Source organism: Elgaria multicarinata, chromosome 11, assembly GCF_023053635.1.
Source record: "Elgaria multicarinata webbii isolate HBS135686 ecotype San Diego chromosome 11, rElgMul1.1.pri, whole genome shotgun sequence".
NCBI classification, from domain to species: domain Eukaryota; kingdom Metazoa; phylum Chordata; class Lepidosauria; order Squamata; family Anguidae; genus Elgaria; species Elgaria multicarinata.
The window spans coordinates 17383441-17441118 of NC_086181.1; the positions used below are offsets into that span (position 1 = coordinate 17383441).

Sequence of the window (57678 nt, forward strand, 5' to 3'; positions counted from 1 at the left end):
GCAAAGCGCATCGCACAAGACGTCTTAAACCCTGCTGCCTAACCAAAAGCCTTAACCAGCAGGGTTTAAGGTGTATTCTGAACAGGCCCACTAACTCTCATGGAAATGATAGTTAAGAATAAGTGCTCTAATTGTGGTTTGTGTATATCATAAACTATCATGGTAAATCACTGGCCACCTTCATGCCCTGGTGTCAACAGGGTTAGCACCAACACCTGGCATCCTTGGGCAGCTGCCTTGGGGCCACAGTGCCCTGGGAGTCCCCACTGCTGACACCTGCCCTGGGTCACCAGGTACCTTGTTCTAGTCACCATTTAAATTTTCCCCAAGGCTGCCAATGTAGTGTTACACCAGGGCATTGTGGGAAATGTAAATGGCACCTGGAGCCAGCCACTCGGTGCTGCTTGGAGTGTGGCTGCTGCCCACCACCACTGCTAGGTAAGCCCAGTGGAACCCATCAGTTGAGGAAAGGGTCCATCAGAGGGCGCTTTTCCTAAGGCCCCGTCACACCTGTGTGTCAACACACCTCCTTGCCGCTGGGGAAGAAGTTTGCATTGCGTGAGCCTTCCCCAATCTGGTGTCCTCCAGATGTGTCAGACTACAACTCTCAGCATGATGCACCAGCCAGGTGACATGGTGGAAGTTGTAGTCCAACACATCTGGAGGGCCCCAAATTGGAGAAGGCTATTCCAAGCCAAAATGCCGCTATGGAGGGTTTCATTGCAGTCTTCAAGCTCCATCCGACGAGCGTTTTACTGCACGCTCGTTACTGGGCACTCACGGATTGCTCATATGACGTCGTCTGCCTCTCGCGCATCTTCCGCCCCTTCTGGCCTTTGTTGTGCCGCAACACACAGAAAAAGTCTGGTTGCTACTCTCTCCTACCGGACTGAATGGGCCTAATTACCGTATTTCTTCGATTGTAAGACGCCATCGATTGTAAGACGCACACTAATTTCAGTACCACCAACAGAAAAAAAACCCTAAGACACACCCGTGATTCTAAGACACACCCCATTTTTAGAGATGTTTATATGGGGAAAAAAGTGTGTCTTAGAATCGAAGAAATAGGGTACTTCCTGTTTTCAGGAAGCGCGACAACAGAGAAGGGATGGGAGCCATGCGTTTCATCCTAGATTTGATGGGGCTTTTCTTTGGCCTTGTTTCCTTCCAACGGCTTGCAGACTAAGTCAGAGGACTTCCACACTCTTCCCCCATCCCGCACTATGTGAACTTTGGAGAGGAGATTTCCTTTGAATTGAGGCCCTCCTATGGGCCCCTCTTTTCTGTGTAGAACTGTCAATCGTCTGTCCAACAAGAAGGGTTTGAAGCAGCTGTTAGAACGGTAGGATTTTTTTTTATTAATGGGCGGAAATTGCATTCTGGGCAGTAAAAGCCAGATGCAACAGATGTGGAGAAACGAAGCTTGTATTGCTGGCAGGGGGAGAACAATTGAAAAATGGGCATGGTTGGTTGCTGCTGAAGTTATCTGCTGAGAAAGGGTTTTGTTAACAGACATCTCCCCATAGTAAGTTGTGTAAAACTAAGGCAGGCTCTTACCAAATACAGGATTCAAGATCAGCAAAAATACATTCCCCTTTGTGAACTAGTCTGTGTAGCTAGAAGTGAAATCATTTGCACAGCTTTGCTGGGCTCTACAATCTTTGTCTTAAACCTATTGGATTCCAGGGCATCATTCTTGAATTATCACTTCAGCCAGGCTTGTTTCATTTCCCTCTGTACCTGTGGAGTGGATAAAAAAGAAAGTTCTCTGGTCTGCTGAATTCCTTTTCTCTCCTATTGAATAAGTTAGCTTCCATGACATATAGGACTAGAGAATGGAGTTTCTGTAGCACAGCTCTCAGATTGGCACTTCCATAAAAAGCTTTTATTGTACAATCATTTCGTTCATATAATTTTTTAGTAAGCCCAGATGACAATGTCTTCCACCTGCTGCTTCCATCTTTCCTCTTAGCATAGTCTTCTGATTGTTAGTGTTAAGAAACATCTCTTTGGAAGCACGTAGGACTCATCTACACCAAGCAGGATATTCCACTATGAAAACGGTATGAAAGTGGTATAGAAAAGGCAGGAGCCCCACTACTGCTTTATAGCGGTATTGAAGTGCGCTGAGAACTGTCGGAGCCTATTGACATATACCATATACCGCTTTCATACCATTTTCAAAGTGTTATATCCTGCTTGGTGTAGATGTGTCATGGGCCCCAACAGTTGTCAGTGCACTTCAGTACCACTATAAAGCAAGAGTGTAGATCCTGCAGTGCACTTCAATACCACTATAAAGCAGTAGTGTGGCACCTGCGTTTTATATATCACTTTCATAGTGGAATATCCTGCTTGGTGTAGATGAGCCCATAGTGTCAATATTTCAATATTTATTATTCACTTCCATATTTTATTATTATTGATTGCAGCAAGGTTGGTCTCCGTTTTATCCCTGCAGCAATACTATAAGCCAGGCTGGGCTGAGAGAGAGTTATTAATCCAAAATTCCTCTGAAGCCCTTCTAGCAGAACTCCGAAGAAGGGGCAGGGCTGTGGCTGGGGGCTGATTGGCCGGATGGGGAGGTTTGCGGGCAAGAAGCAGCCTGCAAATCACTGATTTCCCCCCTCCCTGCTCTAGCCTTTCATGTACACTGCCTCTTACTATACCATTTCCTGCTACATCACCATCTTTATTGATCTGGAAGTCCTGAATGTACACACTGCAAAGGTAAATCCATTTTGACACCTGTTTGATTGACGTGATTCCTAGCTATGAAACCCCAGGCTTTTCAGAACAATTCCCAGAGAGTCTTGCAATAGAAATGGTGAAAGTTAAACTAGTTGAAGCAAAAATCAATGAACAACTCTGGTGGTGCCTTAAAGACTTCTCTGTTTATTGTGGCATGAACATTTGCAGGCAAGAAGAGCATTATTCTTCAGACTGAAGTGGGCAGTGAAACTCCTGCCACAACCAATGTGTTTGTTTTTAGTGTGTCACATGATACTTTGTGGTGTGTTGTAGAACAGAGTAACATGGTTGCTTTTCCAGTGTTATTTTGGTCTGCAATCCTATAGTCACTTATCTAGGAGTAAGCCCCATTGAACTTAATGGAGCTTATGTCTAAGCTGGGAACATTGCTAGGCGCTTCAAAGTTTTGGGGGCCAGACCCATAGGAACATAAAATTTAGAATATGTGAATTTATATCTATATATGCACATTTACAAATAATTACTAGGAATTTTTTAATTACACAGAATGCAAAGCCAACCAATTAATTCCTTACCATATCATCTCAAATAAAATAAAATCTTCAATGTATTCTTCAATTAAAGCTTAGTTACTTGTGCCAAGAATTGGGGCTGTGCACCACTTCAGCTACAGATCCGAATTCCAGGGCCGAAGTGGGTTGATTCAGACTGAATCTGTCTGGATCCGGAGTAGGTTACATCCAAGCTGAAATGGCCCAAAGTGGGTCAGACCAACTCCAAAGCACTTCAGATTGCTTCAGCCCGATCCAGACTGCCCCCACTTGCTCCCACCTGGATGCAGCTGCTGAGCCACACAAGCCCTATGCTCTTTACCTGGACCTGTAATGCTGCTCCTTACCTGGACCCACAATTTCCGCAGGATTTCTTTTACAGATATAGATGAATCACCATTTTTGAATCTTGCTTCCTCCTTTGTGATCTTTCAGTTGCCTATTATCAAAAAGGTAGGTGATGACAGTAGAAGCTGCACCTGGCAGAACTTTCCCTTCTGTGCAACTTCTAAAGTCTCTCAGGGGCTGGAAACAGCAACCCTGTGTTGTCAGGATGGCACGATCCCTGCATCAACACACTTTCACACTCCCACCTGGTAAGGGTGCATCTGAGGCTGACTGTCAATGTCAGGATTAACGACACAATAGAACCCATGATAAAATCTTGCAACTGGTCTCATCCTTTCCGCCTTTGGGCCCCAGAGGGATTTAGGAAGTTGGCAATATTTCTCTTAGATCTTGAATATGTCCAGGAGAAAAGGATTAATAGAACGAAGTATAAAGCCCAGTGCGTGCATGCATGTGTATGGAGGGGTGGGGAGAGAGGAGTTTTGATCCCAAGGCCAGGCTGCCTGGATAAGATGAAATGAATATCACAAGCCAGGCCTCAAGGTTCTCTGGGGGCACATCTACATCAAGCAGGATATTGCAGTATGAAAGCAGTATATAAAAGGCAGGAGCCACACTACTGCTTTATAGCCGTATTGAAGTGCACTGACAACTGTTGGGGCCCATTGACACATACCATATACCACTTTCATACCACTATATCCTGCTTGATGTGGCTCCTGCCTTTTATATTCTGCTTTCATAGTAGAATATCCTGCTTGGTGTAGATGAGGCCTGGGAGACCAACAGGATCTAGGAGATTGAGCAAAGATGGGTATAGGCTAATAAAACCCCAAGATTTGGGAATAATGGTTGCCCCCTTGTTTTTCTTCTTCTTAGCAGTTGTTCCTCTTGTGTCCTTGACTGACAGCAACATGCCAGCCAGAAGTTCAACAGGTGCAGCTGTCCAGGCATGGAGGTGGTGATAGGGAAACTCCACCTGTTGAATTTCTGCCATTGTTAAAGGACAGAAAATCTGCAGAGGAGATGAGGGAGAGGAGGCAATGACCCTGTTTGGGAGAAGAGGAGGACAGAAGTGGTTAGATTCATGACAGGGCCAGCTCTAGCTTCAGGGTGGGGGTGGGGGGCGGGCATCAGCAGTGGCTCTTCAAGGTGTAGAGGCCTGGCAGCTGTTCAGGGATATCAGTTATCAACGCCAGCCCTGATTCCTGAGTTCTCAAGACGTAATGGGTTTTCATCTGAGTGTCAAGAATAAACTCACTTGGCAGGGGTGGTCAACTTCAGCTCTCTGGGTGATTTGGCCTGCAATTCCCATGATGCCTTAGTATCAGCTCTGCTGGCTAGGACTGATGGGAATAGCAGGCCAAATTATTTGGAGGGCCCCAAGTTGCCCACTCCTGCCCTTCAGCACTTACTAGCTCACATTCCCTTTGGAGGCAGTACCCTCTGGTGTACACAACAGGAATCACACTATTCCTTGTCACTACACACCCTAATTTCCTCTTTCCAACACTGCCTCATGGACCTAAGGGTGCTTCCAGATGGAGGACTCCTAGCACTAACAGTCAGAAGGCATTGGGCAATAATGTCATCTTCCCCTCTGCCCCCTTTATTGATTTTTCTGTGGTAATGGGGAAAAGACCGAAGAAGCAGTGGGAAAGCACAAGAGGGTTACAAGTAGAAGATGTTGCTTGGACCCCCATACAATCCCATGACTGAGGCAGAGCAATAGCTTGATAAAAGCCTTGCCTGGAAGCACCCTGGATTAAAGAAGGCTCCTGTTCTTGTATAAACTGTGGGGCAGGAAGACAGCTTGGTAGGCTGTCCTGCCTGAACTGAAAGCCTCCCTCTGCTAGACAGCACTCTTGGGGGTGAAAATGCGGCGAATTCCTTGGGTTGTGTTGAAAAATTATGCACACACAGAGCTGGTGTTCCTTTCCACCATGGGCTTTTCCCACTTCAAGGCCAAGGAGTAGGTAAACCCCATTTCTCTCCTCAGCTGGTGTCTCATGTCCTGGGACAGGCTATTCTTAGCTACCTTGAGACGCCGCCTGTTTACACTGGAGATGCAAGCTTGGCCTCAGTTGACAGGGAACCACATGTGATTCCCCAAAACCAAAGTTAGCACAAGGCAAGGGGTCAGGCGTGTGACACCTCTGAACTGCCGCTGCTGCCTACAGTGACTCTGTCCTCATAGGAGGCCTACCCACCTCCAGGCCAACGTTACAATGTAAGGCAGTGATTTTGCACCTTACTAGACTCAGGAGGGCTCATCTTGAACCCCTTTCCCCCCCCCTTTCCTTCTCACACTATAACTTTTTGTTTCTTCCTTCCTCAGGCAATTTCACCAGACACCAGAACATGTGCACAGATACTAACAAGTATCTGTCAGCAAGCAGCCATTTTGGATTACACTGTAGTCCACCTGTGGGGCAGTAGAGAGATATAATAAATGAATAAAATGAATTGACTAGATCAGCAAAGGTTACTGATTCCCTTTAGTTGAACAGTAGCAAGTAAAATTGCAAGATTTATTTATTTAAAAAACACCTTTCTGCCATGGCTGGCCTTACGCTAGTCATTTATTTCTTAGCCTCAGTTTTCCTGCTCTGTAAAATAGGAGTGTTAATTGGTTGCCTTGTTTGTGCAGCTCCACTTTTAGAGTTTTGTGTTACGATCCCTGATGCCAGGCTTGCTCACATGTAAGACTAAACCACCATGGGTTAATTAACTCACAACACATGTCAGCCACCATTATGCAAGCTGCAGCAGATGGCACTGTGGCTTGTCATGTTGTGTAAACCTGAGCATTGTGGGTTATCCAAAGTTTAAACAACCCTTGGATAACCCTTGAACAACCCATGGCTTGCACATTCAAAATGGTGGCCAGCATGGACTGCAATCCACCTTGCCTTAAAAAACCCACAGAGCCAATAGTACTGCTTTTCATGAAACATACCCTGGGCTAACTTGCGTGACATAAATAAGTACAACTTTACATCTGAGTTGTTTCAGATCATAAGCCTCGTGTGGCGCAGAGCGGTAAAGCAGCAGTTTCTGCAGCTGAAACTCTCCCCACGGCCTGAGTTCGATCCCAGCGGAAGCTGGTTTCAGGCAGCCGGCTCGGGTCGACTCAGCCTTCCATCCTCCCGAGGTCAGTAAAATGAGTACCCAGTTAGCTGGGGGAAAGGTAATAACGGCCGGGGAAGGCAACGGCAAACCACCCCGCTATAAGGCCTGCCAAGAAAACATCAGCGAAAGCTGGCGTCCCTCCAAGAGTCAGTAATGACTCAGTGCTTGCACGAGAGGTTCCTTTCCTTCCTCCTGTTTCAGATCAAGGATTTTAACATTGTTTTCAGTATCAGAACTGAATAGTAACCTGATTTACAAAGGTGGGGGAAGCCTTTTGCTGTTGCTATTGTTAAACAATTGTGAGTCAGAACAGGGCCGGTGTCAAGGGTAGTCATAGGCTACCCTGGACTGAGGGTCCATACCCCAGCAGTGGCCCACTGAAAAGAACTCCCTGTAGATGCTCCTCTTCTTCATGATTACAACTAGTTTGCTCACCTGCTTCTCACTCTAGCCCAGACAATGGTGGTGGTGCTCACGGACTCGCTGCCTGTTAAGCAAGCAAGTGGTAGCAATGATGAGAAACAGGACAAGGAACAGTAGCAGTTGATGACAATGGCAGTGAAAAGGTAGATTCACTGATGGAGGGGGCCCACTGAGGGCCCAATAAACCTGGAGCTCACACTGGTCAGAAACCCTGGAAGATCTAAGGCTAATCACCCAGAGATCCACCAGTAGACCCTGATGTACCTTCTGCCTGCCTCAGGTTTGTAGTGTATTGCATTGTTTTCAGTTTTTTTAAAATGCATTTGTTTTATTATTGTTTTAATAAGGTTTTATTTGTGATTGCCGGCATTTTTCTTAGTAGAAAGGCAGGGTACAAATCAAATCAATCAATAAATAGGCAATTGACTTCACTGCTCCCTATCCCTTAATTTGCATCTGGCTCTGATTAGTGGATCTTGGTGATCCAGTAAAAAACAAAGTAGATCTCACAAGCCTGAAGACTTCCCAGCCCTGCCCCAGAATAGGACTTGGTGAGGAGAAGCATTTTTATTTGCTGATGCAGCTAGAAGGGACTTGTGCCTGGTTGAGAAGCTGAAATCCAGTAAGGAAAGCTTTTCCTGTCAAGATGTGGTGAAGGAAAAAACAATTATTGCATTTCATGTATTTGTTGAAAAATCAGGGAAGCGCTTTCAGAGCAGGGAGGGGTTCGTAGCTCTAACACTCCAAAGGCATTGTGTGACTATTCCATCTTTCCCTCCTTAACAGATTATCTGTGGTAAGAAAAAAGATGGAAGAAGCGGTGGGAAAACACAGGAGGATTACAAATGGAAGACAACATCATCCAGGCCACCACCACCCCTGTAAAGTTCCTTGAATGAGGCAGGGCCTGTTCTGAAAGACCCTGCCCCTCTCCGGGGGTGTGTGTGTGTCTTGATGGTTTGGCTTTGTCTCTCATTCCTTCAAAACCCCGCAGCATCACAGCTGTGGGGTGGGAGAGCAAATCCCCAATGCAGGAGGGAGCGTGGGCTTTCTGGGTAGCACTGATGGCCATTCAGCTCATTAAGCCTGCCCAGCCTTCCTACACATCCCCCTACTTACCCCCCACCCCAGCCTCGGTGTGAAACGAGGTCACCAACGACAGACGAGCAAAGAAGGTGGTAACCTCAGAATTAATAAAAATGTTGCAGTAAGCCATAAACCTTTTAAGTGCGTCATTTCGGCGGGGGGGGGGGGGAAGCCCATGGTGGATACATCGTATAAACTACACAGCGCCACTGCGCAGCCACCATGGGGTAAACAGGGCGTATAAACAGCCCCCAGGTTTTAACCCAATTTAATATAAGTAATTTGTTCCCACAAGGGGGCACCCTCACCCCCAGCTACGCCATGCCACACTAGGCCTTAAAAGAAGTGTTCATCTCTTCTAAAGTCTTGCTTGTCTAGCCAATTTTTGTTGTTGCTCGAGCCTTTCTGGAATCCAGGCTATTCTGACAGCCTATATTTAAACGTTGCCATCTCAGCAGGGCAGAGGGGATGACTGGGCCTCCAAGACAGGGAAGCCACAGAACTTATACCCTGAGAAAAGGGAAGGGAGATGCTGGGTGGAGGAGCTGGGGATGGAGGGTGGGTCATTCCAGGTTGCTTCTAAGCTAATCAAATGCCTGCTTACCTCACCCACCCTCTAGGTTTTTGTCGACACGCAATATGAACAGCAACCCCAGTGGGAAATGACCAGGGAATAAACCAAACTCAGTAGCCATCCTCTGTTTCCTTCTCAATAAATAACAAGTCTCTTGTACTTTATTGTAGATTAATCAACGGGATACGAGAGACAGAGATCTTCTCTTTGCAATAGTATACTAGAGGGCAGCTGGGGAGCCCTTATACAAGGTAAGAGAAAGACAGAGTGTTTGCTATGGGGAAAAGCAAAGGCTGTGTCCTGTAAACAATCCATTTTATGCAAGATTGACAGTCCAGAATCCAGCAGTCCAGTGCCACCAGATTCAGCGCTGTCTGGTTGAATTTCGTTAAATGGGTCCGACGTCATGAAATGCCATTGTGTTCCTCCCGCCTTGTGTTCAGTTAGGGATAAGGCCAGAGATATAACCAGTTTCAGGCAAGGAACTTCAGAGAGGGCCTCCCAATATTAAACAAAGGAGATTGTATGGCAACAGAGCAAGTGTCCTCATTCCCTGGATTGGCGGTTTGGCTTTGTTCTGAAAGGCCCTGCGCAAGAGCCCCACTTGCATCTGTCTCTAGGAGGAGTGCTTCCGGTACGACTTTGGTTCCAAAGGAGGAAGCGATGGAGTCACTAGCATGTGAAAAATGCAGTCTGATTCAGCCATCACCTAAGAAAGCAAGTGGTAGCATCTTCAGGGGTGGAAGGTGGGAATGGTAGCCACACTGAGAAATGGCCAGAGTTTGTTTTCAAAACACACTCAGCTCGCAAGCCAACAATATGTTAAAAGTGCTTTATCCCAATATCCTGAGACAACCCGGGGCCTCACCAGGGCAGCTTTGGCTGGCAAAAGTCCTTTGCCCTTCCATATGAACCCCTTTGAAAAGCTGAAGTCAAGCTAACTCCCACTGGACACCGATTGTAGCTTCATTTCCTTGGTGTTTATCTGTGTAAGGGATGACTCCAAGTGAAGGCAGGATGCATTTCTCCATCTGCAGTACGAAGCAGGGAGAACATATGGAGGTGATGATAGACCCCGAAGTGTGGGATGGCATCAGAGGCAAAACAAATTGAGGGGATCCACTTGAAGCCTCCTGTCCTCTGAGGTTCCAAGATGTGGAAGGGCAGATTCCGTGTGCAGAGGAAATTGAAAGGATTCTTGCTAAAAGGAAGGTATATAAGGCCCTGTTTGAAAATATTATTGGATAGTGTGCCACAGAATGAAGCAGTCACACTGTAGCAACAGCTCATTTTTTACTATCATTCACTGGAGTTGCTACTACAAAACAGTGCCAAAGTAATTCTAATTCATCGATAGTCCATGGTGGCAGTTACAGCTGATTTAGCTACTACTTACCTAAGCACAACAGACTGTAGCTCACTTACTCGGAAGCATTCCCACACTATAATCCTATCTACGTTTACTTGAAAGTTAGCCCTACTGGGTTCAGTGGGGTTTATTCCCAGGTAAGTGTACATGACATTGCAGCACCCTTAATGGCATCACTGGGGAGTAAATAGGCTGCAGATGACAAATAGTATACACTTATATCTGTAGCAGCAAGTGGCCCTTGTAACTTATGCTGCTGTTGCTACACAGTCATACACAATTTTTTTTACAATAACTACCAATTATTCGTGGGCTAGTTATTGGCATCATGTTTGTGGTAGAGTTCCTGTGTCTTTACCAGATGCAACTTTCCGCCTTGCTTCATCTCCATGCTGGAAAAGCTTTGCTTGTTGAATGTCTACCTGTCATGCAGCTATTAAAGACACAGAACCTCTACAAGGGAAAATGCTGGCAGCCCTATTTATTATAGGAAGCTCTCATAGGAACATCTACTCACAAAGACGGGCTCAGTTACATACATGTTATATTGAATTTACCACTTACACACCCATCTCCAGTGCAGCTTTCATGTGGGTGTTTGTAAAGCATTTATGGTGTGGCATTTCTAAAATTCGTAATCGTGGTTATTCTGCTTGCTGCTTTTTAGCCTGGTACAAATGGGTGGGAAACTTGTGGCCCTCCAGATGTTTTGGCTTACAACTCCCATCATCCTTTACCATTAGCTACACTGGCTAGGGCTGATGGGAGATGTAGTCCAAAGCATCCGGCTGGCCTAAAGTTGCCCAGCCATTCACCGTTATCAGTGGACCAGCTGGACTTTTTCTCAAAAAAAGCAATCTAAATATTTAGAACAAATTTGAGAATAGATAGGGCAGTGAAACAAATAGTGAGGCAGATCCTCCACTTTGTCACTATGGCAAGGGCAGAGTCTCGCGGCATAAGGAATTTTATTAAAACGCCCTTCTAGCACTGCTGTTTTCAAATGTATAGAGCAAAATTTCTGACCTTGTATGTATGATTTGTTTTGGTATTTTTATTGTGTTTGTTGTATCCATGGATTGGAACAATAAAGCTTTGTTACTACTACATTATCAGTGGAACCAAAGAAGTAGGACAAGGAGGGGCATTGCCACCCCGTGCAGCTTCTTCAAAAACAGGGAAAGCACAGGAAAGGTAATGTTGGGCTCAGAGAGCCCAGCTACACCTGCAGCAGAATCACATTGTACAATTTTTCCTGGACAAGACAGCAGGTGAACGGAAGGATCTTTGAATGCTCCTCCATAGGGGAAAATATCTCCTGCTAGCAAATCAGGTGGAAGGCGATAATTTCTATTTCCATATATGCCAGCTTACTATATACAGGGTTTTTTTAAAATGGGGAAGACATCAGTGTTGTGACTTTCCATCACTTGTAGTCTGAACGGTACACTCCAGGAAAACAGGACTGTCCCACATGATGCTGGTGCTGAATATAAGGATTATGAGTCTGGAGGGTACAGATGACCACCTCACCATCCAAGAGGTTTTACAGCACCTTCCTTGTGGATCCCAGTAGTCTGAATGCACACCTATGTTATAAATGTGTGTGTTTTTCTTCTAAACTATAACTATTTTCTAAACAGTTACTGATGCATCTGCAGCAGCTGAGTAATAATGGCAAAGAAACTGCCAGTTGTAGGAATACCAGCTGCAGTGCAGCCAGTGTGAGTGTGGTTAGCAGCTACAGTGCAACTATGGTGTGCACAAATTACACTGCAATTATTAAAATTACACAGGGAAATTACATGCTACTCAAAATGCGTAAATTACAGCTGGCACACAAGGCTGTGGCTGTAAATAGAGATGGTTGCCACCTATGTTTCGAACAGAGGCTCTGTGCTTTTAAATAATGGTATGATTGAATTTCTGCATATTATGCTGCTACGGAGTTCATTCTGCCATTAAAGGCACAGAGCATTCATCAGACATGAGGTGGCAATCCTACCCAGGACAATTCTTCCTCTCCTGCACTCCCATTGTAATAACTGCATTTATGCATGACACAGAGAAAGCGGATAGGGAGAGGTTCCCTCTTAATCCTAGAATCTGAGGGCCATCCGATGAAAAGTGATTGGCAGGAGATTCAGCGCAGACAAAAGGAAGTATACTTCTTTCCACAGCACATAATTAATTTGCGGCTACAAGTTATGGAGATAAACCACCAGCATTAAAAGGGGATTGGGCTAATTTACAAATAAGCAGAATGTGCAAAATGTGCAGCCCCCCCTCAGCAAAAAATAAGTGGGTGGGGAGGAGGAAAAAATGCTCTAGGAAGGGGATCTATGGACCCCTCATTCCTAGAACTTCTCTGGAGCATGCTAGGAAGCTGTGCTCAGCGGCTCCTGCCTGCTTCCTATAATGCTCTAAGAATGGGGCTTCTTTGGCAGGAACCATAGAGACAATTCCTATATCATTTCCCCCATTTTTCTCTGGTTGGTTTTTTAAATTTATTTATTAAAAATGAAAAAGCTAACAGAATGGGCCTGTTCAGACAACATGCTAAGCCATGTCTAGGCCGCTAACCCTTTTGCAGCAAATGGTTAGTGAGCCTGTTTAAACTGTGGTTATATAGCCACCATGGTTAGGAATGGTTCACACGGCATGCTAAGTCATGGTTCATATGACACCCTACTGTTTAGCTCAAAATGCTTAACCGCGGTGGCTTAGGGTGTCATCTGAAGAGGGTCAATGTGTGATGTCAGGATCTTTCAACAAGAGAATGAATTAGAGGAAGGGAAAGGACTAGGAGCCAGGATTCCTGGATGACTGATGACAGGGGATCTACACTACTGCTTTAAAGTGCTTTATAACAGTTTTGACAACAGTTGGGGCCCAGGACACACTGCATATACAGGTTTCAAAATGTTTTCAAAGTGCTTTAAAGCGCTTTAAAAGCAATAGTGCAGATCCCCCCTGAATGGTTTGAGAACTAAGGTTTCTGGGAAGAGGGTTGGTTTTATCTGACCAAAGCAGGTGCCATGCTTCTGAAACGCTCTTGGGCAGGACTTGGATGTGAGTAAGTGAGTGCATTGTATGTTGTATGTGCGAGTGTGCTTGTATAATGTACAGCCCCCACCTCCCCAGCAGACCCCTGTAGATCCGCTAAGGCTGGGCACCCCTGGCCTAGTCTGTCAATAGCTATTAGGCCATAATCGCTACTTGCAGTGTCAAGGGAGGAAGCATGCCCCTGGGCACCAGCTGCTGTGCGGATGGAAACAGGAGAGGATTTTGTGCCTTCATTTCCCATTGCAGCCTTCCCAGAGGCATGTGCTGGACTAGATGGATCTTTGTCCTGATCCAGCAGGGCTCTTCTTATGTTCATTCTTGCATGGCCCTGACAAACTTCACCTGCTAAAATTCCATCTTCTACACAACTATTAAAGGTGCAGAAGCCCTGCCCTCTTTTGCATCTGGCCACTCTGTGACCTATACACCACAATTACGAGCTACACCTACACTGGGTTACAGGTCACTCTTACACAACCTACACAACATTCTTACACAACCTATACAATTAGTTTGCAGTTCAAATTCCCATTGAAGAATGGGGGGAACACTCCCTCCCCCCAGTAACAGTGTACCTGTGGCTACACTAACTTTTACTTTTAGTATGTACCGTAATCACCACTTTCTCAGGTAATTGTACTGCTCTGTTTCTGTTCAGACATCTGTAGCCTCCTCACTCAAACGTTACTCATACAATAGTTCCCTATTCACTTATACACACCTTGTACTTTGTTGCTGAATTAAGCCCAAGAAGCTATGGATTTTTTCTTCATTTCTATAGCTTTGGGGAGGGGGGGGGTTGTTCCATGTTCCCTATGCAACGGTACTTAGGATTATAGTTGGGAGAAAGTGCTGCTGTTGACTGGATGTAAACTTTCCTCTGGCTCTCGCTCTACCCAGCTCTTAAGACAAATGGAACAGAAGTGTATATATATTAAGACAGATAATGTGGCTGGGAGAGCAGGGATCCAGGAGGTCTTTCTCTTTCCCCATCAATTTATCCCTGGATCGATGGATATTTGTTGAATTAAGACTTTGAAAACTATTTAACTTGCCCCTTCTGCACAAATATCTTGGCTTGATCTGCAGGGATGACTTCAAAAGAGACATCACATTTTAGAACAGAGATTCTACACCACAGGAAGCAGAGGGATGCTTGGATTTGGCTAGCACAAGGCTGAAATGAGCTCAAAGCTACATATTTTGTAGCTGGCTGGGATTGTGTAAATTTGAGAATGGCTGAATTGAAGTGGGAGATGACTTTGTCGCATAGCGATGGGAACTAATTGTATCGGACCAAGAAGATCTGTGTTTGCTCGGTCTGAGTTATACAGAGATTCCATTGGGTTGTGCAAAAACAGATCAAGACATTTTGATGGCATAGGCAGAAAATCAAAATGATATTCTTCCCTTCACCCTCTGCATAGTGGTAAACATATAATAATAATAAACTACGTAAATAATTATCAGCTGCTATCTAATGGTAGGTGGGCATAGCCCTGGGAATGGGACATAAGGTATGGCTGAAGCAGGGCTCTACTGAATTGCCTTCTAGGGGGTGGGGAAAGAAGAATTTAAATGCTCAGCATTTATTGCCTGGGAAGAACTGACATGGTTTTACACTATGTTTCGGAAGAAAAGAAAGTGGTCTGTCAATTTTTTAAAAAAAAATTATGTAAGCACTGCAGCATCGTTTTGGCCTAAGAAATGAGCACATGATTCTTCCAGTGTGAATTCTCTGCAAAATTGACACTAGCTATCCATCTGTAGGACCTAAAGCAAGGGAGTCCTTTATAAGGGGTAGAAGGAGGCTGATCACTCCTTTGCAGCAGCCAGTCTCATCCTGGAGATGTATTTACAGTCGTCGTCCCCCAGCTCGGTATGATGACAGTATTCCCTGTGATACCCCCTGATTCAGAAGCGGCTGGCTGATTACGTTCCCTTATTTATCCCCACTCTTGCTATTTGGGGCCTGGTTGCTCCGGGTATGTTCCATTGCACACTCCAGGAGATGTAACCCAAGATCACATTGCTGTGATTTCATGAAGGCATCTTCATGCCAAGGGCTCTTTGAGTCACAGAAGGGTGGTGGGTGACCAGGCAGAGGGGGGAGTAAAAGGAGCAGAGAGGAGGTACCTTTTCTGAATTGACTGCACCCTAAACCAATCAAGGAAGGAGCAGAACAACAGGGCAAGTGTGTGTTTGTGGAACTGTCTCCTTGCAACTTAGTCCATGTGACTCCTTCCCTACCCCCCTTGCTGAATATGTCTGTGCCAGTGACGACCCACTGTGACTTGCCATATCCCAAATTTAGTGCAGCTGTCTCTCCAGCCCAATCTCCAAAACGGATGGGAAATGTTCTTTCAGAACCTATGATGCTCTCTCGAGTTTTAGGACCAATCAGAGACCAGTCCTTTGGCTAATTGTCTTATTATGTAGAGCCTTCCAGTTAAAGACACTGAGATGCAGGGAAGGTCAGTTCAGGTCAGGGTAGGGTGTGGGGATCAGTTGCTTGGATGGACAGGGTCCTCACACTTCGGTCACGAGACGTTTGTTGGGCACTTCCGAGTTGCCCATGGGCACCATGCCATCTAGCAATTCTGAATTGGGCGTCGTTAGCGCTGAGTCCTCATGGTGTTTCTCCCCATGGTGAGCCTTCTCCCGGATGGCAGCAGGGGCCGGGGATGGCGGTGGGCTGTATGAGCAGGTAGTAATGTGGGTGTATTGGCCTTGATCCTCACACTCTGTCTCGCGGTGGTAGAAGTAGCTGAAGTTGGAGACGATGACGGGCACTGGGAGGGAGATGGTGAGCACCCCAGCAATGGCACACAGGGAACCCACAATTTTGCCACCGACAGTCTCAGGGTACATGTCGCCGTAGCCCACTGTCGTCATGGTGACCACTGCCCACCAGAAGGCTGCAGGGATGCTGGTGAAGTTTGTGTCATCATGGTCGGCTTCAGCAAAGTAGACAGCACTGGAGAAGAGGATGACTCCGATGAAGAGGAAGAAGATGAGCAAGCCAAGTTCCCTCATGCTGGCCTTGAGGGTCTGCCCCAGGATCTGCAGCCCTTTGGAGTGCCTGGAGAGCTTGAAGATTCGGAAGACCCTCACCAGCCGGATGACCCTGAGGATCGCCAACGACATGGCTGGCTGGCCCACACCACGCTGGCGCGCAAACTCAGTGCCGAGGGCCACGAAGTAAGGGATGATGGCCACAAAATCAATCATGTTCATGATGTCTTTGAAGAAAGCTGGCTTACTAGGGCAGGCCATGAACCGCACTAAGAGCTCAAAGGAGAACCAGCAGATGCAAATGGTCTCTACGATGAAGAAGGGGTCTTCTGCATGGGATTTCAACGGTGGCAGGGCGTGCGGCCCGCTGCTATTCAAACGATGGTGGACAAGCTGTGGAAAAGCAAGGAGGGGGAGAAAGAAAAAGAGAGAGATACTAAGGCATGACTCTGTAAATGTGATTCATTAAACTCAGAGGAGTTATATGGTGCAAAATGTTAGAATTGGTTGGGAGAGGCAGCTAATCACACTCTCTTAAGATGCCAGCACACGTGCCCACCTCAGCTATGTTTCTGCCATCCCCTCCATCTTTCCCCAGTGACACCTGCATTACTTCTTCAAACACCGATAAAGGGAACACAGACATCCAGTCCTCCTCTCAGTTCCCAGTAATAAACCTCATCATAGCCACAAATACACTCATTAGTCCACATCCAGCACTCGTCCTGGTTCTGTGTCATGGTCATGGCCTGCATTTAGGCAGAAGAGGCATCTGTCTAGGGCAGAGGTGGGGGGAGGGAGCTTTTTCCTATCAAGGTCCACATTACCTCAGTCGAAATCTGTCAGGATCTGCAGTGGATGGAGCCAAACCCCACAGTGGGTGGCGTTACAGATGTGACTCTTAGCTATCTCCACTAGGCATTTGCATCCAGGCATTCTTCTTCCCCCCAGTTACCCTCCATCAGCTTTGTAGCTGAGAGACAGAGCAAGATGGAGTAAATGAGCTTGGCAACCTGGAGCCGGGGCGGTGAGGAGCTATAGGCTGGGGAGAGTCCAGAGGTTCATATCAAGAGGCCTGGAGGTCCACATTTGGCTCACAGGCTGGAGGTTCCCCTCCCTAGTCCAGGGTACCAAAGGATGATGATGAGCCAGCTATCTCTTCCCCTACAGCAAGGGCAGGGAACCAGTGGCCCTCGAGATGTTGTTGGCCTACAGCTCCATCAGCCCTGACCACTTGTCAAGCTGGTTGGGGTGCTAAGAGTTGGAAAGCCACAGGTTCTCCACCCCTGCCCTACAGGCTGTAGAAGGAAGGCAGATGAGGTGTTAGGAAGGCAGCGGCGGCAGCAAGCAGCATGTGCACAGAACCAGCTTCCAAGTGTTCCTACTTGGGACACCACTGCTGTATTTCAGCCTGCCTAAGTTAGTGCAAGGGCAAAGGGGCTGAAATCACTCCACACCAGTACCAGGGGTGGACTCCTAATGCTTTGGAAACCAACCACTAACTACTGCAGAAATGAAAAGGTAACATGCCAGTGCTGAGTTTTGAGGCTGGCAGCAGCAGAAAATAATAAGCGTGGCCTAAAAAAATAAGAAAAGAAGAGAAAGGAAAAGAAGATGTGGAACTAGGTTCTGATCTAGGGCATAAAAATACCTTTGTTCTATTTGTTTACATCATTGTCCCCTGCCATTTGGATTTCTCCTCTTCCAGAAGATAAATCCCTTCAAACTCTTCCTGATCCGTCACATGAACAGAGCAACCGCTGATGAGCCCACAACTTCTCCCTGTAGTTCCCGTTGTGTACATAACTCAGCGATTGCACAAGTTTCGCAATGTACTTTATGACCCCTGCACATGCTCTTTTCTTGGCTGTTCAGAAATCAGGCAATGTGATGGAAGGGTGATGGTGGCATTCTGGTCTAGCAATGTGTGGGACTCATATTTGGGGAGATCACACCGTGTAGTGCAACCTTTCCCAACCTGAGGGGGATCTACACTACTGCTTTTAAAGCACTTTGAAAACATTTCGAAACCTGTATATGCAGTGTGTCCTGGGCCCCAACAGTTGTCAAAACTGTTATAAAGCGCTTTAAAGCAGTAGTGTAGATCCCCCCACCCTGGTGCCCTCCAGATGTGTTGAACTGCATCTCTCATCATCACTGGTTATTAGCCATGCTAGCTGGGGCCAATCAAAGTTAAAGTCCAATATCATCCAGAAAACCACAGGTTCCCCACCACTGATTTAGTTGAATACAGCCGAACTGACTTTTGGCTTTGAATATTGCACTTTGTTATTTTATGCCGTGAACAGCTTTGTAGCAGAGAAGCAGTAGATAAAAACATAGTAAATAAAATTCAAATGTAGTTTGCTGGCATGAATACACAACCAAACCAGAAAGATGCTATCAAAGATTTTAAATGTTTTATCCCTCTCCCACTGGCGAGCTGCAAAATCATTATAAGCAACTTAGGCACACTGTTTTGTTTCCATGGCTGGCATTTAGCCATCACTGGGTAAATGCCATAACCTAGAAGCCAGAGTTGTTTTTAGTGGAGTCAAACCTTAGATGGACAATGGTGCACATACGCAACTCTACATACATTTGTGATACTCCTTTCAAATAAATCTTTTCAGTTCTTCCAAGGCATTACTTAATACAACTCAAGCATTTTCTGTATCTGATAATAAAGACAAGAGGCATACACACCTAGATGGGTGAGACCTGGAGTGCAGGAAGGTGGGGTGGGATATTTTCTTAGAAGGTGGGTCCTTGATGCCAGTTAGGGCACAGTGAGATCTATTAAGATCTTATGCAGCAGATTTGTTTCAAGTCAGTGGTTAGGAACCAGGCCAGGAGCAGCTGTGGGGTTGGGGGGATACCAGGTTAGCCTAGATATTCCCAGGGGGAATCAAAATCAAAGCAGTTTCTAAAGCCTGGAGAAAAGCCGAATGTCAAGGTCAAATGTCCCTCCCAGCTCTGTCCTCTGGTCAGCTCTAATTTCCTGGCTTGCTAATTTTGACTCCTGTTCTCTATGTAAGCAGGGGTTGTTTGCTTTGCAAGCGAGATGTGTGATGGGTTAGGGGGAATTCTGTCTTCAGACCTGTTCGGACTCAGAATATCTCTTGGGCCCTGTCTACACGCCGTACTGAAGGCGCATGCATGCGCCCCCCAGTACGACCCCAAAACGATGGTGTAGACGGCAGCCCAGAAGAGACGGAGGAGGAGGCGGCTGGGGAACTGGCCGCGTCCTTGCCGCCTCCGCCTCCCCGCCGGCCTCCTGCTGCCGGGGTAAGAGTGACCCGGATCTGAGAGCTCGGATTCCTCCGTCTCTTCTGGGCTGCCGTCTACACCATCGTTTTGGGGTTGTACTGGGGGCGCATGCATGCGCCTTCAGTACGGCGTGTAGACAGGGCCTTGGACTGGATCAGTCTGATGTCTCTGTATAAGGGTTTCGTTTCCACATCCCCAGCTATGGATCTGGATTTGATAATACAAACGGGTTCTTTACATTTGTACTGGAGATCATCTTGACGACTGTTTCCAAAGAAATGCTGCATTTTCTATGCATCCTCTGTTGTTTCCTTGCTATTCCACCTATCTTCCAGGGAACTCAGAACAGAATCCTTTGAGCTGTCAAACAATATTTCATCCAGCTATTGGCAAGCCCAAGATTTGCTTAATTCTAGAGATGGAACTACATCAGTCACCTTCAGACCATTCTACACACTAATACAATCATTCTACATACTAATACAAACTCATTATCTGAGTGTGGATCCTTATGTAGCCAAAATGGCATCATCTGTGCACAAAGGGGAGGCATCAGCAGGCTTATTTATTTAAAAACATTTGTATCCCGCTATCAGTAGGATCTCAGGGTGGTGTACAGATAAAATCATACAATAAATAACAATAAATATACACAGCTAAAAACAAATTAAACCATGAATCAAGTTAAAACCAGTATATAATTTAAAAGCAATAAAAACAGTTAAAACAATGTGCAAACTTGGTGAATTTAACCGTTAAAGGCTTTGTTAAAAAGCCATGTTTTCACTTGGCGCCGGAATAAAATCAGCGTTGGTGCCAGTTGGGCCTCCAAGGGGAGGGCATTCCACAGTCAGGGTGCCACAACACAGAAAGCCCTCTCCCACATCCCACCATAGCGTACATCTTGCATTGGTGGGGCACAGAGAAGGGCTCCTCCAACAGATCTCAAGTCTTGGGCAGGCGTATATAGGGAGAGGCGCTCCCTCAACTATCGAGGTCCAAAGCCATTTAGGGCTTTAAACGTCATTACCAACACCTTGAATTCCGACCGGAAGCGTATAGGCAGCCAGTGCAATGCCTTTAAGACTGGTGTTAGAGAAACTCCAGGGTTTGTAGTAATAATAACCTTTATTAATAATAATAATAACCTTCACAAAAGACGCTTTAAGGTGGGGAGGGGAGAAATCGCCAAAATTGCTCCATGATGAGGACAAGGCAGAGTCGCAGTTAAAGGTGGGCATGATTGGGCACCTGACAAAGGCGCACACCCCAGCAGGGATCCGCTGAGAAGTGCCCTCTGGAGTTGCTCCTCCTTTTCACTGTTGCAACCCTATCCAAACTCCACATGGGTATGGCTATATATCACATGGTATACAGCATGCCCTATAGGACTGGTGTATGGTTTCATTTTCTCATTTTTAATCTGCTTTTCTTCCAAAGAGCTATGGGCAACATGCATGGCCCTTCCCCTCTCATGTTATCTTCAAAAAAAAAACCCTGTCTAGGCTGAGAGGTATATGACAGGCCCAAGTTCATCCAGTGTGGATTGGGAGCGCATTTCCATAATTCCTGAAAGTTAGGGTGAGGCAACACACTTGAAACATCTTGTTTGAGTGATTGTGAGGTTGGTTAAGAAATGACACATTAGATTAAGCACATATTTTTAAAATTAGGGGCATGTCTACACGAAGGGTTTGCCCTGGGGTGGATTCGGAGTAGCAGATTGTAAGCCTATGCGGCAGGGCCTTGCTATTTACTGTTTTACTCTGTACAGCACCATGTACATTGATGGTGCTATATAAATAAATAAATAAATAAATAAATAATAATAATAATAATAATAATATGATGCAGCCGCCATTGCAAAGCCATCCGAGGGCAAACCCTGGAAACTCCACTCCAAAAATTTGGGCACTTACCCTGACTTTTTTTGGCAGTGGAGCTCATGGTGCCCCCTGATTGGTTGCCATGGATGGCCCCGCACCTCTGGAAAAAAAAAACAGGTGGGGGAGGAGAGAAATGGGGCCGTTCCTCCCCCGCTATTAAATTTTTTTATTATCTGTATCTGCGGAGCTCTGCAGATACAGATAATAAATATAAAAAGAAATGGGGGTGGGGAGGAACAGGCAGCCAGAGGGAGGAGACATGGTTCGCCCAGTCCTTCTGCTCGCATCCTCCTCTGGCTGCCTCATTCCTTCTCCTCCCCCATTTTTTAAATTTTATTATCTGTATCTGCAGAGCTCCACAGATACAGATAAAAAAAAATAAAAAGGGGGGAGGAACAGCCTCGTTCCTCTCCTCTCCTGTTTTTTCTTCTTCTTCTCCAGAGCCAGAAAATTCGCACTTGCGTTCATTCCCATGCAGATGCTGGTAAGGAACACAAGTGCGGGAGCAAGGCGCCTCGTGGTGCCAAAGTGCTGTTGTAAAGATGGGGCCCAGCACTGACCACTTCATTTTTACAGAAAAGGTAGTGGTGTCAGTCCCTAATCTGGGTCAGGACCATGCCATGTGGGGAAGCAGTTAACACTTTCCTCCCTCTCCTATTTTTTTTTTGCAGAAATCCCCCTTCCCCACCCCTGTTCCTACTTGCCCTTAAGGTGGGGATGGCCACTGCGGGGAAATCCATCCCCGTTTGGGCTCGGCTTGCACTTGCATTTGAAAGCTGATCCATGGTTTTCCCCCTGAAATCGTTCCCCTCCCCTTAAATAACTATTTCCCAAGGTTCCCCAAAGTGCTGCCTGTGGGTGCCATTTGTTCAAAATGCGATTGTAATTTGTTTAATTTGAGCAAATTTTGGCTGTAAATTAAGAACGTAAGAAGTGCCATGCTGGATCAGACCAAGGATCCATCTAGTCCAGCAATCTGTTCACACAATGGCCAACCAGCCATTGGCCAGGGAAATTTGCATCATTTGCACAATTTATGGTTGTAATTTGTGCAAATTATCCAAATTTGCACAATTTACTGCTGAAATTGCACAAATCATGCAAATTCTCACAATTTGCGGCCATAATTTGCGCAAATATTTTGCGCAAAAGAAGTATGGAAATTCTGCCAGCCGGCCCTTCTTGTTGTGCACTTGTTGGGCCAACTGGTAGAAGATGGAAGGGAGTCTGGGGGCCATGGCAATGAAAGCTCCCTAAGCTCCACCGGATTCCTCTGATATCCCTACTGCAAATCACGCCTTAGAGCCGGGGTTGGCAGAGTCCAGCATTGTATTTTTACTAGAACTCAGAGGTCCAACAACCAGACCATGTTCAAAATACTGGCTCAAGTGGCCTGACAGATCAACGCTAAGAATTAAGGAATAGGCGAGCACATGCTCAGCCCAGATATTTGCCCTTGGTATCAGAACCACTCTCTGAAGTCTTCTGGTCCTTGTTTTCACCCAAGTGTTCTTTTTCAGCAATCTAATTTAGGGGAGTTTTTAATTGTTGCTATTGTTAAGACAACTGAGAGTCAGAAACCCTTGTTGATCTACTGCAAATCACCTAGAGATCTACTGGTAGATCCTGGTTTACCTTTCGCCCTCCCCTGCTTTAGAGGCGAAATAACGGGAGGGAAAGGGTGGGAAAAGAGCTAAACACCCCTCCCTGGATGCCATAGCCCCAATCCAGATTGGAGCCACACAGCTGGTTTTTTTCTGAAAAAATAAAGAGGTCAGTGCAAAGCACATTTCTAAGCATATATGCTTAGCATAATGTATAGCTGGGGTGCTTCCAGACAGCGGTTTTTCAGTAATATTAATGAAAAGGCATTATGCAGCTCTTCTCTCTTTTCCTCCTTGACAGATATTTTCTGGTTAGAAAAAGCATGGAAGAAGCACTGGGGGTAACAAAGGAGGGTTAGAAATTGAAAATGACAATGTCTGAAACCCCTGTAGAATTCCGTGAATGAAGCAAGGCGATGAAAAGTCTCATCCGGAAGTGCCAATTGGTCCTGAGGGGTGCCTGCACTCTGGTCTCCTGCAGCCATACAAAACCCCTGTAACCTTTTGCATTGTCAATATATTAGGGTGCAGCCAAACTATGGCACTACCTAGCCTAGTGCTGCCCTAGCTTGCAACATCTGTAGCCCAACAGGAAATGACTACTGTGACTCTAAGGGCTTCACCACACGAGGATAAAATCCCTCATCCTTCCTAGGGCTTCTGCTTCTGGATTCTTTCCAGGATTAAGTTTGGCTTTTTTACACAGGCTGACATATGCTGTTTATTTCTTGGCAAATTCTATATGTTTCATTTTACAGCCACTGGATGGCGTTACTCTTATAGTGCCATTACGGAAGTACACCCAGCAAGTAAAGCGCTTCATAGAGAAAAATTGAACTTCCCCCGCATTTTACAGTGATGGGATAAAGTTCATAAACCGCAGGGGTGGTGGTGGAGGTTGACGACGTTGTGTAAAATACCCACAAACTTCTGTGAGTAACCGATCTTGATCACACAATATAAACTCCATGTGGAGAAGCCCTGGCATTCCACCCACATTTTTCTAACTCCACAATCAGGCAAAAAAGGGTTGAGTTGCATCTATAAGTAATCCTGAATGCATGCCTTAGAGCTTTTGCAGGGCTGGGTGTATGCATGCAGTTGTCTTTTAAATTGGGTGGATTCAAATCTGAATTAAAATGGAGTATATGCATTTGTTGTTCAGTTTTATTGTTATCCACCCTGAACCTCTCAAAGTCACAAGCTTTAAGCGTGAATAAAATAATAATCCTTGTTAGGCCTCTTGGAGAGGATCAAATCCCACCGGCATTACAAGTTGTGCAGACACATTGAACCTACTGATTACCAGTGATACAGACCATAGTCAAGTAGCGTATTACTTACACAAGGAGAGCACAATTATGCTTAGCTCCTCTTTGATCACAAGTTCACACATCTCTATACTAACCGGAGCTTGGTGGTAAAGCAGGCAGAATGTTCTAGATTCCAACCTTGACAGTTCTGCTGTGTTAGAACTTTGGGGTAGCTTGCAATCACTACACACACGCACACACAGACCCCACCAGCATCGGAACCAAGATTTGTAATATTCCAGCAGTGTTAATAATAACTCTTGTTCACGTACATCAGGGGTAGGCAACTTGTGGCCCTCAGAATGTTTTGGCCTACCATTCTCATCATGCCTCGCCATTCGTTGTGCTTGCTAGGGCTGATGGGAGTTGTAGGCCAAGACATCTATAGGGTCACCAGTTGCCCAGCCCCAATGTACATAGAGTATTTGGAATTTTGAGAACCAAACTAGAGAGTAGTAGTTGTAATAGATTAATTAATGAAGAGCTCTTGAAAACGTAAGGACTTCCAGGTAATAACAGATAACACCTTTTAACAGTGGTCCTTCTTCCTAGGTGTAATTCTGGCTTCGGAGATAGCATAAAACATTTTAGTGCCTGAGGACAGAACTACACACCACACATACAAAATTACCCATACAAAACTAAACAACTATCATACAAAACCAGCCAACTAGAGTCTACTTTAGATACTGATCAAGTGGACTCTAGTCCATAAACACTTCTGCCATCATAAATCAGTTATGGTGGCACAAGACTCTTTGCTGCCACAGCCTAACAAGACTACCTCTCTGGAAGACTTTACACTAGTGTGTATAATAAGATTCCAACAGCTGGTTCTTCTAGCTATGCAAAACGGCTTCAGGAAGGGGGGATTTGTCCAGCTCAGATCAATTGATGGAGAATGAGATTTGGAGAAGATTTCTTCGTTCCCACATCTGGAACATCCTTGGTGGAAAGCAGTTGGAGGGGGGAGTTGCAGGAGGAAGGTGGTTGGTGGAGTATGGGTTATGTACGCTACCACCAATTCCTCACTGCAAATCTCCACCTTCACTTTGTCTAAAAAAAAATAGCCGTCACGGTTTTATGACACGTTTGCACGCAGTATGCAGTTCTGCCCTCAGGTGGGGAATACAAATGATGTCCCATCAGTGGTAAAAATATAATACAAATGGCATCATTAATCCCCTGCATAATATTCTGTCAATGTTGCGCTGCCTCACCCTGCCTAACGGTAGGGTCGGCCGTGCCTGGCCTTGCAGCTTGCCTTACACATTCATGCCAGCAAGATGGATGGTGGTTCAGCCATCAGTCTTGTTCCTTATACTTAAGGTGACCTTAAAAAACAACAACATGGATTTTAAAGATTATTATTATTAAGTGTTATTATTATTATTTTCATTTATTTATAAAACATCATAAATGTACATGGCACTGTGCAAAGAACAAAGCAATAAAACAACTCCCTGCCCAAATGGCTTACAATCTAAAAACAGAGCCATACCTATATGTGTAGAGTCAATGTAAACACATATACAATGATAGTTCATCTTAAAAAAAAATCAAATGCACAAAACCAGCTGAAAATATGATATCTGATGGAGCGCCTCTCCTAGCACAAACTGACCCGTACACTATGTTCAGTGTCTAAGGCCCTCCTCCAGGTGCCTCCTCCAAGGGAGACTTGGAGGGTTGCAACAAGGGAGAGGGCCTTCTCGGTGGTGGCCCCCCAATTATGGAATGATCTCCCCGATGAGGCATATAATGAATTTTTAATCAGTTCTGGATTGACTTTGGCTGATTGATCTTAGATATATGTTATCCATGTTTGTGCTATCTGTTTATATGTTTTTTTATGAAGATGGTTTTGCAGTTTGTATAATGTATTTTAATGGTTTTTTATTTTTGTGAACTGCCCAGAGAGCTTTGGCTATAGGGCAGTATAGAAATATAATATAGGAATGAAATGGAAAACTCTTTTGGGGATTGGAAACAAGGAGATGTTTCTCCTTGATATCACAGGTGCTAGCCAACAGGTACCCCCCACAGCAGGGATGGGGAACCTCAGGCCAATGGACCAAATCTGCCCCTCCTCTGGAATTTCCCAGAAGGCCACAGCCTAGGGTGACCATATGAAAAGGAGGACAGGGCTCCTGTATCTTTAACAGTTGTATTGAAAAGGGAATTTCAGCAGGTGTCATTTGTATATATGGAGAACCTGGTGAAATTTCCTCTTCATCACAACAGTTAAAGCTGCAGGTGCCCTGCCCTCTTTTAAATCCGGTCACAGTATAGCTGCAGTATAGCTCCTGCAACTTTAACTGTTGTGATGAAGAGGGAAATTCACCAGGTGCTGCATGCATACAAATGACACCTGCTAAAATTCCCTTTTCTATGCAACTGTTAAAGATACAGAAGTCCTGTCCTCCTTTCCATATGGTCACCCTACCACAGCCCTTCCCCTGCCCCCATCCCTTTCCACCCAACCATTGATTGTTTGGTTGTTGCATGTGTTTTGTGCTCTCTTCCCACCCACCCACCATTCTGAAAGGTTGAAATGCCGCTCCTAAGGCTTAGTTACTGGCAGTAACATCTTTAAGCTAAACTATGCCCACCCTTGGAATACAGGCCCTAAGAGCTTCTCTGAAATTAAATTCAGCACTCAAGCTGAAAGATGTCCCCCCCACACCTGCTCCACAGTCAGCTGAAAACTTGTGGAATAGATTTTTTCAAAGCTGGCTGTCCAATAGAAAAAGAGAGCTCCCTTGTATTTGTTTGTGTTTAATGCTGAGAGCACCTCATACCACCCTCGGTGTTCTTCAGATGTTATTTCTGGTCTTCACAGGCTCTTAACAAGATGAGTCAAAACTACAACATGGAAAGGATAACTCACAAAGCTTCCAAATCTGGAAAAGGGATACTGCAGCCAAGTTGGCAGAGGAAGATAGGCTGACCCTATGGAAAGGAGGACAGGGCTCCTGTATCTTTAACGGTTGTATAGAAAAGGGAATTTCATCAGGTGTCCTTTGTATGCGTGCAGCAACTGGTGAAATTCCCTCTTCATCACAACAGTTAAAACTGCAAGAACTATAGTAGAGTGACCAGATAGAAAAGAGGGCAGGGCTCCTGCAGCTTTAACTGTTGTGATGAAGCTGGAATTTCACCAGATGCTGCATGCATACAAATAACACCTGCTGAAATTCCCCTTTCTCTACAGCTGTTAAAGATACAGGAACCCTGTCTTCCTTTTCATATGGTCACCCTAGAGGAAGAGAGACTGTGAAGTAGTTTCTGATTCTGAGCCTCAAAGTATCAGAGGTCAAAACATGACCTCACTGGAAGATGGGGGAAAGAAACTTATTAGAGCAGCCTTCTATTTAACAACTCTTCTGGTCTCCACAGGGGACCAGGAATTTCATACAGGCGAGTGAGCAGGCCATTGTTGAAGAGACAGATCACCCTGTCCATTCTCCAACATTCTGCTTGGTAGAAGGCACTTTTTTATTAGCTACTAAGAGGCTAGTAGCATTTCTATGCTGACCTCAGTGAAGAGGAGTTCCCATCTGTGGCCAGCATGGAAACATAGGTAGTGTGACCATACGGAAAGGAGAACAGGGCTCCTGTATCTTTAACAGTTGTATAGAAAAGGGAATTTCAGCGGGTGTCATTGTTATGCATGCTGCAGCACCTGGTGAAATTCCCTCTTCATCACAACTGTTAAAGCTGCAGCAGCCCTGCCCTCTTGACCAGAGACAAAAGAGGGCCAGGCTGCTGCAGTTTTAACTGTTGTGATGAAGAGGGAGTTTCACCAGGTGCTGCATGCATACAAATGACACCGGCTGAAATTCCTTTTTCTATACAACTGTTAAAGCTACAGGAGCCCTGTCCTCCTTTCCATATGGTCACTCTAAACATAGGCTACAAGGCTTTTAACAGGCTGGTAATCTGTGTGTGAATCCCCTGCTGAAGTAGCAGATTAGTAGGGGTGAAGGATCCCCCCTCCCCTGCATGCTGGGAGGGCTCCTGTGGGCACTGCCACAACTGCTGCACCATCCCTGCTTATCCCCTACAGCAAATGCCGCAGCAGGAGAGCAACAAGCGGGGATCCTTAGAGGAGCAGCCGCCTTCCCTCACCCCTTCTCTCGCTTTGAACATCTCTCAAAGTGAGAGATCAGGCAGGCGGGTTCTCCAGAGAGGCTACCTGCCTGATCCCTCACTTTGGGAGAGGGCTCAGAGCAAGACATCAAGTGGGTGGGCTCCTTGGAGAGGCCACCCACTCACCTGTCTGCCTGCCCTATCTCTCACTCTGGGAGAGCCCCCCAGTCTTGCACAGCTTTATCACACCAGCATTATACTGTGCAATCACTGCAAATTGCATGCAAAGGACTCAGAACTTTTCCACCTTATAATCTGCTTTGATTGTGAAGCACTCCCATGCATCCTGCCTTAATTGTGCAATAAAGCCAAAAGATTCGCCCTATTTAGCCCCTACATTTTGAGCATATCTTCCAAGCCGCCGCTGGGGCGCAGGAGCAGGATTTTAAAGAAATGCTTACATCTGCGTAAGCTTTAAAGATAAAGACACCAAAATTGGCACAGTAATAGATATTAGGGAGAGCTTTAAGCATACCAAATTTGAATTGAATTGGGTCATCCATTGATTTTTTATGATTTTTTTCACTCAGTGAACCTCTCTGGAGTGGTTCCCCACCTGGATCTCTTGCTCAGGGAACTTTCGCAGAGCGACACATCACGCAGACAGGCTCCAGGGCCACCTCAGAATGCTGCGTTTTAAGGTAGGACTCCTCTAAGCACAGCATTTGGGCCTGGATGGCTCTCTGAAGAGGCTGCCTGCCCAATCTCTCATCTAGAGGGGAGAGGAGAGGAGGAGGAGGTGCTGTAGCAGCGATGTGCATCCCCCCACCTCAGGCACGCCACTGACTAGTAACTTTGTGGGCTTCTTTACAAGGATGAAGTACAGAAACAAGGTCAGCAGAGCCTCATAACAGCACAAAATCAGAGATGGGCACTGATGGGGAAAAAACGGACGCAAGGGATTTATCTTAGAATGAAAACAAAATCAAAATGTGGCATAATTTTCAAAATCCCAAATTCAGAATTTCGACACATGATTTTCAGGGTGTCTTTTAAATATTAATCATGCACTAGTAAATGTTAATTGCAGAGATGTTAAGTGTTACTAAGTGTACCGTTTTATGGCATTTTTATTAGAGTGGTCCTAAACAATTCAATTAATCCTGTTCAGGATTTATTGATTTATTGATTTATTTCATTTCTACACCGTCCAATAGCCGAAGCTCTCTGGGCGGTTTTGTTGTTTTTTTAACAACAAAAGATGCATTGCTCTTTAATTAGTGGGAGGGGGAGTATGACGGGAGAGGGAAACCCCCCCCCCTCAGAATGGGGAAATCATTTGGTGCAACCATAACTGTGTCTCAGTTGAACTGTGCGCAGGCTGCAATCAGACCATTACATAAAACAGCTCTGCTGAATGTCCAGATATTTTGTTACTTGACGTGGAGCAGCAAATGGTGTCCCCATCCCTGCCTCACAAGTCAAGGTACGTAGTGTCCAAGTTTGGTCAAGTTATTTTGGCGTCTGAGGCAGAAAATCCCACAAGCACCTTCCTTATCCCACCTTTTTTTTTGGCACACACAAAAAAATAATACAACCCTAATAAATAACTATTGACTTCCTTTCATGACACCCAAAGTCAGCTGCTTGAAGGCTGGTCCTGAGTCAAGTTTCAAGTAAGGAACCCCGACTCGGTCGCAAAAAGGGACTCGTTTTTGGTTCAGAGATACTCATGGCTCGGTTTAACCCCACGGGCTGCTATCAGGTTATTCCATACAACGGCTTTGCTGAATATAGTTCCAGTTTCCAAGTAATTTGCCTTTGGTGTTGATGTGTGTTTTCTAGACAGTGGTGATGAAAATAAGACAACAAATTCCACAGATATGTCATCTTCTCAGTTTCTGAGGGGGTGGGGTAGGGGAGGGGAGGGGAGGGGAGGGGAGGGGAGGAATATCTTGTGAGTGACCTATATAAGGGTAACTGCATCTTGTGACGGAAAGAAGCAGCTACAGGCTGTTCCCCACTTGCACCTCTTCAGAAGGAATTCCAGCACCGCCCCCAAATTTGAACCCAGAGCACCCAAGATTAAATGAGTGGGTGGATGGGGGGACTTTGGGTCCAGCTGCTACAAAACTCCATTTTAAACCTCATTAACCCCCCCCTCCCAAGCTCCTTAGTTATGGAAAATACAAAATAGAATAATAGCAGACATTTGGAATTTTGCTAACTAACTTTATTCCACAACAAATTCCACAACAATCACACATGCTCGCTCAATAATAGGAAAAGCATTTCAAGTTTTATCGTGATTTTATTTTGTCCCTATTTCCCCTGAGCAATGTATTTTATGTATTTTACTATTTTGCATTGTGGCTAAATTGATAATAAATCGCTACTCTATTTTGTGGGGAGGTTATACAACCGGCTCCCTATAGCCAAACCAAATTCCAAAGGATGCTGGGAGGGTTCTTTCTCCTCTCTTGTAGGTATCATATCACAGTATACACGTGAAGTAGCTAAAGTGGGTGTGCATTTATAACCTGCCATTCCTCCAAGAAACTAAGAGTGGTGGTTTAGCTTCACTAGTGGTGTAGTGCAACTTTCCCCAATCTGCTGTTCTCCAGATGTGTTGTATTGCAATACCCCTCATTCCCAGCCAGCATGGCTACTGTCTGACCCATCTGAAAGGCAGCAGGTTGGGGAAGGCTGGTGTAGTGGTTAGAGTGTTTGACTAGGACTGGGGACACTCGGAGCTTTATCACACCAGCATTATACTGTGCAATCACTGCAAATTGCATGCAAAGGACTCAGAACTTTTCCACCTTATAATCTGCTTTGATTGTGAAGCACTCCCATGCATCCTGCCTTAATTGTGCAATAAAGCCAAAAGATTCGCCCTATTTAGCCCCTACATTTTGAGCGTATCTTCCAAGCCGCCGCTGGGGCGCAGGAGCAGGATTTTAAAGAATTGCTTACATCTGCGTAAGCTTTAAAGATAAAGACACCAAAATTGGCACAGTAATAGATATTAGGGAGAGCTTTAAGCATACCAAATCTGAATTGAATTGGGTCATCCATTGATTTTTTATGATTTTTTTCATTTCCCCCCTTCACTTCCTGGTATGCAAAGGATCACTATCACCCAGTAGCAAAAACAACTACTGCGAAAGTTTAGCACTACAGGGATAATCCGAGGAAAGCAGGTACGTGGGATGAAGCTTCTAGGTTCAAATCTCCACTCAGCCATGCAGCACACTTGAGCCAATTGCTATTTCTCAACCTAACGTACTGCACAGGGTTTTTGTGAAGGTGAAATGGCGGTTGGGGGGGGATCCTTTTAACTACAGATGCCAGCATTGATCCTGGGACCTTCTGCATGAAAAATACGTGCTCTGTCACTGGGCTTTGCCCCCTCCCAGCACAAGTGGTGGTGGGGGACAAGTAGCAAGGTCTCCTTTGTTTCCACTAGATCCATAAGTGCACACGAAGGGCATCTTTCAACAGTCTGTCTGTTCACTCCCTTGAAATTCAGGTCTTTAAATTATCCAAGACTAGCATGTGGCTCCAAAGCCTTAGATGGTTTGCACATGTGATGCTTAAATTGTGTGTGTGTGTGTGTGTTGGTTTGCATTTTCCACATGTGAGTTGAATTCTACCTACACTGGCTAGAATCTGTATTAAAAACATCTTGTCTTCTACTTCCTATCCCACAGTAACAACATTCCTACATGTACGCTAAGAGCATGAAAGGCTCAAAGGCACTTTAAATGTCATGTGCAAAATGACTTCAGTTCAGCTGTTCTTTCTAGTTTGCCCATGAAAAGTGTTTGCATATAATAGAAAGGTTGCATATAATAGAGAGCAATATAATAACAGTACCCCCCCTGTTTTGCAGGTTTGATTACCTAGTTAACACTGCACCAAACTCTTTTAGTTGTGCATATAAGTTGCAAAGAGTGTGTGGGTAAGACATACTTAAGGCTGCACACCTTTATACATGGGAGTAAACTAAGCTCCATTGAACATAAGACATAGCTAGATGGGGTGAAACCCTGGGGTGATCCCTGGGATCATCCCTGTGCATCCACATGACACACAGGGGATCCCTCCTTTGCCCCGAGATCTTGCCCTCCCCTTTAGGCCGGGCACCGCAGTTTGTCCTGGTTCCTTGCGGTTCCTCACGAGGAGCCGGGACCCACGCACAGGGCGCAAAGCTCCTCAGGAGCACTGTGCCCATTGGGGGGGGGGGGCAGCGGGGAAAGTAAGTTTTTTTTAACAACAACAACAACACCTACCTTCTGTGCACGAGTGTTTGTGCGCGTCTTCCCCTTTAACAACCCCCCCAAAATGGCGGGCACGACGCCTCTCTGTCTGACGTCGTCGCGCCCCGCGTGTGAACAGAGAGGGAGATCTCGCGATTAAAAAATCACGAAATCTTCACCCCTCTGTCCTTCTAGACCGCTAGGTCTAGCTAAGGCCTCAGTAGGACTTACTTCCAAGTAAACATGCACTACATGAGCAGCTTTCTATGATCTGTACAATGTGTCTACTCAACCTGCATGGCAGTTCATGCCCTAATAATGTTTACAGCTTACCCCACACTTAAAATGTCACTGAAACATTCGAAAGAAGTTTTCAAGCCACTGGTTGCATGGAGGACCTGCAATCTAGGCAACAGAGGCATGTTTCCAGGTTTGCTTCAGTACAGGTTGGCCTACATCAAATCAACCCCAGGTATTTCTTTTTAATTCTTTGTTTATTAAAGCGCTTTGGACTGGGTACATATACATAAACATTAATAAGCACAATACATTTATGATCAGTGTTTATGTCCGTTAAAGCACACAGCAATAATAGAGAGAGAAGCAGAGAAGCTTCTGCAGAGAGAAAAAGAGTGAGGAGGAAAGATGAAGACATATAGGACTGCGTAAGCTTGCATTATATCTAAGAGAAGCTGTCATTCCTCTGGGATATGAATGAGGCATAAGGATAGGCAGCGATAGAAGAAAATGCAGGCTTGGTTCAGACAGTCAGGCTGTAATCCTATACACACTCACCTAGGAGTAAGTCTTATTGAAGTCGGTGAGTTTATTTCTGAATGGACCCATACAGGATTGCACCATCAGTGTCAGTTTATCATGGTTCAGTATGTCTGAAATGGGTCATAGTCAATGAAAGGGAATCTAACCAAGTTCAATAGTTCCCCAAGGGTGGTATGTATCAAAGCATTGAAAGTATCAACTGATGGATGTGATTAGAGACTAAAGTATTCAGAATTTTAAATTCCAAATTCTGCAACTGGGCAACCATAAAACTCCACTTTGCATACGATTGCATGCTTAACCTTTAATTGTTTTTCCTCTATTGCAATGTTAGCCAGGGGTTTTGCACTTATGGATGAGATTAGAGACTACAGTATTCAGATTTTTAATGTCAAATTCTGCAACTGGGCAACCATAAACCCCGCTCTGAATACAATTGTATTCTTAACCTTTAAAAGTTTGTTGTTCCTCTATTGCTACCCTAGCCAACAGACCTGATTTTGCATGGGTTGGAATTGCTCTTTGTTTGATACAGCAAAGCCTTCAAGCAAATTCATACAACAGTCAGATTTGGAGACATTGAGCCTGGCCTGTCTGAGTCACCTCATGTAGGGTGACCAACTGTCAGGATTTCCCCGGATTTGTCCTGGTTTTTGTTCTTTCCATGGTGTCGGGGGGGGGGGGGGATTTTCTATAATTTTCTATAATGTCCTGGAATGACACACCTTCCTCTTTAAGGCTGCCATTAGCATGGCAGGAGGGAATGACATGCTTTCTTGAGGCACATCATTCCCCCACCCTGAGCTCCAATTGAGGTCTTAAAGGGGAAAGTGGGTCATTCGTGGACATTATAGAAAAGGCCCCAACTGGAGTGGATGGTGGTGGTGCAGAATGAAATCCTTTCCCCTCCTCCACTCCAATCGAGTTATTTAAGGTGGCGAGGGAATAACGTACTTTCTGCAGGACTCAGAAAGCTGCTTCCCCCCACACACACTAGGTGTCCTCTTTTTTGGTTTCCCAAATATGGTCACCCTACCTCATGCTCACTGGTACCCCTAAGCAAGATCCCTGCCATGGTGTACCCCATTCCCTAGTGGGAGGGCCTGTCCCACAGAAGGCGTGTGTGTGTGTGTGTGTGTTTGTTTAAGAAAAAGAAAAGAGCTTGGGCCTCAAATAAAATGTCAGTTGAGGGAAATAGCACTGTTAGAAAAGGAGTTGACAAAGGAGTTAGCAATTATTTATAAAAATAACCCCTACCTGACCATTGGAAAATCTACCCAGATATTCTTTGTTTTCTAGCTTAGATAGGGTGACCATATTTTGGAAACAAAAAAGGAGGACAACATGGTCGCCCCCAAGGGGGCGTGCCCACCCAAATATAGCCTTGGTCACATGTCTGATTTTACAGCACACATTTAAGACAAATCTGTTCTACATAACATCTTAATGTTAAAATCACTGAAATAAAGAACAAGTGAGAGAAGGGGAGTGCTGTTTTTCGCAGCCCAAGCTGTTGAGATTATTTCAAACACACCATTTAAGCCCTGCTGGTTAGAGTTTTGGACTGGGAGCAGAGACCCTTGTTAATTTTCCTGCACGGAGCTACAGCGATGCTTTGCTTACCAGGAAGTGATTTGAGCGCTCCTCAGCTCCTTTGCAAGGAGGGGGGAAATGTTAAAAAAAAATCATAAAAAATCAACAGATGACTCAATTCAATTCAAATTTGGTATTAGCTCTCCCTAATATCTATTACTGTGCCAATTTTGGTGTCTTTATCTTTAAAGCTTACGCAGATGTAAGCATTTGTTTAAAATCCTGCTCCTGTGCCCACAGCAGCGGCTTGGGCGAATCTTTTGCAAAAGGAGCACAATTAAGGCAGGCTGCATGGGAGTACTTCACAATAAAAGCAGATTCTAAGGTGGAAAACTTCTGAGTCCTTTGCATGCAATTGTCAGTGATTGCACAGTATAACTCTGGTGTGATTTATCTGCTGTAGCAGATAAGATAGCAAACGGGGTGAAGGAAGGAGAACAGGAAGTGGGTGGAGCAAACCCAGCAGCTCTGCTACTCTCAGAGAAGAGGAAGAGGAAAATTACCGGTAGAAGGAGGCACATGAATCAGTAGTCGCGCTGCAACTAAGCAACAGTGAAAGGGGACAACGAAATAGAACCAGTAAGTACAACTCATTTACAACATTGGAGACCCAGGGTCACGTGACGCTGTGCGTCACAGTAACCCATTCAAAACGTTAGAACAACATCAGTGTAGATTCCCACCAGGAGCCATAATCAGTGATCAATTAATCACTTAAAAAGAAGAGTGCCAATGAAGTAAAAGTATCTTTCATCAACTGAACTCCTTCCCAACCAGCAATACATACAGAATATCGCATCTCTAGAAATAAAACCCAGTTATTACCTGCAAACCATGCACAAATGTCTTAGCATCTGAGGGTAAGGTATCAGCTATGTAATGTTAGCGATCAAAAAACTTTGCACAGCACCGATTTCCCTGCGATTCATGACGCTCTAGGAGCGTCATCAGATGGGGGAAAATCACGTTTCCTTACTGTTGCTTTCCTCCCTGCTTCTGCCCCCGATACTTCTTCTTTCTTCACACAGGGAAAGTAAACAATGGCCATGTGCCCCATTCAGTGGGCGTTTTTAATCGTGCAGCTTTTCATAGAATCATAGAATCATAGAATAGCAGAGTTGGAAGGGGCCTACAAGGCCATCGAGTCCAACCCCCTGCTCAATGCAGGAATCCACTCTAAAGCATCCCTGACAGATGCTTGTCCAGCTGCCTCTTGAAGGCCTCTAGTGTGGGAGAGCCCACAACCTCCCTAGGTAACTGATTCCACCGTCGCACTGCTCTAACAGTTAGGAAGTTTTTCCTGAATCTGGCTTCCTTTAACTTGAGCCCGTTATTCTGTGTCCTGCACTCTGGGAGGATTGAGAAGAGATCCTGGCCCTCCTCTGTGTGACAACCTTTTAAGTATTTGAAGAGTGCTCTCATGTCTCCCCTCAATCTTCTCTTCTCCAGGTTAAACATCCCCAGTTCTTTCAGTCTCTCTTCATAGGGCTTTGTTTCTAGACCTCTGATCATCCTGGTTGCCCTCCTACAAACAGCAGGGAATGGTGGAACATTTCGTTTCAAAAAAGAAAATCGGATTTACCGGTTTATTTAATCGGTCTATTTTGTGATGGAACGAAGGCCAGGAGTGGGAGACATGCGGGAGGCAAACGTTGTCTAAAGGACGGCGAAAAACTATGAGTGGACAGTAACGAGCGTGTGATAAAACACTTGTCTCATGATGCTCCTAGGCTAGGGACTGAAGACAATGGCAGAGTCAGGGTGCACTGGATTGGAAGTCAAGCAGATTGAGGATCAAAAAGTAAGGGAGCTAAATGTAAGAAACTCAAGAGGAAGGGTGGATGAAAGAAGAGAGAAAAGGCAACAGTTTGCTGCAAAATAGACTACTGAGCAAAGGTTGAGGAAAGAGAGGGGGAATGAAGTAGGGAACTGAGGAACAGAGGAGAGGACAAAGCGAGGGAAAAAACCCTCACAGGGGCTAGGGTACTCTGGTCCACCATGGAAAAGGAAGTCAATTTCAGCGCAATCCTGTGCTTGTTATTCAGAGGTCTCACTAAGTTCAATGGGAACTTACAAAGTGAGTTTAAGACAGCGATAGGGAACAAGTGGCCCTCCAGATGTGGTTGAAATACATTTCCCATGCCCCCTGACCACTGGCCATGTTGTCTGTGGTTGGTGGGAGCTGGAGTCCCACAATATCCGGAGCGTCACAGGTTCCACGCACCTGGGGGGGATCTACACTACTGCTTTTAAAGCGCTTTAAAGCACTTTGAAAACGTTTTGAAACCTGTATATGCAGTGTGTCCTGGGCCCCAACAGTTGTCAAAACTGTTATAAAATGCTTTAAAGCAGTAGTGTAGATCCCCCCCCTGGTTTAGGATTTCAGACTGCAATCCTATACAAACTGAACTAAATAGGATTTAACTTCTGAATAGAGACATGTATAGTGTAGTTGGGTGGGGCAAGGTAGATTGGGATCTACTGGTAGGTCTCTGGGTGACTTGCAGTACATCTGCAACAGTTTCTGACTTCCAGCTGTTTAACAACAAAGATGAAGAAATATGGGCAGGGTGGGGTGGGGAGAACCAAAGCAAATTTTTGTGTGCAAAGGCTGAGAGTTCAATTCTGGTAAGGAAAACAAATTCCTGGGCTGAGCATGTGCTCAGAGGCACCCTTTCATTTTAAGCATATGTCTTCCCCGCTGAATCTCTATGCAAACATTTGACTAACAACAGGAACAACAGTAATAAATAATGTAGATCCTACAAGCCTAGGCCTGCCCACCTCTGAGGTATAGGATTTCACTCTGAACGGCCCAGAATACTCTTTCAGCCACCTTTGATAGCAATTCCTTGCAAATAGGATGGTGGGAAAGAGGAATGCAAACGATCAAGTTTATTATAAGAAATCTCAAACATGGATTTCAGGATCAAATGTGCAAAATTGCTTCTCAGAACGAAAAACACAGCTTGGCTTTGCCAAATGTAATTGGAGTGTGGTGTTAGGACAGAACCACTTCCGTGGATGTCCATAATGTACACGATTGGATGCTTGCACTGAAACAGGGACTAGTGGGGGTGGGACATTCCATGAGTGACACAGAAGCCTTGGGCAACACATGATGGGAGGGGCAGAGGGGGGCTCTCCATGGCAATATGCCCCACAGGGATTCCCCTCTTGGCCTCAGAAGCCAGGTTGATCTGGCCTTGAAAGCCAGAAACATTACATCAATTATCCCTGCTTCTCTTCCTCCCGCCCTTCCACACACACTCCTGCTGCTGTCAGGATGGCAAACACAGCACCAAGGGTGATAATCCTGCCCACCTGCTTGTGCCCCAGCCCAGCTACCAGCAGGTTATCACCAGTCACCAAAAAAAGAAAGCAGGCGCCAGTGAAATCTTGCTGGACAGCCAATTAGGAACCCTAGCCGATCTTTGTAGGGACGTAGGATCACTAAGGTGGGGCAGAAAGTTTTCATGAAGAATGCAGGGATGGTGGATAAAGAGGATAGAGGCAGTTAAAGGAATTTCCTTCACCATCCGCCTAGTGGCAATTCAAAACCCAAAGAATGGGTCAAATTAGTGAAAGTTTGGGGGGAATCTTCATCATTCCTGTCTTCATCCCCCTCAAAGCCCTAGGAGAACCATGTCCATGTTAGGACATCTTAGGGCCATTGTTAAGATGAACACGGTAGAAAAAGCGGAGAATCTCAAACCGTTATGGTCCAGATCAATAAGTAGGTTGTGTGAGGCTGCAACACCCTGAAATGCAGGGCAGTCCCCTGACAACAAAAGTCATCCCACAACCCCGTACATGGTTTATTTTATTTATTTATTTATTTATTACATTTCTATACTGCCCAATAGCCAGAGCTCTCTGGGCGGTTCACAAAAACGTGGTTGTTTTCAGATCCTTCGCCTTTCCTTTTAGCAGCAACCAGAACCCATTCAAAAAGGGATGAATTTATTATTACATTTATATCCTGCCTCTTTTCCTCCTTAAGGAATTCAAGGCAGCATACATAATCCTCCTCCACTCCACTTTATCCGCATAACAACTACCCTGTGAGGTGGGTTGGGCTGAGAGTCTGGGATTGGCCCAAAGTCACCCAGTGAGCTCCCATGGCTGAGTGGGGACTAGAACCGGGATCTCCCAACTCCTAGTCCAACTCTCTAGCCACTACACCACACTGGATGTAAAGACAGATTCACACATTTTTGCTGTGCAGAATGGGAAGGGTCCAACAACAACATGCATTAGAATTAATGTTGGTGTGCCTGCAACATCCACAAACATTGGGCCTTTCCCATCTTCTAACTGCACACGTATCTCCTTACTGGTAAGTGACTGGGAACAGTCATGTGGCAGTGGGAGAAACAATTGCATGAAACCCTGTGTTGAGGTTTAATGTTGTGAAAAGATGCTTCAGACTTGTCCTAATCTACACCCTCAAGTTGTACAGGCCTTCATTAGTTCCAAATCATGATGCCTCATTCATCTGGGTGATATACCCCAAACCCTGGTCACTGTTGTGCAATTCCATTTGATCCTCGAATACCGTGGAAAAGATAAACTTATTTTTCTGCCTGGCCCATGTCCCATGGCACTGGGTCTGTTTTGAGCTTGATGAGATGAGACGCAAATACATTTTCCTGAATATAAGCCCCTGAGAGCCAGTGTGGCATAGTGGCTAAAGTGTTAGACTGGGAGTCGGGAGATCCGGGTTCTAGTCCCCACTTGGCCATGGAAACCCACTGGGTGACTTTGGGCCAGTCACAGATTCTCAGCCCAACCTACCTCACAGAGTTGTTGTTGTGAGGATAAAGTGGAGAGGAGGAGGATTATGTACACCGCCTTGGGTTCCTTGGAGGAAAAAAGGTGGGATATAAATGCAATAATAAATAAACGAATTAGTAAATATTAGGTAGTGTTGACTCGGGCAAATGAGAAGCTGGATGGAGAAATAGGATTTGTATGGCAGGAGATGCAAAGGCTCTTCAGGAAATCTGCAAACTGGGCTGGTGGATGAAAAGTAAGATGCTGTAGGGCAGTGTTGCCCAGACTTGGGTCCCTCAGATGATCTTGGAGTACAGTGCCCATCATTCCCAGTCAGCACGGCCAATGGGTGAGGTGATGGGAGTTGTAATCCAACAACAACTGGGGACATGAGTTTGGGAAATGCTGTTTATAGGGCCTCTATGCTAGACCGAGTGATCCGTGTTTATACCAGCCATTTATTCTAGAATAATATCAAAGTTGTCCCTTCCGGGCCACATGATGCACAGCTGATCTCGCTGGGATCTCGGGTCAACCCCTCAGTTAATCAGGAGTATCTCTGACTGCTTTTGTCACGGTTTTTTTGGCTACCTTGCTACAATCCCGAAGTCTGCGGCTGTTGTGTCCCCCCTTCGTGAAGCTGTTGCTGTTCAGCGCGAGCTCCTGGCTCAGCCAACAGCCAACCCGCTGTCAGGGGCGTGTGCATGGGCATCAGCGTGTTTCATCGCCGAGTGTTTTTTAAAAAACAAATATATCTCTGCGCAGCAGCGCATTGTCGACACAGTACCTATCCCCCCCTTGTGTTGCTACATGTCTGCGCTGGTGCACATCTCTCAGGAGCTACTAAAAATAATAATCCATGCCCTGTACCCATCCGCCTAGTCTCGCCCACTTCTGTCGATACGCATTTGAAACCTCCGTCATGGGGCACACGTTCTCCCGCAACGGATCTCCTTTACTTGCGAGAAACTCACGTGTGCCCTGTGAGCACTGATCATGGAAGCAGGGAACCATCACAATCATCCCTCCTCCGTTGCGGAAGGACTGTGGGTGTAGATTAGGCCCCAGTAACCATGGCCCATAAAATCATTGGGTAGTGTAGACAGGGTATTATTTATTTATTTATTTATTACATTTTTATACTGTCCAATAGCCGAAGCTATTCCCTTTAGTTTAAGGAATTCTCTCATCCTGGAAGTAGCGGCAAGGCAGTGCTGACTCCAAGTTTTTGAGGGCCCTTGGACAAAATACCCTCAATGGGGCCCCTTCCTCAGTGAATCTCCCTTCTCTCTACCATTGTTATTGTTCCTCATCTTCTTTTTCATCATTGGTACCACTTGCTTGCTTGACAGGCAGAGAGCCAGGGAACAAGTAGGCCATGGCATCTTCTGGCCCTCCTGCTCACCACCACTGTTGTCTGGGCCAGAGCAAGAGGCAGGTGAACAAGCAGGTTGCAAAAGTGAAGAGGAGGAACAAGTCCAGGAGGCTCTTGTCAATGGGCCCCTGCTATGGTGTGGGTCCATGGCAGGTGCCTGATAATCCCCACCTTAGATGCCAGCTATAGGGCAAAGACTATGTTGAGCCAAGGCTCATCTCCATAACATGTGCAGAATGCCTTTTACCCATCATTGAGTAACCATTATATTAGATAGTGCTGAATGAGGGGCAAGAGACCTGGAAAGAAGGAATACTATTTCCAGTGATACTTCCATGTATCACAGATTAAGACATTCTAGATTAGACAATATGATTTTTGTTACATTCGGAAGCTTTTGAAAAAAATCTCAGTGATAATTTGACCGTTTTTGAAGGGAAGGGGACATTTTGAATGCCCCCCCCTTTGTTTTAAATGGTAGCACCACTAAGAAAATGAAGAGAAAGCAAACACATTGAGAGTAAGCATAGAGCAAAAGGATCAACATGACACTTAATCAGGGCCGACCCAAGACATTTTGCTGCCTGAAACAAAGGACAAGAAGATGCCCCCTCCCATTTTATGTATAAAAGCCAACTCGATTGAATCTTTCTTTGACACTGGCAATGAGACCGCAACCTCCACCACACCTGAAAGTAGCAGACTCGCTTAGGGAGCGCAGGGCAGGCCTCATAGCCTACATTTCTCCCCTCCCAACACCTTGCTGGCACCTTCTGGCACCTACTGCCTGAGGCGACTGCCTTTCTGCCTAACGGTAGGGCCGGCCCTGTGCTCCCACGACTTACCGGCAATGAGATGTCCCTGTCATCTCGAAACTCGGGCAGGGTCTCCAGACAGAAGATCACAATGGAGATGAGGATGACCAACACTGAGATGATTGCGATGATGCGGGCAGCCTGGGAAGTTTCCGGATGCTCAAAGAGCAGCCAGACTTGTTTGAGGAACTCCCTGTCAGGCATGGGCTGCGATTCTTCCTTCATGAAACCTTCATCATCACGGAATTTGGAGAGCGCTTCCTCCCCCAGCTGGTAGAACTTGAGTTCCTCCAGGAAAACATCAATGGGGATGTTGGCCGGCCGGCGGAGCCGCCCGCCCGATTGGTAATAATACAGGATGGAGTCGAAGCAGGGCCGGTTGCGGTCAAAGAAATATTCATTGCGCAGTGGGTCGTAGTAGCGCAGGCGGCGGCACGGGTCACCCAGTAGGGTGTCAGGGAACTGGCGCAAAGTCTTCACTTGAGTCTCGAAGCGTAGGCCTGAAACATTGATCACCACCCGCTCGCAGCAGTCCTTCTGGGAATGCCCCCTACAATGGACAATGGGTTCATTGTCCCCTGCAGGCAGTGGCAATAGTTTCTCCATGGCTTGCCGGGCAGCTACAGGGATCCTGGGATGAGATATGGAGCCATGATTCAAACTTCACCCCACCCTTGAGGTCCTCTCCTTCTCCAGAGAATGGTTTCTGGCTTCCCCAGGTCTTGGTTGAGCTATTCTCTGCTGCACACTTTCCAATATCAGCCCACTCACACTGTTATCTGTATCTCAACTGACATCTTCTGTCGCTTCCTTCCTTGCAACCCTAGTTCCCCTTTCTCTCCTTTCACTGTTTCAATCCCAACTTCAAACATATCTGATCTAGCTTCTGACTCCAATCTCTCCTCCTCCTTCTCCTCTGCTTCTGATCCCTTCTGTTCGTCACACCATCTCTTTTCCTCCTTGGCATGAATGTGTTCTCTTAAAGCCGGTCTTCTGCCGGTGACCCCCATGTGCCATCTCCCCTAAACTGTTCCCCTTGTTCCACTGCATTAAATTTTGCTTTGATTTTTCCAAAGGGGTTAGACCCACAATCTAACCCCCCCCTCCCTCACTGCCCTTCTCTATGTCCCCTTTCTGAGAACACCCCTGCCTTGCAGTGCCAGCGTCCAAGGTTTCTGCCTGTAAACACTTTCCCCAGACCTAGAGGTATCAGGTTGCCCCAGGACGGTACAGACTCTTGGCCCCCTTGCCAAAATCCCCGCCCCGCCCCCAGCCCCATGCCTAAAAGCAATCCCAGCAGTACTCTGATCAGAGGAGGGGAAAGCTAAAAATAACTGGAATGGTGGTGACATAGGGGCAGGCAGAATGCCCGGGGCAGAGAAGGAGATGGGTGGGCAGGGCACCTTCAGGATGGCAGAGAGGACTGCCAGGCAGTCTTCTTGTACTCTCTAGAAAGAGAGCAGTGCTTGAGCCTGGGTCTCTGAGAAGGAAGGGGGAAGCCTCATGAGCTTCATGAGGAGAGGCACAGCCTGGGAGTTGGGATTTAAGGGCTGTACTGAGCCCTGGATTAAAGGCCAAGGAGATGCTGCACTGAACCATATTTAGGGCCCCAGACTTCTCTGACACCTCATGAGTCCTTTCTCTTTGCTGCCAATATTCACACTCCAGGGTGGGCACAGAAAATGCAGACATATGGACAAATGGCTCCCGTGTATAAAGTTTAAGCTTCTTGTAAGTTTCTTCTTGATCTTCCCTCGTATCTATTTTCATTTCTTCCTCTCTCTTCTTTCCCTCAGTTCTTCTTTTCATCAAATGCTAATCTTCTTAGGAAACTCCCATTCCCCTGTGTCATTATTTTCTCATCTCCTTGCTTTTCCTCCCACAGGCCCTTGTCCATGGAACTAGGCTGGCCACTTTTGCATTGCCCCACAAAGAGAAAACCAGAAATGCAGAATTGGGTGCTGTTGCACTTGTGTCTTGCTTGTGGCCTGGTTGGTCACTGTGTGAACAGAATACTGGATTAGATAGGCCTTTGGCCTGATTCAGCATGGCTCTTCTTCTGTTCTTAAAAAAAGAAGAGGAGACTGATTTCAATACAATTTGCATGTGCTGGTTTATGTGTATAGATGCAAATGGACAAACACTCAGTATAATTTCAATTGATACGCAATATACCTCTGGAGGGAAGGAATCAGAAGCAGAGGAAGAGGAGAGAATTGAGCCAGAAGCTAGATCAGATATGTTTGAAGCTGGGAGTGAAACAGTGAAAGGAGAGGAAGGGGAACCTCACCATAGTGGGAAGACTGTGACTAGGTGACCTGTCTGTTGTCCAGGTGCTAGCTGTTGATGGGCAACTTCAAGGCCCATGGCTGCTCTCCCCCCCCCACCCCGATGGTTCTTTATCTTTAAATTGGACTTTGAATGGGCAGCCTTTCAAACAGCAGATACTTTCAGAGAGGACTGTTCTCTGGCAGCCCTTCAAAGAGAGGACTACCCTCCATAAAGTATGGCACATAGTCACCCTATGAACTCTCTTTCTCTATAGACCCATATGTTCTACTTCAAAGGTTAGCCAGTTGACTGGTCTCTTCTTTGGGTGAAGAAGTCTTCATGCAACAATTCTGTATTTATTTCCTTAATGGATTTCTGCATTAAGAAAAAAAGATGAAAGAAGTGGTGGGAAAACACAGGAGAGCTGCTCAAAACAAATATCCATGAATGGGGCAAGGTGATGCCACTATAAAGAGCCACGTCTGGAAGCTTTCAGAACTGACTACAATTGCAAGTCTTGCGTTTCTTTCCTGGTGTTCTATTCGATTTCTTTGATAATATTCTCTTCCTATTTTTAGGTTCATAATGGTACACCAGGGGCAGGGAAACTGTGGCCCTCCAGATGTTGTTGGACTACTGCTCCCATCATCCCTGATCATTGGCCATGCCGACTGGGGCTGATAGAAGTCGGAGTCCAACGACATCTGGAGGGTCACAGGTTTCCCATGCCTGCTGTACAGATTTTACTTTAACTCTCCTGCTTTTTATGGCTTCTCATTCAGTAACTGCAAAGTCAGTCCTCTCCCTCCAATGCGTTCCTCTCCTTTTGCCTTGTGTGTTTTTTTAAATTGCGAGCCCGCAGGCAAAGATCTGTTCATTTGATTTATGTACAACGTCTAATGTATTTTTAGGTGCTTTCGTATACAATACATGGTGGTGGTGATGTGCACCTCAAGCACACTCCTCCTCACGCTAACCAGATTGCCAGCATTCAAATGTTTTCTCTAGCAGCCTGGCTGCTTCTTCTGCTTGTGAGACAGGTAGGACCATACATCCTGAGCAGCAGGGAGCAAAACATACCTTGATGAACTCCCAGCTTGGTGCTTTTCAAACTTTTTAGCTTTAGGAAATCTGTTCCTCATCTACTTATCTGTTGAGTTTAAATTGCTCTGTATTTAAAAAGAAAATGAAAGTCTAGTTTATTTTTTTACTGTGTGATGTTTTCTGTCCTTTATGCTTCCTGGCCTTGGCCTCTCTTTGCTTTGGCCCATCTCTAAGGAGAACTGGGCACCAAAGGACAAGCTAGGCCAATGGTGCAGGTAATTTTAGACTCTGGGTTTATTTTCCCCCACCCTCCTCTATAAGATGGCACTTACTTCAAAATGTACACATTCTTGTCTCATTGATTAAAGAGTGTTTATGCACATTTTTCAGAAGTATAAATTTTTCATGTGCCTTTTTCAAATGTACAGCTGCCATTGAATGCATTTAAAAAATAATAATCTGAAAGTGTATTGCAAACTCAGAAACGTACAGACTTCAACCGCACATTGCGTTCGAGCCTATGTTCAGTCTGGAGGGTGTGAACTGGGTAAATCCTGATCAAAAACAAACTGAAACAAATTTCTCATACATTCTGGGGACAGCAATTCTATAGCCCCTAGACAGAGTTGCAGGGGGCAGAGGATACTTTGGATTCCTGGATCCAAGGTCAGAGACAGCGCTCTGACCTTGGACCAAGGAATCCGAGCTCCCCTCCCCCACCCCCTGCAACTCACTGCCTCTCTGAGGTCACAAAGCTGACCTCAAAGAAGATGGAAAGGGGGCATTCCCATGCGCAGGGTTGGGGGGGGGACTGAGGGAGTGATGTACAAGCTGAGCCTAGCACCTTTTCTCCTCCCCAATGCCTCAGCTAGACAGGCAAAAACGCCTGTCTAGATAAAAAGCAGAGTAGGGGAGCATGGAGGCAAAGATCATCTTTGCTGCTCCTCCTGCCCTGCTTTGGATGCCCATAAGCCTCCAGTTCAGAGGCTCACAGCCATCCCTATAGGATTGTGCCCTAAGTCCAACACATCTTGACACCAGGTTGGGGAAGGCTGTACCTAGTTGAAGAACCTGAGAAGCATCCAAGGGATCCCAGGGTTTCTTCTGGAATAAGGGCCTCATATTTTACCAAAATTATTATTCCAGTCCTCATTCTATTTGTTGTTCTAGGAACAGCCTGAGAGGTATCACAGGAAGAAGATTACTGGGGGTTACATGAGAATAGACCTTCACCCAGAAATAATGTGGTGGGAACAGTTTGGTGGTGGGTTGGTATCACAACTTCATGCAAAATAGTACAACCTAAATACATATAGGCAAATATGTTCGAACTGAAAATATTAAATTTAATGGTTTAATGAAAAATAAATTAATGTTAATCAAGCTTTCTTTTTAAGTCCCATGTCATGTGCTTCCATCCCACTTCCATTGCATTGGGAGATAGAAGTAGGGATACATCTTACTCCTATTTTCCTTTATCAGAAAGTAAAAGGACTGTGTGTGTGTGTGTACGTACATCTAGCACCTGTCCTCCGGTACTCATAGCCTGACATATCCAGCTGCCCTGCCTCCAGTCCAAGTCATTGGGTTGTATCCAATGCTCATCCTACTTAGAGTGAGCCTTGAAATGAATGGGATTAAGTTAGACTAACATTGGATACAACCCATAGTCAGAGGACAGACTGCTGTTCAGGGTGGGGGTCCTAGAAGTCTTGGAAGTAGAACCAATGCATTGTGGATCCTCCTTTCTTCCATTTTTTAAATTTCCAGATTTTGTGCTCCATTGAACTCAATGGTATGACTTGCATAGCTTAAACATGTGTAGTGATGGTCACCAGTTTGGAAGGCTTTAAAAGAAGATTAGACAAATTCATAGAGGATAAGGCTTTCAATGGCTATTAGCCATGATGGTGATATGCTACCTTTGGTATGCTTATGTACGTACACCAGTTGCTGGAGAACATGAGCAGGAGGTTGTTATTGAACTCATGTCCTTCTTGTAGACAGCTGGTTGGTCACTGTGTGACTCGAATGCTGGACTAGATGGACCCATGGTCTGATCCAGCAGGGCTCTTATGTTCTTATATAAAACACTTTATGCTTTAATAAAAGATCTTCAGCCAGCTGAAATGCCACGTTTAGCTTTTAAGTAGAAATGCAAAATATCTTGCAAACAAGTGTTATCATTTAAAGTGCTAGAAGCACATCAGTCAAACACCACCCCAAAAAGAGTGGAAAAATGGAATCTTGATGTAGCTTTTTTGTGTTGTTTTTTCAATGCGCATAATACGGGACATAAGGGAATGAAAGCTGTAGTAGCATGCACATACTTCAATTCTGGAATTAAATTCAGAAATCGTCTTAGTTAAATTAGACTTCTGGAGGAATAGATGCAGGACGGAACACAAATGGAATGGGGGAAAGCCTCCCATCCCTAGTCTCTCATTATAAAGTGATGTCAATAGAGTAGTGTAGGACACCTGGCCATGCTACACCCAACTGGTGCTCAGTAATGCAAGAAAATAAAAGAGAAATGGTACTACAATTGATGGTTTATTCTAGAAGATCTAAAATCAGGACTGCATGGGGTTGTATCCAGTGATAGTTCTACTTAGAGTAGACCCATTTAAATTAATGGGACCTAAGTTAGTCATGACTAACTTAGTTCCCATTCATTTCAATGTGTCTACTCTAAATAAGACTAACATTGGATACAACCCAATGAACGCATCCATGTTTCTTTATGAATGAGTTCATGCAGATCATCAGTAATAATTAAGTATTTTCTGCTTACCTGTGCTGTACTGTGCAGGTGGGACCCAAAAGCCAAAATGTTTCTTTTCTGGCTTCACGCTTGTTTGGAGATCAGTGGCTGAGAACACTAAATTGTCATGTGAGGTCCACTTCTGGGAGAACATTATTCCAGTTCAGTCTAATCCGCACAGTCTTCCTGTTAGTTTCCAGCCATAATGCAAAGTGCTGATAATTATCTATAATGCACGAAGTGGTTTGAGGCCAGGTTATCTGAAGGACCACTTTCTCCCACATGAGAGTGCCTGCGCACTCACTCTTCATCTGAGGCCTTACTCTGTGTCCCAATGCCATTGGAGGTTTAGTTGGCTGAGAGGCTGGACAGGGCCTTTTCGGTTGCAGCATCCAGACTGCATCCTTTCCCAGGCCCTCTCTTTAATACAGTTTTTGCAAAGTGTAAAATTGTCTTTACATTGTCATGCTTTTGGTCTGGCTTGACTGTGAGCATCTTTACATTAAGGGGGAAAACTGTACCCTTACCATTTCTTCTTCTTCTGGGATCTTTCCGTGTTGACTTCAGCTCTTTTAAATGGTGACCACGTGATTTGTAATTGAAAACTTCCCCTATTGGCAACGCTCCATAAAGTTAAATGAAATAGTGCTATCTAGCGGCCTGTGATACCCCACAATAATTTTAATTATCTCTGACCATTTTTAAACCGAGATTACCGGGGGAAGGCAATCATGAGTGTGCAATAAATCGTTCATGTAGAGAAGCTCTGTGGCTGTATTTTCTAGCTCAGCAGTCTTCAAGCTTTTCAGACCAGGGCCGGATCTACACTACTGCTTTAAAGCGCTATAAAACTGTTATAAAGCACTTTAAAACAATAGTGTAGATCCAGCCCTGCAAGTCATCTTTAATCCAGATATGCATTTGGTGAGCCACTTCTTAATTTTTTTTTTACCACATATTTACATGGTGGTAGTGCTGCTGTTGCGATACAGTAGTGGCTCCTAACCCATTGGTTGCAGACTAGCAAGCTCTAGGTTTTAGCTCTCTGTTTTTGTTAGATCTTTTGCTATGGTTATATTGAATTTTGCCTTTGTGTTAGCTGCCTCTTGTGGTTGCATTGAGGTAAAATGCCTTAACAGATAGGTAAGGCATCACCATAATATGAATCCCAACCAAGTGAGTGCTGTTTCTATGCTGTGTGCTGTCCACCTGCTTTTTCTGACTACCCACCATGGAAAGTCTTCCTGGCCTTTCCATCGCTTCTTGATGTAACCTATAGAACAACTAGGGGCTCATCTACACCAAGCAGGATATTCCACTATGAAAGCAGAATAAAAAAGGCAGGAGCCACACCAAGCAGGATATAGCAGTATGAAAGCGGTATACAGTCTGTGTCAATGGGCCCCAACAGTTGTCAGTGCACTTCAATACCGCTATAAAGCACTAGTGTGGCTCCTGCCTTTTATATACCGCTTTCATAGTGGAATATCCTGCTTGGTGTAGATGAGCCCTGGGATGGTTTGCTAACTGGCACTGATAGTTCTACTCTCACCTCCAGATTCCTTTGCACTGTTCCTTGCATCTGTGTCCCAATTACACATGGGACGTGCCTTCTCTGTAGTGGCACCCACCATCTGGAAAATCCTCCCTCATGCAGTTTGGGAGGCGGAAAATGTAACACCTTTTAAACGCCTCCTGAAAACACATCATTTCACACAGGCTTTTCCTGGGTTGTAACTGCTGCTGGGTTTATTTTGGTTTGACGTGGCATTTTAAAACTTTTTAAGCTTTATATTATGTTTTGATCTGCTGTATTTTATGATTTTAATTGTGAACTGCCCAAAGAGCCTCAGCAATTGGGCAGTATAAAAATGTAATAAATAAATAAATAAAATTATGCTTACAGATGGAGGGCTTCTAGCACTACCAAATCAGAAGGGTCTTTTCCCTCCTTAACGGATTTTCTGTGGTAAGAAAAAAGATGGGGGGAAATCTGGGGAAATGTAGGAGGATTATGAGACAAAGAACACCCAAAAATTCCATGAAAGAGGCAGGGCAACGGTGCTATAAGCCACTGGAAGTACCCATAGAATGTTATGGGACAAGTCAGAACTGTGGCTGTTACATACTCTCAGCCCTTAATACTCAGCTGTTTGGTATTTGGGACATGGGAGGAGGAGTGCATTCAGAGTTGGCACTTGTGAACTGCCCTGTATTTACCAGTATGGAGGGATTGCTAACGTAACTACTGTTTAATTCCAAAATGCTTCTGGGATCTCGGTCTATATGACACACACACACTGACACACACACACACACACACACACACACACACACACACACAGGGCCTTCTCTACTGTGGCACCAGAGATGTGGAATGAGCTCCCTAAGGAGGTTCGCCTGGCACCTACACTATATTCTTTCAGACGCCAGGTAAAGACCTTTTTATTCTCTCAGCGTTTTAACAGTCTATCAACTTAATTTTAACTTTGCTGTTTTAAATGTGTGTTTTAAATTTGTATTTCTGCACCGCTGCTGATTTTATTCTGGTTGTTCTTTTATATTGTATTTTATATCATGCTTTTATACTGTTTGTTTTATAATTTGAATGGTTTTAATTTTTGTGAACCGCCCATTTTTATACTATTGGGAAGTATAAAAATGCAATAAATAAATAAATATGCAAGGCAATAAGGTTAATCATACCTCTTGGGGCCTTGAAAAGTATGTTACTGCTTTATTATTGCTCCACCTCACCCTACCCAAGCAAGTCTTCTCCTGATGGCTAGGGATGGGAGAACCAGCCATTTTCAAGCTTGCCTTCTCCAAAAATCATTTCTAAGCTCATTTCAGCTTGCACCCATTTTTGTTTTTGATCTGTTTTTCAGCCCAATCGATCAAAGGGCGAAAGTATGCATTTGAACAGGAAAAGCATGCCTTTCTCTGCATATTTTTCAAAAGTACACATTCTCCCCCCTCCCACATTGTTTAAAGTGTGAAAATGTGTATGGGGGTGGGAATTTGCATTTCAACATGCACATTATTATTATTATTATTTTAAAAAAATCAAACGTGATCGCAGATTTGGGAATTTGTGAACCTCTCTCCCCAAACAGTGCTCCTGCATTTGGGATTGCGAATGAGACGCATTCACATGATTTGCAAACAGAAGCAAATCCTCCTCTATCCCTACAGATGGTGATGTCTGAAACATTAACTGTCAAACACTGCCACCTGCTGCCAGCCAATTCAGTTCAAAGATACTCCTTCCTGTAGGCCACTGTGTGTGGTGAATAAAAGGCTACCGTGAGCTGGAGGAAGTAAAGAGTATGTGCTGTGATTTTGGATATTTGCATGGTATCCACTGCCCTCCAACGTATTCTGACCTGCTCCATTCCTGATCTATTTGGGCTCCCATCCCCTTTTCATAGCCCGGGTCATTCATGTGAATATTTTGCTTGTGTGTGGATTTGGCAAATATATAGAGCTGGTATCTTGCGTGGGGATCGTTCTGTTGTTGACGTGTGTATGGATATGGAATTTGTAGGCTCTGTTTTCCATAGGCAGCACTGTAATGAAGCAAAGAACATTACTTATCCTGGTACCATGGGTAGAATACCGATAGGTTATCACACCTGCCCCTGAGAACTGTTAGTATGAAGACACCCCAAATTCAATTGCCACATTTAGACAATTTGGCCAACAAAGATTGCATCTCCTGTTTGAAACTCCATTTGGAAGCAAGTTTGGGTGGCAACCATTACCACATACAAAGTGTTTTTTAATGCTACCTGAAGGTTTAATAAAAATGTTATTATTACGATTGTGAGTTGTAATCAGCAAAAACATCAGTCTAAGAACATAAGAAGAGACATGCTGAATCACACCAAAGGCATACCTTTCTGTTCGCAGGTAGGGCTGGTCCTATCATTAGGCAGAATGAGATGAATGCCTCAGGCAGCAGATGCTGGAAAACAGCAAGGTATAGGAGGAGAGAACTGGGTGCCACGTGGCCAGCTCTGCACCCCCTAAATTAGCCTGCTATTTTCAGGTGCAGTGGAGGACACTGTCCCATTGCCCATATCGAAGGAGGACTGGACTGCCATCCAGTCAGATTTTTCACATGGAATGGGAAGGGGGCGCCATCTTGTTCTTTGCCTCAGGCAGAAAAATGCCTTGGGATGGCCCTGTTCCAGGTGCCTATGTAAAGCCCAGATGCAGGACATAAGGGTGATAGCATCCTTCTATTCATGTTCCCCAGCAACTGGGGTGCTTCTAGACTAGGCTTTTCATAGCGCAATTACCCTGCCTCATTTATAGAATTTTACAAGGATTCTAGACGTCATCATCTTCCACTTCTAACCCTCCCATGCTTTCCCACTTCTTCTTCCATTTTATTTTGTTACCTCCGTAAATTCACTAAGGGTGCAGTCCTAAGCACGTTTAGACAGAAAAAGTCCTACAACTCCCAGCATTCCCCAGTCAGCCATGCAGGCAGTTGCAGGAATTTTTGTGCCAGCACAATACCTTATGATTGGTAGCACTAGGAACCCTCCATCTGGAAGCACCCCTAGTATGGAAAAGCATACTGCTTCTGATCCTGGAGATGCTGCTACCATGACTGGTAGCCAGCTTCTTCTTTCATGAATTTATCTAATTCCCATTTTAAAGCTGTCCAAGTTGATGGCCATCACTACATGTTATGGTACTGAATTGCATTGTTTTAATTATACACTGTGTGAAAATGTAGTTCTTATGCACATTTAACTTAAAAATACATCCCACTATGTCCAGTGGAGTTTCCTCCCAAGTACAGTCGTGTGAAAAAAAAAGTACACCCTCTTGGAATTGTATGATTTTACATATCAGGACATAATAACAATAATCTGTTCCTTAATTTGTAATTTTGCATTGCTGCTGTTTTTATCTGGTTGAGCTTTTATATTGTATTTTATATTATGGTTTTATACTGTTGTTTTATACTTTGAATGTTTTTAATTTTTGTGAACCGCCCAGAGAGCTCCGGCTATTGGGTGATAAAGAAATGTAATAAATAAACAAATAAATAAATAAATAAATAAATAGCAGGTCTAAAAATTAGGTAAATACAACCTCAGATGAACAACAACACATGATATATTACACCGTGTCATGATTTATTTAACAGAAATAAAGCCAAAATGGAGAAACCATGTGTGAAAAAGTAAGTACACCTTATGATTCAATAGCTTGTAGAACCACCTTTAGCCGCAATAACTTGAAGTAATCGTTTTCTGTATGACTTTATCAGTTTCTCACATTGTTGTGGAGGAATTTTGGCCCACTCTTCTTTACAAGAGTGCTTCAGTTCATTGAGGTTTGAGGGCATTTGTTTATGCACAGCTCTCTTGAGGTTCCACCACAGCATTTCAATCGGGTTGAGGTCTGGACTTTGACTGGGCCATTGCAACACCTTGATTCTTTTCTTTTTCAGCCATTCTGTTGTAGATTTGCTGGTGTGCTTGGGATCATTGTCCTGTTGCATGACCCAATTTCGGCCAAGTTTTAGCTGGCGGACAGATGGCCTCACGTTTGACTCTAGAATACTTTGGTATACAGAGGAGTTCATGGTCGACTCAATGACTGCAAGGTTCCCAGGTCTTGTGGCTGCAAAACAAGCCCAAATCATCATCCCTCCACCACTGTGCTTGACAGTTGGTATGAGGTGTTTGTGCTGATATGCTGTGTTTGGTTTTTACCAAACGTGGCGCTGTGTATTATGGCCAAACTTCTCCACTTTGGTATCGTCTGTCCAAAGGACATCGTTCCAGAAGTCTTGTGATTTGTTCCCAGATGCAACTTTGCAAACCTAAGCCGTGCTGCCACGTTCTTTTTAGAGAGAAGAGGCTTTCTCCTGGCAACCCTTCCAAACAAACCATACTTGTTCAGTCTTTTTCTAATTGTAATGTCATGAACTTTAACATTTAACATGCTCACTGAGGCCTGTAGAGTCTGAGATGTAACTCTTGGTTTTTTTGCAATTTCTCTGAGCATTGCACGGTCTGACCTTGGGGTGATTTTGCTGGGATGTCCTCTCCCGGGAAGATTGGCAACTGTCTTGAATGTTTTCCACTTTTGAATCATCTTTCTTACTGTAGAATGATGGACTTTAAATTGATTGGAAATGGCCTTATAACCCTTCCCAGATTGATGGGCAGCGCAATTGCTTCTCTAACATCATTGCTGATGTCTTTCCTCCTTGGCATGTGTTAACACACACCTGAATGCTCCAGACCAGCAAACTGAAAAAACTTTGACTTTTATAGAGGTGGTCATACTTGCTGATGATCAATTAATCACGGGCATTTGATTAGCTGCACCTGTCTGCTACTTAGCATCTTAATTCCTATGGAAGCAGTAAGGGTGTACTTACTTTTTCACACATGGCTTCTCCATTTTGGCTTTATTTTTGTTAAATAAATCATGAGACGGTGTAATATGTCATGTGTTGTTGTTCATCTGAGGTTGTATTTACCTAATTTTTAGACCTGCTAAGGAACAGATGATTGTTATTATGTCCTGATATGTAAAATCATACAATTCCAAGAGGGTGTACTTTCTTTTTCACATGACTGTAAATGTGCAAAAGACTGTGGCCTAAAGCTTTAACCATTCCCACCCCGCCCCTCTTTAATTGATGGGGTTGAGAATGACAAGCAGTTTGCTGTGCAATCGCTATGGACATCAGCTTCTTCTTCTTTGCACTAAATCTGACAGAAAAAATATAATATATTCCTTGCCCTCTGTCTTCAACATTCTCAGAGAAACTGCTGTTCAGGGTGAAACCACTCCGGCTTTCTTCAAGCCAAAGATAAGAACATAAGGTAACTAAACCTGTCCCTGAACTGGCCCAACATTGTAGGCCTGCTGTCATGCAACCCAAGTCAAATTGGCAGAATCCAATGGGAAAGCTCTTCCCAGACTCCACCAATTCAATATACCAGTTGAGGGGGAAATACATATGCCTGAATGTGCCTGTACTTAAGAAAACCTCCCCACATATAGAAAGGTGGTATGTCAGGGAAAGACTTTCAGACTAGCAGACCTGAGAGAAGTTTTGGTTTTGGCTTTTTGGTGAATGTTTTGTTGGGGAAGCCATTCAAACTCATGCCTGAAGTGATACAGTCCAGGGAAAACTTGGGCTCTTCCAGACAGACGCCTCCTAACGTCTCCAATAGAAATATTTTGTGCAGCAATTCTGGCTTTTATCCCACTGTTGCCCTGCTTCACTTAACAGAATTTTATAGTGGGTCAGTGTGGATGGTGTCAGCTTCAAATTTTAATTAATTTTAAACTCTCCTGTGTTTTCCCACTGCATCTTCCATCTTTTTTCGGACAGAAAAAAAAAACATTCAGGAAAGAAGTACGGAATAGCTGCATATCCCCTGGATATGCACATTTAACTTAAAAATACATAACTTGTGTCTTCAGGGGGAGTGAAGACACAAGTTCGCAGCTTGGGTGTACTCCTGGATTCAGCCTGAGCCTGCATTTGCACAGTTAAAGCTAGTACACCAGCTGTGCCCATTCCTAGAAATGTTGGACTTGGCCACAGTGACACATGCTTTAGTTACATCCTGATTGGATTACTGTAACGCGCTCTACTTGGGGCTGCCTTTGAAGACTGTTCGGAAACTCCAGCTGGTTCAAAGAGCTGCAGTCAGATTGTTGACCGGGGCTGGTTACAGGGAGCATACAACTCCCCTGCTAAAACAGCTTCACTGGATTCTGATCTGTTTCCGGGCACAATTCAAAGTGCTGGTTATTACCTATAAAGCCCTTTATGGCTCAGGTCCAGGTTATCTGAAAGACTGTATTCTCCCATATGAGCCTGCCCATGCTTTGAGATCTTCTGGAGAGGCCTTTCTCTCAGTCCCACCAACATCCCAAGCATGCCTGATGGGTACGCGGGAGAGGGCCTTCTCGGTGGCTGCTCCAAGGCTCTGGAACTCCCTTCCCAGGAAGGCTAGGCTGGCTCCCTCTGTGCTACACTTTCAGAGTCAGGCAAAAACCTTTTTGTTTCAGCAGGCTTTTGGAGCTACTCTGGACCTGTGTTAATGTATTGGATTCCCTCCCCCTTTTTGATCTGTTACTGTTTTTAAATTTTTTAACACGTTTTTAATTTTACTGTAGGTTTAATTCTATTTAAACTTTTGTAAATTTATATTTATATGTTTTAATGGTACATGTTTTAATTTTGCAAACTGCCTTGAGTCCCAGTACTGGGGAAAAAGCAGGAAGAAATAATAATAATAATAATAATAATAATAATAATAATAATAATAATAATAATGTCTTTTGGTTTTTAACACTAGGAATCCATCATCTAGGAGCAACCGTTGTTGTTGTTATTTTGTGGGAGGAAAAAGATGGAAGAAATATTTGGCAAACATAGCAGATTTACAAGCAGAAGAAATCATGTGTAAAGTCCAAGAAGGACACACAGTGATTGCACCATAAAAGCTTCATCTGGAATGAAGCACTCTTTCACCACACTTGGGGCTTGTCTGTACGACTTCTTTACCCCTACATAAATGCACAGATTTGCGTTTGACACATGACGCAGCTACCCATTCACCGCAGCACCGGATTTTTAATGTGATAATGCACATATTTGGAGTTGCGATTTACTGCGACTTTTGGGTCAACGTCCAAGTTTGCATCACATTAGAATTATGTGTCCTTGGGGGAGTTAAACCGCATTTTGACACGTGGGCATAATTTTGAGGGCAGGACAAAGTGATTGGCTGATTTCCTGCCTTCCCTCCTATCATGTCCTCTGGCTGCCTCTTCCTTCCGCCATTTTCATGTTGATGGAGCTTTAAAATTAAATCAAAGAGGGGGAAACGGGCAGCGAGAGGGAGCAGACATGTTCAGTCTCCCACTCGCATCCTCATCTGCTGCCTCGTTCCTTTCCTCACTCTGTTTTCGTCCTATATGGGGAACGGGCAGATACAGCTTTTGAAATTAAATCAAAGAGGGGGGAACGGGCAGTGAGAGGGAGCAGACATGTTCAGTCTCCCACTCGCATCATCTGCTGCCTCATTCCTTTCCTCACTCTGTTTTCATCCTATATTGGGAACGGGCAGATACAACTTTTGAAATTAAATCAAAGAGGGGAGAACGGGCAGTGAGAGAGAGGAGATGTGTTCAGTCTCCCTCTAGCATCCCTCTGCTGCCTCGTTCCTTTCCGCCCTTGGTTTTCCTCTTCTATGAATCTGTGGAGGTCCGCAGATAAATTTGATAGCTTCGCTCCTCACTCCTCGGTAGCATCGTATGCACATATGTGCGCATTAATAACTGCACTACAAAAAATAAAAATCGGGAGATAAATCGCCGTTGTGCTGCAGTGTGACGCTCTTTGCACAGATTTGAATCTATGAAAATTCGGGTTTATATTCAATGAGGAGCAATCCTGTTGTCGTACAGACGGCTGGGGCTTGGTTCTGCTCACTAGAGAAATACATTAACTGGCCCCAAACCAAATAGTTTCTCTGTGGCTGCTAAAACCAAGT

The 57678-nt window shown here is 44.9% G+C and overlaps 1 protein-coding gene across 1 annotated transcript; it reads right to left on the bottom strand.

Annotated features, from left to right (window-relative positions):
- Positions 1-15487: 15487 nt before the first annotated feature.
- KCNA7 (potassium voltage-gated channel subfamily A member 7) lies at positions 15488-43221 on the bottom strand. The gene is made up of 2 exons (XM_063137743.1): positions 42076-43221; positions 15488-16672 (listed from the first exon to the last, which is right to left on the bottom strand). Exons 1-2 carry the CDS (start codon positions 42649-42651, stop codon positions 15794-15796), a joined length of 1455 nt encoding a protein of 484 aa, XP_062993813.1. The 5' UTR covers positions 42652-43221; the 3' UTR covers positions 15488-15793.
- Between the last annotated feature and the right edge of the window lie 14457 nt (positions 43222-57678).

Bases quoted from the DNA above. Each gene is read 5' to 3' on its own strand.
- KCNA7 (XM_063137743.1), bottom strand. From the start codon at position 42,651: ATGGAGAAACTATTGCCACTGCCTGCAGGGGACAATGAACCCATTGTC. The intron at 16,673-42,075 runs GTAAGTCGTGGG...GCTTTTCCACAG, and splicing joins ACAGGGACATCTCATTGCCG to CTTGTCCACCATCGTTTGAA.